Source organism: Nicotiana tomentosiformis, chromosome 1 (assembly GCF_000390325.3).
Source record: "Nicotiana tomentosiformis chromosome 1, ASM39032v3, whole genome shotgun sequence".
Lineage (NCBI taxonomy): Eukaryota > Viridiplantae > Streptophyta > Magnoliopsida > Solanales > Solanaceae > Nicotiana > Nicotiana tomentosiformis.
Genome location: NC_090812.1, coordinates 102,544,975 through 102,617,063, shown reverse-complemented (window position 1 = coordinate 102,617,063; position 72,089 = coordinate 102,544,975). Strand labels below are relative to the sequence as shown.

The 72,089-nt window shown below is 37.0% G+C and overlaps 1 protein-coding gene and 1 long non-coding RNA gene across 3 annotated transcripts; both read left to right on the top strand.

Moving 5' to 3' along the window:
* Positions 1-42,650: 42,650 nt before the first annotated feature.
* Positions 42,651-45,653, top strand: LOC104121514 (uncharacterized). Its single transcript, XR_691956.3, has 3 exons — positions 42,651-43,344; positions 43,642-43,701; positions 45,468-45,653. It is a non-coding gene; the product is annotated as an uncharacterized lncRNA (long non-coding RNA).
* Positions 45,654-55,121: 9,468 nt separating this feature from the next.
* Positions 55,122-63,665, top strand: LOC104121515 (ent-copalyl diphosphate synthase 1-like). 2 transcript variants are annotated; one of them, XM_009633528.4, is made up of 15 exons: positions 55,122-55,469; positions 55,609-55,686; positions 55,769-55,866; positions 56,379-56,682; positions 56,815-56,998; positions 58,132-58,346; positions 58,462-58,582; positions 58,676-58,788; positions 59,394-59,620; positions 60,108-60,223; positions 61,321-61,419; positions 61,761-62,021; positions 62,473-62,569; positions 62,921-63,112; positions 63,372-63,665. In XM_009633528.4, exons 1-15 carry the CDS (start codon positions 55,355-55,357, stop codon positions 63,612-63,614), a joined length of 2,463 nt encoding a protein of 820 aa, XP_009631823.1. In that variant the 5' UTR covers positions 55,122-55,354; the 3' UTR covers positions 63,615-63,665. The 2 variants fall into 2 exon arrangements, with proteins under 2 accessions (XP_009631823.1, XP_009631824.1); XM_009633529.4 differs by having other exon boundaries at positions 55,123-55,469; positions 55,627-55,686.
* Positions 63,666-72,089: the final 8,424 nt, after the last annotated feature.

The window sequence follows — 72,089 nt, the reverse complement described above, 5'->3', positions numbered from 1 at the left end:
ATGGATCTTCAGTGTATGTTAATGGAAATTAGCGGGTGCTTACAGTTGGTGGGCGAGTGTGGGCTTAGGAGGATTAAAAGATTTTGGGATGGTGGTAACTAGGGAAATGTCATTAGAAGATGTCTATGTGGAATTATATAGGTGGTGTATCTCCTGTGAGCAGGCTAGCGGTTGCGTGATTTCTGATAAAGTTTATGTGCAGAGTTCTACTTTCTATCCAATAGGGAGCATATATTACGATGCGGCATTGAATCACTTGGGAAGATGGCACGTCTGTTATGAATTTGAGTGTGCATTTGAGACTACTATGTCACGCCCGAACCTGAGCCTGGACGTAACACGACACCCGGTGCCTGACTACATGTGGCCGAGAGAACCAACTGGTTGGCTGCATCAATATATGATATCATAACATGCTAAATGCGGAAGATAAACTAACACATGCTATTATACTGTAAGTATGGATGATATAAATCAAAGTGCGGAAATACTAATACAATTGTGAAACATATTTGTAGCCAATATAACATAACATGAAAAGCCCGCGACTCTGTTTAACTGTTACTCTAGTCTATGAAGCACTGAAAACACTGACTGTCTCAAAAATACTGAAGACCGTAAGGTAATGATAATGACTCGAGATAACTGGGGCTCACCAAATAGCTGGAACGAGAATACTAGCGCTCTGAATTGTCAACCTATAAATCATTACTTGCATCGTGAGATGCAGGCCCCAGGCAAAAGGGACTGTTACAACCCAAATTTATGTACCTTATATCACACCGTAAGTTAGTCGACGTAAATCCATAAAGAGATTATCTTTGAGATGATAAGAAGTTAATCCTATTGGTCTCCAATGATACAAGGATGTATAAGAGTGGTTAACAAGTATTAGAAGTTAAACGAATCAAGGATGTTGTAACCCGTATTTTCAGATAAAACTAGAGGTGCTTAATTGTCCCAAGAGGTCATTTTTTAATGTATTTGAATCATATAATATCCGTATCATAAGTCTTGAAGTAAAGCGAGCTATGAAACAAAAGTCGACAAAAGTTGTCGCAACTTACGTTTATAATTTTACTTAAACTTTAGGTAAAATATTACTACGTTTTCCTCCCAATTTACTTTGCGTTACGAGGGCTCTAATCACAAAATTGAATATCAATGAGTCTAGTTTCCAACGCATCAAACCATTTGTCGATATCATCTCTAAATAGAGAGATATTCGCGTTTTCGCGAGACTGCGCCAAGCAGCTCTCTATGGGGCCCACATAGGCGTTTAAGACATATGTATATATATAAGATGCCTCAACCCCGTTTTAAGTCATTCGTTTTCAGTATATTCAGACCTTAGAACCCTAAAAACACTCTCTCAAGGTTCTCTCATGATCCAAGACCCAAACAAAGGGCAAACAACACAAATCAAGTGTCGGGAATCCCGTGGCGCTAGTAAGTTTCTTATTCTTCTTGTTGTTGCTGATTTTTGTGTTGTTCCAGCTCGTGTGGGAGGTTTTTTTAAGTGTTTTATGTTCTGTAAATACTCCCTCAAGTTTTTAACATCAACTCTAGGTGATTTCAAGTCTTCTAAAGTAATGCTAGTGCCAAAATATCCGAATTTATTGCTAGTTTCGCTTCCTTGTTCTTGTGGCAGAATTGGAGGGATATTTCGTGGAAAATTAAGGTCAAATTGGAGTTGTTCTTTCTCTTTAAAGGTAATGAACCTCTTACTCTACATGTATTTAAGATTATCCAAGTTGCGGCTAAGTCGTTGAAGCTAGAACTTGTGAAATATATATCGAAAGGCTTGGTAGTAATATTGTTGGTTGGTGGACTGTTTTGGGAGGCTCAATATGATTATTGTTGATGTTGTTTGGGCTGTTTGGTTATTTTCTTGACTTGTGGGAAGTCATATAAATAGGGGAGCTGCTGTCCGTTTCATCGCAAAATAGGTTGCGGTGGATACATAATAGTTACGACGCTTAAACGATAATGATAGTGTCATTTCTCTTATTGTAGACTAAGGAGTCATGAAATTTGCATAGCTTGAGGTTGGGAAGTATATACAAGGTATGAAAGTCTATCCCCTTCATTATTTTGCACGATTCCGATTGTACATAATGTAATGAACGAGCTTCCAAAGATACTTTACTCTTAGAAGCTAGTAGTACTTACATCGTTGCCCTTCTTATGGAACGACTGATGTTGATGTTACTTCTCTTATTATTTTGTTATAAATGTTGTTGGTACTTCCTGATTCTTATAAGATTCTTGATGAAAAGTTAATCCTAATAATGTCTACGGAGGATACCGACCTTACGTCACTCCGAAAGGTTCAAAACGTGATTCTAATGAGTCCAGCACGCATCATATATATGTATCTATTTTAATCTACCGAGCCATGCTATAGTTGGCCAGGTACGATACTTATTTTGCAACCACTGATCAGTTGGGTTTTACCGAGCTCCACGTTGCCGGGTATGATTCTATCGAGCCTTATGATGCCCGGGTATGTTTTACCGATCCTATTACGTCCGGGTACGATATGATGATAATGATGCCCACAGAGGCGTATGTTTTAAAATTTTATGTATATATATGTATGTATCATGCATTTCATGTCAGTAGCCCTCAGAGGTACCCAGATGTCACAGGTTGTATATTCTCTATCCCTGTTTATATTACTATTCTTACTTATGCTTTCCTGCCATACATACTCAGTACTTTATTCGTACTGACGTCCTTTTTTTATTTTTGGACACTGCATATCGTGTTGTAGGTCCTGATAGACGGCAAGACATAGCTCCCCCACCACAGTAGGCTGTCCAGTTCAATGGTTATTAGCGAGATCCCTTCTCCGGACTTGCCGTGGTCTTGGTATGCATTTTTATTATAGACATTATGGGTATATCGGGGTCCAGTTCCGGCAATGTTGCAGGACTTATGTTCCTTTTGATGCTCATAGACAGGTGTCAACTCATGTATGGTTTGGAATGCCTTGTCGGCTGATTTTTGTTGTATAGTCTTTCACGGCAGCGTGGTAGCTCGTACTTTATATATAGTTTCTTGACAGTCTTGTCGTCCCATGTTATGTATGTTCATACCATTATCTTTAATTGTTGGTTGTTCATGATCCATGTCTACCATTTATATTGATCTCGTCGGCCCTTAAAGATAATAAGGAAGGTTAGATAAAATGTACGTTGTGCTCGGTAAGTATGGCCCGGGTGCAAGTCATGACCCTCCAGTTGGGTTGTGACAAACTTGGTATCAGAGCCAGTCTGTCCTAGGGGTTGTCTATGAGCCGTGTCTAGTAGAGTCTTGGTTATGGATGTGTAACGCGCCACATTTATAATCCGGAGGCTACATGACATCTAGGGTTGTTACCTTCTTCCTGAATCTAGATCGTGCATAGAGTTGAGTCATAAGTGTTCATATCTAATATTCACCTTGTTTTCTTCCAGCGATGCCTTCGACTAGGAACAAGCGATTAGTAAATGGCTTGATACAACTGCGGGAGATGGTATCAGTCAGGTGCCTCCAGCTAGGGCAGGCCAAAGTGAGGCTCAGAGTGAGATGTCGTCTCATACCTCTCCGTCTCCTCCAGAGGATATTAGGAAGCACCCAGTACATCCAATTCCTCTGTTTGGCACTACAGACCACGATATGCGCAGTGGGGTGTAGTTGTTGACTAGCTTGGTAGCTGCTCAGGCTCAGAGGCAGAATACCGGTGCTGCTGATAAACTGGTTAGTGTGAGAGTTCGTGATTTTATTAATCTAGACCCTCTAGTGTTTACCGGATCAGACCCCAAGGAGGACCGCAAACTTTTATTGATCAGGTTCACCGTACATTGCGGGTTATGCATGCTAGTGATACGGAGGCAGTAGAGTTGGATTCTTATCGATTACGAGATTTAGCGGTTTTCTGGTTTGATAGTTGGGAGAGATCTAGGGGTCCGAAAGCTCCTCCAGCCGCATAGAAGGAATTTTCTTAGGCCTTTCTTCGTCACTACTTGCCAGTTGAGATACGGCGAGCTAGAGCTGATAAGTTCTTTAACCTTCGACAAGGTAATATGAGTGTACGAAAGTATAGTATGCAGTTTGATTCTTTAGCAAGGTATACTCCCCATATGGTGGCCGAGATGAGTGATAGGGTACACCTGTTCTTGAACGGGATGAGACCACATCTGATAAATGAGTGCACAACAGCCTCCTTGGTAGAGGTCATGGATATTTCTCGTATTCAGGCTTATGCCCAAACCCTAAAGGATCGTAAGCGCCAGCAAAGGGCATATAAGGAGAAGGATAGGGGCCAGCATAAGAGGGTGAGATTTGCAGGGTATTCTGATGACTTCAGAGGCAGTATCAAGCCCCAGTCTTCTAGGAGTTTGGTTCCACCTGTAGCTAGTGCTCCTCTACAGTTTCAGATGTCTCGGTATGATTGATTTACCTATTCTGGTTCAGGTTAGGGTTCGAGGGTATCAGGCTCACAATATCATAGGGGTACTAGTTAGGCGAGACCCCCAATACGTCGTTGTGATCAGTGCAGCAAGGACCGACAGAGTCTCCATAAGTATTTTATACTACACTTCGTTCCGTCCCCCAATAAAAAGAGTGACTCTATCGGTGCAGATTCCACTAGTCGAACTTTTCTTCTTTAAGAAGTTCTTCTTGTAGTGTCTTTTTAACTGAAGGGTTAACTGCTTCTGCAAAAATCTCTGGGACTTTCATGGCGTAGCTCTCTTTTGTCTGAACTGTAGATCTAGATGCTGATCCTTTTTCTAAAGGCTTTGGTTGGGGGTTGATAAGTTTCTCTGAGGGAACTGGAATTGGTGCTGGTAATTTCGGGTATAAAGCTAGAGCTGTATACCGGTTTTGGAAAGAAAGTTATGGCCTTTGAGGGGCTGATGTCTTGGTAGGAGTAATGGGAAGAGGGACTAATGGTCTATCCATTTGAGATTTACTGATCTCCTTTCCTCTAGAAGGAGCGTTAGGTCTGAAGGGCCTCATTTTTTCCCTGTAAAAATTCTCTTGTTATAAAATCAGGTAAAGAGTTTTCTTCTCCTTTGATAAATTCGATTTTAAAATCAAAGCTAGACAGTAGAGCTTGCCATCTTGCAAATATCTGTTTTGAAACAAGATTTTTTACATCCTTTTGAAGAATTTCTTTAGCAAACTTACAATTTACTCTGACCAAAAATTCTTTGTTAATAAGATCATCTTGGAATTTGGTGATACATAGCACTATAGACAAGACTTCTTTTTTAACAGTAGAATAATTTTTCTAAGCGAAATTCCAGATTCCTGAAGTAAAATGAACCAATTGTTCAGAAGACTTGATGGAAATCTTTTGTTTAAGGATACCTCCGTAACATATTTCTGAAGCGTCTGTATCAACTAACATAGAAGCTTCTGGGTTAGGGATTCCTAAGAAAGTTTTTTGACTTGGTTGACAGACTGTGTTTGTTCTTGATTCCAAGGGATTGGATTTTTCCTAAGTCTTTTGTAAAGAGGTTCACAGACCTGTCTAATATTGGGGATAAAATCAGCAACGTAATTGAGGCTTCCTAAGAATCTCTATAGTTGAGTTTTATCAGTAATCTCATTACGAAATTTGGACGAGAACTCTATGGCTCTGCAAATTTGCTTATAAGCTCCTTGGTGAAGGTCATGCCCTAAGAACCTAATAGAGGTTTGGAAGAGCTTAATCTTCTGGGTACTAACTACCAAACCATTTCTCTTAGCAACTTTCAGGAAGGTGCTGAGATGCTTGAAGTGAGAATCTATGTTATCAGAAAATATAAGAACATCATCTATATAAACTATAGACATATAACTGTAATTATTAAATATGGAGTTCATGATATTCTGAAACTCATATGGGGAATTCTTGAGTCCAAATGGTATTACATTCCATTCGTATTGACCGAAAGGAACATTAAATGCCGTTTTGTATCTGTCTTTCTCAGCTACTTGAATTTGCCAGAAACCATATTTCATATCGAACTTACTGTAAATATTGGCTTTGTAAGTTCTTTTCAAGAGATCCCTTTTGTTGGGGATGGGATATATGATCCATTTAAGGATAGCATTCAATGGTTTATAGTTTATAACTGATCACAGGGCACCTCTCTCTTTCTCTGCACTCTTGTTAACATAAAATGCAGAGCAACTCCAAGGAGATTTAGAGGGACGAATAGTGTTGTTTTTTAGGAGATTTGAAATCTCACTTTTGCAAATTTCCATAATTTCATGATTCATCTGAATAGGTCTTGCCTTGGTAGGGATGACCTGTTCATTGAATCCTTCAATGTAAGGAAGTTTAACTAAATACTTTTTTCTTTCCCAAAAAGTGTTAGGAAAATTAGAGTATATTTTCTTTTCAAAATTGTTTTGAAGATTAGCTATTTGAGTAACTATCTCCAGGGTTTTTAAAATCTGTTCGATTTTCTTACCTTTTATTTCATCTTTTAAAATGGTGATATGCTGAGACAGTTTATTTATACGAAAAATAGTATTCTTTCTAATTAAATTACTTTCATCTTGTGAAAGGACTTTAACAAAAGAAAAATGTAATTCCTTTCCTAATATTTAGGTAGAAATACCGTCTAAGCCAGTAATGAAAGGTTTTATCTGAGTTATGAAAGGAATTCCTAGAATGATATCTTCATTAATATCTTCAGTAATAATAAAATCATTTGTCAAGCAAATACCATTATTACAAATATGAGCTTTTGAAAGCTTATAATTAATACGAAGTTGTTCCCCTGTAGCGGAGTATAATTTGGAAGTACTTTTTTCTAAGTACTGGATTGGAACAATGCCTTTCATGATGCAGTTACGATCTGCACCGCTATCAAGTAAAGCGATTTTGTTAATAGCGAAGTGTTTGCTAATAACGATCTTGATAGGAATATGACAACTCTGAGGTTTGATACTTGTAATGACCGTAAGGCCGGGAGCTTGGGACGATGAAGTCTTATCCTTGGTAAGACGGAGATCAATAGAGTCTTCATTCTCAGAATGACACTCACTTTGATGAGGACTAGGTTCTTCTTCATTTTCTGACTTATATTCATAAGTCTTAGCTTGTTTAAGAACCTGCTCTGTTAAGATGTCAACCTCAACTTTTCCAAGTCTAGATTTAATATCTTTGATTTCATTTTTAAGTTCTGAGACTTCGTGTCTCAGATTCGAAATCGAAGGTTCAGCTGGTTTATCGAAGCGAGCCATAACTTGTTTCATGCTGAATGGTTCAATAACTATCCTAGGCTTAGGTCTGTCATTTTGATGAGTGAGAATAAGATTCTTGAGTTCAATCAAGTATTTCTTCCTAGACTCATCATCTGCGATAAGTTGGACAACATCAAACAGAACTTCTTTGGAGCTATCTGAAAGTACCTTGATAGAAGCCTAGGTTTTATCGTAGGTACAAAAGGCTCCAGAACAATGGCATTCACTACCAGATTGGCTTGAGTCAGAGTTATAGGCGATGTTGATATCATCTTCATCACTATACTCATATGAGGAATTGTCAGGAGAAGAATCTGAATTGTGTTCTTCTAAGATAGAGAAGAGTTCCTTTTTGGTATCTTCATTGATTTCTAGAAGTTTGATCTTCTTCCTTTTTCTGTCTGATTTGCATTGGTTGGCTCTGTGGCCAGTTTTACCGCAGTTCCAACAGACATCCTTGGTTTTGGAAGACTATGAACGTCTTCGAAATTTGGATTTCTTTCTAGGAGGATCATCAAAATTTCTCCTAGATTTGTGACGACGGGTCTTTTTGGAAGACCTGTAAGCTTTGTCCTTCTTAGAAGAATGAGTAAAAGGAGCGACAATGTTTGTGTAACCGAAGTCCTGACAGAAACTTCTTAATTCTCTTCTAGAGGAGTGTTGCTCTTTTTTTAGATGAGTTTTAAGCTTAATATCTGTGCAGAGTTCGAGACCTACAACGTTGATGATGCTAACAATGTCACCATAGGTCATCTGATGGTAAGGAATTTTACCTTCACAACCATCCTATATTTTGATTCAAACTTTGCTAGCGAATAAAGGAGGAAGACCGCTGATGAAGCGTTCTTTCCAGAAGTCTAGATGACAATCAGGTCTAATCATAACCTGCTGATGAATTGGTTTTTATACCAAATAAAGTCATCTAAAGATGGACAGGATAGATTATTCAGAATTTGTAAACTCCTGTCTTGGAAGAGTTTTGGCTCTCCAATAAAGTGTTTTGCTATGTAGTAGAGAAGGGTAGCACATGTGTCTTCTTTAGCTATCTGTGAGGTAGTTTCCATGGGGGTAACAGTCCCTTCTATAACCATAGCAGTGTAGGTAGTTCCTTCTGTTTTGACTACGGTTTCAATAACCGTAGCGGAATAGATAGCTTGTCTAATATCATCAGTGAAATAATTATCCCATCAATGTTTTAACATGCCCGTGAATCCAGCTACAATCATAGAGGCGACTTCTTTATCAGAAGATCCTCTTATCTTGTAAGCTGTAATACAAACTCCTATTTCATGGAGTTTATGGTATATTTGGTTCTCTGCAAGAGCATCAATGTTTCATTCAATTATGCTTCTTCCTTCGTGAGAAGTAGAGGCAAGAAAATGATTTTCCTCATATTGGATATCTGGGAATGAGGGACGCTTATGGTAATTTTTGTAATTATGAAAGCATTCATTTGTAAGTCTATGGAGGAGATCTTTCTTTTCCTGGATGGTGGATATTTTACCATCTTTGGGTATCTCCTTATAAATATTAAGATCAGCCAACTGTTTGTTGATTTTGTCAAGAACACTACCACTGACTTTAAAGGTATCTTTGAGTTTTGGATATTTGTCCTTTGAAAACTCAGCGATTTTGAAGCCTGGGTTTGATTTAATGTTCTGACTAGAATTAGGTTGTGAAAAGGTTGGCTTTCCACTAAATAAAGACTTTTCTTTGGAGTCTTCTATTTGTCTAGAAATGACATGAAGGAGTTGATTCGAGTAATTGTTTTGTTCAATAACTCGATCAAGATCTGAACAAGCAACTATATTTGTTGGTTTCTCGCTTTTGATTTTAAAAGGGGAAGCAGAGATAACAACGTTTGAAACTGGGATTTTTATTCCTTCTAGAGGAGGAGTGACAGACTCAACAACTTTGTTATTGGCTGTATACCATTTGTTAATAAGGACTTGCAAGCAGTCCTTCTGATGTTCGTATTTGCCAGATATTTCAAACCACTTAAAGAAATCGATTTCATATCTCATTCTTTTCATGTCTGATATCCAGCAATTGCTGAAGTCTTTTCTCTGTTTAAGAGAATAAGTGGCAACATACCATTTTCTTTTAGGTATATTATTAGGATGAGACCATTGTTGTTCGATCTTTTTCTGATCTAGGATATATGGATCACCAGATCTGATCATTTTGATATACTCAGGGACTTCTTCCTGAGGAGGGTACATATCGCTAGGGGTTGGACTAGCGGGATTATTTTGGTAATAAACCTTTGGGAATGTATGGGAGAAATCTACTCCCGTAACATTCCCTTTGTCGTTTCCAGTAGTTGGAACGATTGGAACAGAATTTGCGATGTTTTTAGTTACGTCTTCTTTCGAGGGTTTAGAAGAATAAGGTACGGAAGGAATAATAGTCCTTCTTCTAAAGGAAATAGTTCTGCTTGAGAGATTAGAACTTATTCCTAAGAATTTGAGATCAATTAATCCATCAAGGAATTGAATTACGTGTTCAATTTGGGATCTTTCAAGATTCGAGGTAGAAGGTTGGGTTATGGCATCAAAATACCATTCATCACTTGTGAGTATATCATTCCAACTAAGGAGTCTAGGAACAAATACCATACTATGGTCAGTATTTGCTTCCATAAGCATAGTGACTCCCTTGACACTTTCAACTCGAGCTCTGGGTGCAAGAGTAGTGTCCATGAGTCTGTAATAGACTCTGTGAATGATAGCTACTTCACGAGTATTGATTTTGCTATTCATGTTCTTGGTTTTGATGTTTAAGGTCAAAGTATCCATGATGTTAGGGTCATTGATATCTGCCGAGAAATTAGGATAGCAGTTAAAGTATACCGGGCCATTGGCTAGGTTACTATGAAGAACTCCTAAGAGAGAATCGTCAAAGCTCAGTAGACGAGCATCTCTTAGAAGGATGCAGATGGGTATGTCTAAACCTTTCCTGAAGAGAGGTTTGACAGCAATTTGAACGAGACCAATATGCAAGTAATTGAATTGATATCTATATCTGATAAGTACTTTATACTGCACTTCGTTCCGACAAACAGAAATGGATGGTCCACTCTTTTTAAAAGCAAACAGTAAAAGTTGTCTTCTTTTTAAAAGGTGAATAGTAAAAGGATGATTCCTTTGCTGATGGAGACTCTGTCGGTCCTTGCTGATGGAGACTCTGTCGGTGCAGATTCCACTAGTCGTAATTTGGGTCCATGTATGCCAAAGCAATTCCCTTTGGGTCGCACATGTCACCATTACTGCTTTCTCCTGTAGAAGCAGCATCTTCAATCAATTTAATGATTTGGTTTTCTTCGTAGTCTTCTATGTTTTGTAGAGCTTGTTTCAGCTTTTCATTGAGAGTTGCCTTAGAAGGTGAAGCTTTCGGGAAGCTTTGTTGAATATTCTTCGGGGCCTTAGTGACTTGTTTCTTAAGGGTCCATCCCTTGATCTTGATCTCTTTAGATAGATGTTTTATTCTATCAAACTCTGCCTTGGTGAAGTTTCAACTGATAATGAAGGATATACGTTTCAGGATAAAGTATTTGCACATTTTGATGTGCTATGGTAGGGTAGAAATGGCATCTTTGGTCTGAAAATCGTCAAACCTGTTGAGGAATTGTTGAGGCAGGATTTCTTTGTTTCCTCCGAATAAGTTCCACCATTCCTACCATCTGGGAATTACAGCTTTAGTAATATCTAAGCTATATCTGACAAACCAAGTATGTCCTGGTCTAAGATACATAAAATTAAACCATGCTGCCTTGTAATCGTGCCAACAATAAGTCTGGGGACGATACGTCATGGTAAGTGCAACTGGTGTGTGCAAATGATCTACAAACCACTCAAAAGGTGATAAAATTTTCTTAATTGTAAACCTAGAATAATTAATAAATCTTGGTCTATTTTGACATAAAGTATGTTCTACTTCAATAGAGTCAGTATCAATGAGGATGGCTTCATAAAATCTCCTCGTCTTGTATGGAGTTTCAGTATCCACATAATTGAAGTCCGTATAACATGGTTTGATTAGGTCTTCTATTTTGAGACCTTCATACTCGTTATCTAGAGCTAGTATAGGTAATACATGGAGGGTAATGTACTCGAACTTTTCTTCTTTGAGAAGATCTTCTTGTACTGTCTTCTTAATTGAAGGGTTAACTGCTTCTGCAAAAGTCTCTGGGACTTTCATGGCGTAGCTCTCTTTTGTTTGAACTGTAGAGCTAGATGCTGATCCTTTGTCTAAAGGCTTTGGTTGGGGTTGATAAGTTTCTCTGAGGGAACTGGAATTGGTACTGGTAATTTCGGGTATTCAGCTAGAGATGTATACCGGTTTTGGAAAGAAAGTGTTGGCCTTTGAGGGGATGATGTCTTGGTATGAGTAATGGGAATAGGGACAAATGGTCTAGCCATTTGAGGTTTACTGATCTCCTTTCCTCTGGAAGGAGCGTTAGGTCTGAAGGGCCTCATTTTTTCGGTGTAAAAATTCTCTTGTTAGAAAATCAGGTAAAGAGTTTTCTTCTCCTTTGATAAATTCGATTTTAAAATCAAAGCTAGACAGTAGAGCTTGCCATCTAGCAAATATCTATTTTGAAACAAGATTTTTGACATCCTTTTGAAGAATTTCTTTAGCAGACTTACAATCTACTCTGACCAAAAATTCTTTGTTAATAAGATCATCTTGGAATTTAGTGATACATAGCACTATAGACAAGACTTCTTTTTTAACAGTAGAATAATTTTTCTGAGCGGAATTCCAGATTCCTGAAGTAAAATGAACCAATTGTTCAGAAGACTTAATGGAAATATTTTGTTTAAGGATACCTCCGTAACCTATATCTAAAGCGTCTGTCTCAACTATCATAGAAGCTTCTGGGTTAGGGATTCCTAAGCAAGGAAGGTTTTGCACAAGTTTTTTGACTTGGATGACAGACTGTGTTTGTTCTTGATTCCAAGGGATAGGATTTTTCCTAAGTCTTTTGTAAAGAGGTTCACATACCTATCTAATGTTGGGGATAAAATCAACAACGTAATTGAGGCTTCCTAAGAATATCTATAGTTGAGTTTTATCAGTAATCTCATTAGGGAATTTGGATGAGAACTTTATGGCTCTGCAAATTGGCTTATAAGCTCCTTGGTAAGGGTCATGCCTTAAGAACCTAATAGAGGTTTGGAAGCGCTTAATCTTTTGGGCACTAACTACCAAACCATTTCTCTTAATAACTTTCAGGAACGTGTTGAGATGCTTGAAGTGAGAATCTATGTTATCAGAAAATATAAGAACATCATCTATATAAATTATAGACATATAACTATAATCATTAAATATGGAGTTCATGATATTCTGAAACTCAGATATGGTATTCTTGAGTCCAAATGGCATTACATTCCATTCGTATTGACCGAAAGGAACATTAAAAGCCATTTTGTATCTGTCTTTCTCAGCTACTTGAATTTGCCAGAAGCCAGATTTCATATCGAACTTACTGTAAATATTGGCTTTGTAAGTTCTTTTCAAGAGATCCCTTTTTGTTGGGGATGGGATATCTGATCCATTTAAGGACAACATTCAATGGTTAATAGTTTATAACTAATCGCGGGGCACCTCTCTCTTTCTCTGCACTCTTGTTAACATAAAATGTAGAGCAACTCCAAGGAGATTTAGAGGGACGAATAATGTTGTTTTTGAGGAGATTTGAAATCTCACTTTTGCAAATTTCCATAATTTCATGATTCTTCTGAATAGGTCTTGCCTTGGTAGGGATGACCTATTCATTGAATCCTTCTATGTAAGGAAGTTTAACTAAATGCTTTTTTCTTTCCAAAAAAGCGTTAGAAAAATTAGAGCATATTTTCTTTTCAAAAATTGTTTTGAAGATTAGCTATTTTAGTAAATATCTCCGGGGTTTTTTAAATCTACTCAATTTTCTTAACTTTTATTTCATCTTTTAAAATGGTGATATGCTGAGACAGTTTATTTATACGAAAAATAGTATTTTTTGCTAATTAAATTACTTTTATCTTGTGAAAGGACTTTAACAAAAGAAAAATGTAATTCCTTTCCTAATATTTAGGTAGAAATACCGTCTAAGCCAGTAATTAAAGGTTTTATCTGAGTGATGAAAGGAATTCCTAGAATGATATCTTCATTAATATCTTCAGTAATAATAAAATCATTTGTCAAGCAAATACCATTATTACAAATATGAGCTTTTGAAAGCTTATAATTAATACGAAGTTGTTCCCCTGTAGCGGAGTATAATTTGGAAGTACTTTTTTCTAAGTACTGGGTTGGAACAATGCCTTTCATGATGCAGTTACGATCTGCACCGCTATCAAGAAAAGCGATTTTGTTAATAGCGAAGTGTTTGCTAATAACGATCTTGATAGGAATATGACAACTCTGAGGTTTGATACTCGTAATGACCGTAAGGCTGGGAGCTTGGGACGATGAAGTCTTATCCTTGGTAAGACGAAGATCAATAGAGTCTTCATTCTCAGAATGACACTCACTTTGATGAGGACTAGGTTCTTCTTCATTTTCTGACTTATATTCATAAGTCTTGGCTTGTTTAAGAACCTGCTCTGTTAAGATGTCAACCTCAACTTTTCCAAGTCTAGATTTAATATCTTTGATTTTGTTTTTAAGTTCTGAGACTTCGTGTCTCAGATCTGAAATCGAAGGTTCAGCTGGTTTATCGAAGCGAGCCATAACTACCTTCATGGTGAATGGTTCAATAACTATCCTAGGCTTAGGTCTGTCATTTTGATGAGTGAGAATAAGATTCTTTAGTTCAATCAAGTATTTCTTCCTAGACTCATCATCTGCGATGTGTTGGACAACATCAAACAGAGCTTCTTTGGAGCTATCTGAAAGTACCTTGATAGAAGCCTAGGTTTTATCGTAGATACAAAAGGCTCCAGAACAATGGCATTCACTACCAGATTGTCTTGAGTCAGAGTTATAGGCGATGTTGATATCATCTTCATCACTATACTCATCTGAGGTATAGTCAGGAGAAGAATCTGAATTGGGTTCTTCTAAGATAGAGAAGAGTTCCTTTTTGGAATCTTCATTGATTTCTAGAAGATTGATCTTCTTATTTTTTCTGTCTGATTTGCATTAGTTGGCTCTGCGGCCAGTTTTACCGTAGTTCCAACAGACATCCTTGGGTTTGGAAGACTTTGAAGGTCTTCGGAATTTGGATTTCTTTCTAGGAGGATCATCAAAATTTCTCCTAGATTAGTGACGATGGGTCGTTTTGGAAGACCTGTAAGCTTTGTCCTTCTTAGAAAAATGAGTAGAAGGAGCGACAATGTTTGTGTAACCGAAGTCCTGACAGAAACTTCCTAATTCTCTTATAGAGGAGTGTTGCTCTTTTTTGAGATGATTTTTAAGCTTAATGTCTGTGCAGAGTTCGAGACCTACAACGTTGATGATGCTAACAATGTCACCATAGGTCATCTGATGGTACGGAATTTTACCTTCACAACCATCCTGTATTTTGATTTGAACTTTGCTAGCGAATAAAGAAGGAAGACCGCTGATGAAGCATTCTTTCCAGAAGTTTAAATAACAGTCAGGTCTAATCATAACCTTGCTGATGAATTGGTTTTTATACCTAATAAAGTCATCTAAAGATGGACAGGATAGATTATTCAAAATTTGTAAACTCCTGTCTTGGAAGAGTTTTGGCTCTCCAATAAAGTGTTTTGCTATGTGGTAGAGAAGGGTAGCACATGCGTCTTCTTTAGCTATCTGTGAGGTAGTTTCCATGGGGTTAACAATCCCTTCTATAACCATAGCACTGGAGGTAGTTCCTTCTGTTTTGACTACGGTTTCAATAACCGTAGCGGAATAGATAGCTTGTCTAATATCATCAGTGAAATAATTATCCCATCAATGTTTTAACATGCCCGTGAATCCAGCTACAATCATAGAGGCGGCTTCTTTATCAGAAGATCCTCTTATCTTGTAAGCTGTAATACAAACTCCTATTTCATGGAGTTTATGGTATAGTTGGTTCTCTGCAAGAGCATCAATGTTCCATTCGATTATGCTTCTTCCTTCGTGAGAAGTAGAGGCAAGAAAATGATTTTCCTCATATTGGATATCTGGGAATGAGGGACGCTTATGATAATTTTTGTAATTATGAAAGCGTTCATTTGTAAGTCTATGGAGGAGATATTCCTTTTCCTGGATGGTGGATATTTTACCATCTTTGGGTATCTCCTTAGAAATATTAAGATCAGCTAATTTTTTGTTGATTTTGTTGCTTCCTTTGTCATTTCCATTAGTTAGAACGATTGGAACAGAATTTGCGACTTTTTCAGTTACGTTTTCTTTCGGGGGTGTAGAAGAAGAAGGTATGAATGGAACAACAGTCCTTCTTCTAAAGGAACTAGTTCTGCTCAAGAGGTCGAACTGATGAGATAGAACCAGACACAAATCCAGTCGGCTGATCCATACCACCACCTCCTATGTTAGGACAATCTCGAATCATATGGCCAGGATGTCCACAAGAATAGCACGCATCAGAACCTCAATGGCACAGTCCAAAGTGGGCCTTGCTGCACTGATCACAACGATGTGTTGGGGGTCTCATCCGACTAGTATCCCTATGATATTGTGAGCATGTTACCCTCGAACTCTGACCTGAACCGGAATAGGTAAATCAACCATACCGAGACCTATGAAACTGTAGAGGAGCACTAGCTATAGGTGGCACCAAACTCCTCGAAGACTGGGGCTTGATACTGCCTCTGAAGTCATCAGAATACCCTGCAAATCTCACCCTCTTATGTTGGCCCCTATCCTGCTCCTTATATGCCCTTTGCTGGCACTTACCATCCTCTAGGGTTTGGGCATAAGCCTGAATACGTGAAATATCCATGCCCTCTACCAAGGAGGCTGTCGTGCACTCATTTATCAGATGTGGTCTCAACCCGTTCACGAACAGGTGCACCCTATCACTCATCTCTGCCACCATATGGGGAGTATACCTTGCTAAAGAATCAAACTACATACTATACTTTCGTACACTCATATTACCCTATCGAAGGTTCAAGAACTTATCAGCTCTAGCTCGTCGAATCTCAACTGGCAAGTAGTGACGAAGAAAGACCTCAGAAAATTCCTTCTACACGGCTGGAGGAGCGTTCGGACCCCTAGATCTCTCCCAACTATCATACCAAAAAACCGCTAAATCCCGTAATCAATAAGAAGCCAACTCTACTGCCTTCGTATCACTATCATGCAAAACCCGCAATGTACGGTGAACCTGATCAATAAAAGTTTGCGGTCCTCCTTGGGGTCTGATACGGTAAACACTGGAGGGTCTAGATTAATAAAATCATGAACTCTCACACTAACCAGTTTATCAGCAGCACCGGTATTCTGCCTCTGAGCCTGAGCAGCTACCAAGCTAGTCAACAACTACACCGCACTGCGCATATCGTGGTCTGTAGTGCCAGGCAGAGGAATTGGATGTACTGGGTGCCTCCTAATATCCTCTGGAGGAGATGGAGAGGTATGAGACGACATCTCACTCTGAGCCTCACTTTTGCCTGCTCTAGCTGGAGGCACCTGACTGGTACCCTCTCCCGCAGTTGTATCAAGCGGTTTACTAATCGCTTGCTTCTTAGTCGAAGGCATCTCTAGAAGAAAACAAGGTGAATATTAGATATGAACACTTACGACTCAACTCTACGCACGATCTAGATTCAGGAAGAAGGTAACAACCCTAGATGTCATGTAGCCTCCTGATTATAAATGTGGCGCGCTACACATCCATAACCAAGACTCTACTAGACATGGCTCATAAACAACCCCTAGGACAGACTCGCTCTGATACTAAGTTTGTCACAACCCAACTGGAGGGTCATGACTAGCACCCGGGCCATACTTACCGAGTGCCAACGTACATTTTATCTAACCTTCCTTATTATCTTTAAGGGCAGACGAGATTAATATAAATGGTAGACATGGATCATGAGCAGCCAACAATGAAAGATAATGGCATGAACATACATAACATGGGACGACAAGACTGTCAAGAAACTATATATAAGGTACGAGCTACCACGCTGCCGTGAAAGACTATACAATAAAAATCAGCCGACAAGGCATTCCAAACCATACATGAGTCAACACCTGTCTATGAGCCTCTAAAGGAACATGAGTCCTACAACATTGCCGCAACAGGGCCCCGACATACCCATAATATCTATAACAAAAATGCATACCAAGACCACGGCAAGTCCAGAAAAGGGATCTCACCAATAACCGCTGAGCTAGACAGCCTACTGTGGTGGGGGAGCTGCGTCTAGCCGTCTATCAAGACCTACATCACGACATGCAGCATCCACAAATAAAAAGGACGTCAGTACGAATAAAGTACAAAGTATGTAAGGCAGGAAAGCATAAGTAAGAATAGTAATATAAACTGGGATAGAGAATATACAATATGTGGCATCTGGGTACCTCTGAGGGCTACTGACATGAAATGCATGATACATACATATGGGCATCATTATCATCATATCGTACCCGGCCGTAATAAGCTCGATAAAATGTACCCGACCATCATAAGGCTCGATAGAATCGTACCCGGCTACGTGGAGCTCAGTAAAACCCAAATGATCAGTGGTTGCACAATAAGTATCGTACCTGGCCGACTATAGCATGGCTCGGTAGATTAAAATAGATACATATATATGATGCGTGCTGGACTCATTGGAATCACGTTTTGAACCTTTCAGAGTGACGTAAGGTTGGTATCCTCCGTAGACGTTATTAGGATTAACTTTTCATCAAGAATCTTATCAAAATCAGGAAGTACCAACAACATTGATAACAAAAGAATAAGAGAAGTAACATCAACATCAGTCATTCCATAATAAGGGCAACGATGTAAGTACTACTAGCTTCTAAGAGTAGAGTATCTTTCGAAGCTCGTTCATTACATTATGTACAATCGAAATCGTGTAAAAGAATGAAGGGGATAGCATCTCATACCTTGTATATACTTCCCAACCTCAAGCTATGCAAATGTCATGACTCCTTAGTCTACAATAAGAGAAATGACACTATCATTATCGTTTAAGCGTCGTAACTATTATGTATCGACCGTAACCTATTTTGCGCTGAAACGGACAGCACCTCCCCTATTTATATGACTTCCGACAAGTCAAGACAATCACCAAACAGCCCAAACAACATAAAAAATAATCATATTGAGCCTCCCAAAATAGTCCACCAACCAACAATATTACTACCAAGCCTTTCGATATATATTTCACAAGTTCTAGCTTCAACGACTTAACCGCAACTTGGATAATCTTAAATACATGTAGAGTAAGAGGTTTCTTACCTTTAAACAGAAAGAACAAATCCAATTTGACCTTAATTGTCCACGAAATATCCCTCCAATTCTTCCACAAGAACAAGGAAGCGAAACTAGCAATCAATTCGGATATTTCGGCACTAGCATTACTTTAGAAGACTTGAAATCACCTAGGGTTGATGTTAAAAGCTTGAGGGAGTATTTACAGAACATAAAACACTTAAAAAACCTCCCACACGAGCTGGAACAACACAAAAATCAGCAACAACAAGAAGAATAAGAAACTTACTAGCGCAACGGGATTCCCGACACTTGATTTGTGTTGTTTGCCCTTTGTTTGGGTCTTGGATCGTGAGAGAACCTTAAGAGAGTGTTTTTAGGGTTCTAACGTCTGAATATACTGAAAATGAATGACTTAAAACGGGGTTGAGGCATCTTATATATATATCCATATGTCTTAAACCGCCTATGTGGGCCTCATAGAGAGCTGCTTGGCGCAGTCTCGCGAAAACGCGAATATCCCTCTATTTAGAGATCATATCGATGAATGGTTTGATGCGTTGGAAACTAGACTCATAGATCTTCAATTTTGTGGTTATATCACCTCTTAATGCACAGTAAATTGGGAGAAAAACGTAGTAATATTTGACCTAAAGTTTAAGTAAAATTATAAACGTAAGTTGCGACAACTTTTGTCGACTTTTGTTTCATAGCTCGCTTGACTTCAAGACTTATGATACAGATATTATATAATTCAAATACATTAAAACATGACCTCTTGGGACAATTAAGCACCTCTAGTTTTATCTAAAAATACGGGTTACAACATCCTTGTTTCTTTTAACTTCTAATACTTGTTAACCACTCTTATACACCCTTGTATCATTGGAGACCAATAGGATTAACTTCTTATCATCTCAAAGATAATCGCTTTATGGATTTACGTCGACTAACTTACGGTGTGATCTAAGGTACGTGAATTTGTGTTGTAACAGTCCCTTTTGCCTGGGGCCTGCATCTTACGATGCAAGTAATGATTTACAGGTTGACAATTCATAGCGCTAGTATTCTCGTTCCATCTATTTGGTGAGCCCCAGTTATCTCGAGGCATTGTCATTACCTTATGGTCTTCGGTATTTTTGAGACAGTTAGTGTTTTCAGTGCTTCATAGACTAGAGTAACAGTTAAACAGAGTCGCGGGCTTTTCATGTTATGTTATATTGGCTACAAATGTGTTTCACAATTGTATTAGTATTTCCGAACTTTGATTTATATCATCCAGACTTATAGTATATTAGCATGTGTTAGTTTATCTTCCGCATTTAGCATGTTATGATATCATATGTTGATGCAGCCAACCAGTTGGTTCGCTCGGCCGCATGTAGTCAGGCACCGGGTGTCGTGTTACGTCCAGGCTCAAGTTCGGGGCGTGACATAGTAGTCTCAAATGCACACTTAAATTCATAACAGCCGTGCCATCTTCCCAAGTGATTCAACGCCGCATCGTAATATATGCTCCCTATTGGATAGAAAGTAGAACTCTGCACATAAACTTTATCAGAAATCACGCAACCCCTAGCCTGCTCACAGGAGATACACCACCTATATAAGTCCACATAGACATCTTCTAATGACATTGCCCTAATTACCACCATCCTAAAATCTTTTAATCCTCTTAAGCCCACACTCGCCCACCAACTGTAAGCACCCGCTAATTTCCATTAACATACACTGAAGATCCATCGATGCGTTCAAAACTCGAAGTCATATTATATCCCAAAATGATAATCAAACATTCACGTTCTTTTACATATCAAGAAAACTATTTCTGTTATATCCAAACTTCCTAAGCACAAAAGCCACCATCTCAAATGAAACACCAGACTTAGTTACTTGTCCACCATGATCCCAATCGCTTTAAACTTCCTCAAAGCATATGGCTATCCTACCGCAGAATCCCTACGATACGCTGTCAGTCCCACTACGGCTAAACCATCTTCCTAAGCAAACTACTCGATCTCTGTTGCCTGTATTTGACCTGCTAGTAATCCAACCATCGTGAGACATATCCTACCATGTTCTTCCTCATCCTTCGCTATTAAAATACTTCCTCAAATCATAATCCATCTCTGTAGCATCCGAAGTAATATGCCACCAACTTTAAGCCTCCTTAAGATCATCTCTATCGAACCTTCGACATAGGGAGCACCAATTCGACTCCAAAATTGTAACACACCATCATATCTACGAGCCTTACTACCTTCAAATATGGATGACGAAACCACATCACAAACAAAATCCCACCAAGTTTGAAAATACCCAATCTTGCTACTCCGTCAACCAAAGCATGAACATCCATATTTCAATTGCCTCTCCTCTACTGGGATTAAATGCCAAATCTCTAAACCATGAATCGAATAATCCTCCTCTCGAGTCATTCACTGTCACGATGCATAAATAAGAACCATACCATTTACATCATCATTGCGCTATAACAATGATCTAACATCACAATACACTTGCATGGCGTCGAATTGTAGATAACACTAACACTAGGATGAAACGACAGAACACCCTTCCACAAGGCGACAATAATAGTCCGCCCGCATAAAAAAAGAAAAACATCCCGCACCACATCTGTAGAACCACTGCAACTCATCGATGCCCAATTGATAACAAGCGCTCAACATGGTATAAGAATGAATAGGAAGTAAATAAAGACATAAGCTTCAATGAAATCAAATCGCATGACGAGGAATCAAAAAGGTAAGTTCTCCTAACAGCCCTGTAACGTCTCATAGATAAATGCAGACATCTCCGTATCAATCCGCAAGACTCTACTAGACTTGCTCATGAATCGTGAGACCTAAGTAAACCTAGTGGTCTAATACCAAACTGTCACGACCTAAAATTTACCATAAGTCGTGATAGCGCCCAATGTCACCGTTAGGCAAGCCAACGGTGAACTGTCAAAATATGTTTTCCTTTTATTACTTTTGAATTCATAAGTTTCATTAAATAAATAAATTAAAGCATTTAAAATCATGAGTTCATACAATATTAGTAAGACATTAAGTAAAATGGTGACAATATTAAGCAAAGCCATAAACAACTACTAGAATACCCCCCAAAATCCGGTGTCACAAGTGCATGAGCATTTACTAGGAAATACAATACAAATACAAAATCTATCTCGAATGTAAAATAGATAGGATAACATAAATAATAAATATGTTGGAGACTCCGTGTGTTGCGGATCATATCATGGGATGCAGCTCATTGTAAAGTCCCCTCAATAGTTTCGCCCTTGCTCCCAAATGACCATCATAAATATACTTGCACAATAAGTGTAGAAGTGTAGCATGAATACGTAAATCAACGCGTACCTAGTAAGTATCTAGCCTAACCCTAGAGAAATAGTGACGGGGATTCGACATCGACACTTACTAGGGATCCAATAAATCAATGAAATAAATTATAAACAGATATGAAAACATGACGAGCACAAAATACCACTTAAATTATGCTCGCTAGTCAAAGATAGTATAGTATAATATCGTATCCACAGGGATTGGAGCTAAACAGTATTTTCGTAGTTTCTAGCTTGATTTCTATCCAGGAGAATCAACAATTGAGGTTTATATGATTTCTAACTAAAATTAAACAAAAATCTAAAGCTATTGACTATTGACAATTGCAAAAAAGGTAAGCAAGCAAGTTATCAATCGGAGAAAATAGGGGTTGATAGGATAGGTGCAAGATAATTATTTGGGATCTAACTCTAGATATTTCACTTCTAATGTTTAAGTGAGTCTCTTGAATTCACTCAATTATTAGTTCAAACGTTTAGTAGAAACTTCTCTCTCGATTAAGTTTCAACCTCACAAGATGAACAAATTTAAGCACGTAAAGATATGCAAGAATGCGTAGTGGATTGGTCTATAGGAGAACCTCTCTCGATTATCCTCCTAACTAGGTTTAACCAACAATTCAGCTAGCCTCTTTTGATAACTAAGAAGAATTAATGAACCCAACCAACAATATAATGCAAAGATATCACAAGTTACGCCTCTCTCGATAACATGAACAAGTGAATATAGATGTAACAGTTTAATCATCCAAAATACTTCAATACATAAAACTAGAGTTATAATCCACAAACAAATATCAATATACCAAATCCATCAAACCCTAAAGAGAACTACTCCATAGATATGGAGCAATTCATCACAAATATGTTTAAAGTAAAGGAAAACATAAAACGATCCAAACTCGGGTTTTGAGTGAGGATTGAATGATGAACTCCTTGTGCTTTTGCTTCTACAACTCCTCATTATCCTCCTTAGGTCTAATATGTGTCAAAAGTCCAGAAAATAACGTTATTCCATGTATTTATATCAAGTAGGGTCGGGCCCAGATAAAATCACCTTCTCCTAGCCGGAATAGGATTTTCACTCTAAAAGATTTGCACAGGCGCGCCGCATAGGGAGACACGCCATGAGGGCATTAGTGGGTAAATACAGAGAGTTTAAATCTATTAGGTAGTAGAAAAATACACACGTGTGGTGCCCCACGCGCCGCCCCACGCAATGCGGCAATAGGGCTTTCTTAGAGTACAAAATTTTCCTTTCTTTTTGATATCCAGTTGTGGTTCTCGACCCCCGAACAAGATCCTGGCTTAATCCCCTGGGCTTTTACTCTGACTTCAAAGCTCCAAATCACTCAAATTCATTCCATAACCCCTACATAGCTCGGAATCACTCCTACAAGGCATAAAACACACAATAAGTGCAAAACATTATCAATTAAAGCTCAAAACGAATAAAGTGCAGTAAATTGGAGTGCAATAACCGACTAAAATACAAGATTATAGCCTACCATCAACACCACACACTTACACCATTGCTCGTCCTCGAGATTTCAAACTAGACTGCATATAGACACGACCTTTTTAAATAACTCTCATAACTCATCATACCAAGAATATTTAAAACAGATTAAGTACAATACCGTAACATCCTAGCCTCAAGATTTGACTCAAAAGCACCACGCATTTTTATAACCCGCTCATATACTCTAACACAGAGGTCAACGACATTACCTTTCCTTTATGAATTAAGTGCCCTCGCACAACAATACAGAGTAGTTCCACACGTAATGGAATTTAAGAACAATTAGGAACTCAAGATAAAAAGAATTCACTTCCTCTCAGAAACAATATTAATGTGCCATAAAAGATGTACCTTAAGCTTTCCCGTAGTGTACTACTCTACTAATTGAGCTCATTCAGTCAAGGATCAAGTAGGACTTCATTTGGTTGTAATGTAGGCTACGGGATGGGTAAGATATATTTAGATATAAGAGTGACTACACCTCCCTAAGTACTTTAATAAATAAAATTAACAATTCAAAACCCTACACTTATGTCAAACCGTAACTCCACCTTCACATCAATATACGTCAACTCCCAACTTCGTTAAGCACAAATACATCAAGAGTCACCACTATCAAGGAATAATTTTGTTTTCACACAATACAACATTTTTTTATTTTTCTTTTCTTATTCAATTCAGGTGGCTCTTACTCTTTCAAAACAATGTACATTTCTCCTTATTTCAATAGTTCCACTCAAAAGCCAAACCTACCACCCCACACTTCAACTTTTACAAAGTTCATAACAAATTTTAAGTACTCACGAGAGGTAAAAGGTTCAAATAGATGATCAATTCGAGCAAATGGGTAAGGCTTGTAATGTGGTTGCCAATTAAACAGGATTACAGGCTCAAAGGGGTTAACTAATATACATAACAATTAGGTGGGTAGAAGCGTATAACTTGCTCAACAAAGGAACACCTAAATCACTTCCAAGACTGAATAAAAGTACTATTTCACTTTGCAAACAGATAGGGAAAGTTCTAGACATCAAATGCAATGCAAAGAATACAAAAAACCTCGCACACCCATGGCACATAACTCGATCGGACTCATCAAGACACTCTAGTTAAAGTAGTTAAGAAAACTTAAGATCAAACAATTTAAGGTACTTATACAATAGTCAAAAATTAAGCCTAAGCATCACAACTAAAGAACTCACCATTATCAAGGTATAATAATGTCATCAGATATTGCCTTCAATTCAAATCATAGTACAAGGCTTCCTACTACTAACAAAAATAAAAACTAACTACACACGGTTGAAACTAAACCATTGGAAAAGAATCGCGGAACAAAGAAAAACCGAGGGGGAATTAATACACTACCTAACAAAAGAAAATCTTTTCGTCTTTTTCCTTTGACTTTACTCCCTAAAGAAACCCGTCGAATGATATCCATCGTCGGGAAAAATAAAAAAACATTCAATATTTTATGGTTTTTTTCAATTTTCCAACTACTACAACTAACAAAACCAACACATATATATACAACATACAACATATCCCCCACCCCACATTTTACGTTGTGGTATGTCCCTATGACACACAAATAAAAAGCATAGGGTAAAGGAAACTTCCCTAAATATCTAGTCGGGGTCTGAGTCGAAGTAGGAATCCATTCCTCGCATTCGAACAAACGCGCACATCTATGACGACAGCTTCTTCTCGGCCTTTTTGGGGTTCACCCCACACTACTCTTTCTCACTCACCGAAGCCTTCTCTTTTGAGCCCTTCACTTTCCACTCAACAATTGCAGCTGGCTTCTCTTTTTCACCCCCGTTTCTACATTCATCATCTAAAGTTATAGTCTCCTCACCCACTCTAAGCATGAGCTTTCTCTCGTGTATATCTAATATTGCTCTAACCATTTCTAAGAATGGTCTTTCTAAGATGAGGGGGACCTCCTTGTTCTCTTATATATTCACTACTATAAAATCTACAGGAAATACAAACATATCTACCCGAACTAAGACATCTTCCACTACCCCCTCGGGTATCAGAGTCGTTTGGTCTGCCAGCTGCAAAGATATTAGCACTAGCCTTATCTCTTCAATATCATTCTCCGGTTTCCTATAAATAAATAGAGGCATTAAGTTAGTTGAGGCACCAGAATGACATCAAGATTTATCAAAATTAATAGAGCCTAAAGAGCAAGGTATAGTGATACTCCCTGGATCTCCACATTTTTGTTGGAGTTTATTTTGCAATATCGCACCGCAATGCTCTGTGAGCTTGACCACTGAGGTCTCTTATATCTTCCTCTTCTTTGCCAGGTTTTCCTTCAGGAATTTGGCATAAGTTGGCATTTGGGAAAGCACTTCTGTGAATGGAAAATTTACATTAACTTGTTTCAGTATATCCAGAAATCTCTCAAATTGCTTGTCCAGCTTCTCTCTATATAGCTTTTGTGGCATGTCCTGCTCTCATTAGATTCCTACCTTCTTGAAGTTTCCTCCTCCTTCTTTTTGTTAGTACCCTTCTTTCCTTTCTTCTTCTTATCAATATCATTCTTCAGCTACTCCTCATTTTCCTTTTCAAGTACCACCTCTTTTTGGATTAGAGTGGTATCTTTCAACACTTTCCCGCTTCTCAAGGTCACAGCATTTACTGTTTCTTTGGGATTTCTCTCAGTATCAGTTGGCAGAGTATCTGGGACTCTCTCAGATAATATTGTTGCAATATATCCCACTTGTCTCTCTAAGTTTCAAAAACCACTGCCCAATTCTTTGATAGTTTCCCCGTGAGCGTCCAACATCTCATCTGTCTTGATAATGAAGGCCTTCATTAGATCCTCTAGACCAGGCTGAATAGGTTGTTGAGGTTGAAATTACTGCCTCTGCTGATTTTGGTATGCTGGAGCTCCTTGTTCCTGCGGTCTAGAGTTATTGTGCTGCCATGCATTTGTAGCACCCCCAGGTGAACTCCATGAAATTCTGGGGTGCCTCTGACCCATCGCATTATAATTTCCCACAGTATTTACTTCCTCAAATTAAGGCTTGACACTCATGAGTAGGGTGTCCTCTTCCACAAATATCACAAGCTGCTTGAGGCTCACTTTGTATTGTAGCTAAGGTCAGCTTCCATATTTCTTTAGCCATAGCATCAACATGTACCTGCACAAATGTGTTAGCATCAACCTGGTGAACACCAATTGATCTTCTTCTTTCAGCACTCACAAAGGGCCACTGATTTGCATCTTCAGATAACTCGTCAAGAATTGTGACTATCTCCTCCAGAGTCTTCTTCATCAATGAACCTCCAGCTGCATTGCTCAATGTTCTACGTTAAGCCGGTGTCAATCTATCCCAAAAGTCCTGGAGTTGCATCCAGAGTTCAATTTCGCTATGTTGACTCTTTCTAATAATCTCCTTAAACCTCTCACGTGCTTCAAACACTGTCTCAGTATCTTTCTGGCAGAAGTTATGGATTTCTCTTCTAAACTTGCCCGTCGTAGCTGATGTTTGAATCCCATGTTTGGATTTCTCTTCTAAACTGTCTCAGAAGTTATGGATTTCTCTTCTAATAATCCCATGTTTGAATCGATCCATTAGGTAATCTTCGAAGTCACTGCTTTGCATCATCATTGAGTATGAAGGGGAATGCTCTTAAGTACATTGCATCTTATGAAACACTGTTGTATTGAAAGGTGTTCATAATCTCCTCGAAGTCCATTAGATGTGTATTTAGATCTAAGTTTGGCTTGCCTCTAAAAACACAGCTGTTTTGAAGGGTTTGAAGCAACCCTTGCTTCAACTCGAAATTGTTTGTTGCAATTGGAGGTGGTATAACACTTGATAAACTTTGATTGTAGACCAGTCTAGCATAATCGCCAAGTGGTCACCCAAGCAAAGGTTGATATTGATTAATTCTGAGACCTCTCTCGCCCGTGCAGCTTGTTCTCTTCGTTGGGCTGCTTCTCTGGCAGCCAAATTTATATAACCTTCACCGTTTCCAACCATAAGTTCTTTGGTTGAGGATTGCCCAACCTTTTCTGTTGTCTCGGTGAGATTTCTTTCCTTCTTCAGTTTTCGCAGTTATTTTTCAATCTCTGGCTCATATGGTAGCACTTTCTTCGCAGAAGTTCTAGTCATACACCACTCTGAACCTGTAACCTGCACACAATCAAAGAACACCAAACGTAAAAAGGAAAAAAAAAAAATTAAAAGAAAAAATCTTGAATTAGCACTAAAAACTATTTTAAACACTATTGATTGTCAATCCCCGGCAACGACGCTAAAATTTGACGAACGCAAAATACCACTTAAATTATGCCCGCTAGTCAAAGATAGTCTAGTATAATAATGTATCCTCAGGGATTGGAGTTAAATAATATTTTCGTAATTTCTAGCTTGATTGCTATCAAGGACAATCAAAAATTGAGGTTTATATGATTTTTAACAAAAATTAACTAAAAATCTAAGCAATTAACTAATGACAATTGCAACAAAGGTAAGCAAGAAATTTATCAGTGGGAGAAAATAGGGGTTGAGAGGATAGGTGCAAGATAATTATTTGGGATCTAACTCTAGATAATTCACTTCTAATGTTTAAGTGAGTCTCTCGAATTCACTCAATTATTAGTTCAAACGTTTAGTAGAAACTCCTTTCTCGATTAAGTTTCAACCTTACAAGATGAACCAATTTAAGCACGTGAAGATAATCAAGAATGCATAGTGGATTGGTCTTTAGGAGAACCTCTCTTGATTATCCTCCTAACTAGGTTTAATCAATAATTCAACTATCCTCTTTGATTACTAAGAAGAATTAATGAACTCAACTAACAATATAATACAAAGATATCACAAGTGAATATAGATGCAACAGTTAAATCACTGAAAACGCTTCAATACTTAAAACTAGAGTTATAATCCACAAACAAATATCAATATACGAAATCCATCAAATCCTAAAGAGAACTACTCCATAGATATGGAGCAATTCATCACAAATATTTTTAATGTAAAGGAAAACATAAAACGATCCAAACTCTAGTCTTGAGTAAGGATTGATTGATGAAATCCTTGTGTTTTTGCTTCTCCAACTCCTCCTTATCCTGCTTAGGTATAATATGTATCAAAATTCTAGAAAATAATGTTATTCCATGTATTTATACCAAGTAGGGTTCGATCCAGATGAAATCACATTCTCCTAGCCGAAAAAGGAATTTTACTCTGTAAAAATTGCACTGGCGCTCCGCATGGGGCGACGCGCCATGCGGTGCATTAGTGGGGAAATCCAGAGTGTTTTAATCTATCAAGCAGCAGAAAAATACACACACGCGGCACCCCACGCGCCGCGGCAGTGGGGCTTTCTCAGAGTGCGGAATTTTCCTAGCTTTTTTGATATCAAGATGCGGTACTCGACCCCTGAACATGATCCCGGCTTAATCCCTTGGGCTTTTACTCAGACTTCAAAGCTCCAAATCACTCAAATTTATTCCATGACATCTACATAGCTCGTAATCACTCCTAAAAGGCATAAAACACACAATAAGTGCAAAACACTATCAATTAAAGCTCAAAATGAATAAAGTGTAGTAAATTGGAGTCCACTAAGCGACTAAACTACGAGATTATAGCCTGCCATCAAAACACAACAGTAATAATAAAGTAAAACTGTAACTAACATAATTCTCCAACCTGATGGCAGCATAACTTTCTCAAATCTCGTGCACTATCTCAACAAATAACGGGTAAGGAATATTAAGCGCTACCTCAAACAAATAAGGCATATCATGTAACTATCAGATCTCAATCAAAAGGGAAATCTCATAAATATTCGGATTCCTAGCAATATTACGCGCGACTTATGCCGAGGTCGTACGGCCCCATCCAGAATAACGTGTACACTGTCAAGGGTCGAGCGGCGCGAACCATATATGCATCTCAAATATACTGCCGAGGCATTCGTCCCGATCCATAGGAAGAGAAGAAATTTATTGAATTACGAGCCACGTATTTACAATACAAGAGAAGGAACATAAAGTAAGCATAACAGTTACCAACAATCAAATATCTCGCCAAACACCTCAAGGTAATGAGGTTCGTCCTAACAAGATCTCTAATCGAATTACATTTACAAGTTTTAGGTAATCAAACTAACAAGTTGAGTTCAGGTAATACAAATATCGCATGATAAAGTCCTAAGTCTACCCAGACATAAGTATGATTTTAGCTACGTACGGACTCTCGTCACCTCGTGCGCACGTGGCTCTCACAACAAGTAGCATATAACATTTTTAACACCTATTGGATAGTTTCTCCCTCACAAGATTAGACAGGAGACTTATCTCACTTCGAAATTTGATAACCGGCTCCAATGCCTCTCTAACTCCTCAACCAATTCCAAACGATCTGAAACTAGTCAAACAATGTGAAAACTGATTAAAATACATTCCAAAGACTCTTAATTAATCAATTTATAATAATTGCCAACGCCGGTCGAAAAGTCAACAAAGTCAACCTCCAAACCCATGTGCACGGATTCCGAAAATCTTCGAAGATAACTTCAGCCCATAACACCACGAACTCAAATATATAATTTATTCCCAATTCCATGTCCAATTTCGTGGTCAAAAGCCAAAAAATACAAATTCTAGGTTTTCTTCCAAAATCCCACAATTTCTACAAAATTTCATGTTTAAATCCATATATAACTCATGTATTTAGCTCACAATGTGTAGGAATTACTTACTACATGATAGATGATGAAAATTGCACTTCGAAATCTCCCCTAGCTCGTCTCCCATGGAAGAATTAAGATAAAATAAACCAAAACCTATTTTGTAAACTTATACACAGCCCAGTCGACCCTTCTTCGCGAACGTGGCATGTGCCTCGCATTCACGAAGCACCACTCATCCCTAACTCCAATTCCTTCTTTATGAACGCGAGAATAGGCCCGCAAATGCGATTTCTTACCAGGCCTAACCATCGCGAAGCGACCTGTCTTTCGCTAACACGAAGGCCATGACTCTCAGGCCCAGTTTGTCTTACGTGAATGCAACCAAGCTAACGTGAACGCGGAGCACCACTGCCCAAACCTTCGCGAGCGCGACTGTCCTATCGTGAACGTGATGAAAAAAATACCTCCATCTCAATTCCATCTTCGCGAATGCAAGCTCCCCTTCGCGTTCGCGAACAACAAAACTAGAACCAGCAAATCAGAAACAGTAAATTTTCCAAACTTGATCTGAAACTATCTCGAAACACACCCGAGGCCTCCGGAACCCCATCCAATCACACTAACAATTCCTAATACCTTATCCAAAGGCGCAAAACTCCACGAATAACATCAAAACCACGAATCATCGATCGAAATCCTTGTTTTAACTTTCAAACATTAAAACTTCGTCGAACGCATCCGAATGATACTTAAGCATTCCGAAATGATGCCAAATTTTACATACAAGTCACAAATAATAACATAAACCTATTCTAAGTCTCGAAATCCCAAACGGACATGAATAATACCAAAGTCCACTTTATATCAAACTTAGGAAATTCAAAATCTTCAAAATGGCAAATTTCCACAATAAGCGTCGAAACACTCTCGGATCATCCGATACTCAACCTGAAAATATGCCCAAGTCTAAAATCATCATACAAACCTTTGGGAACCTTCAAATGATGATGCCGAGGTTGTTTACTCAAAAGTCAAATCTTGGTCAACTCTTTCAAATTAAAGCTCTCGAATTGAGAATTTTCCTTCCAAATCTACTCTGAACTTCCCAAAATTCAAATCTAACTACACGTACAAGTCATAATACATAAAGTGAAGCTACTTAAGGCCTCCAACCATCAAATGATGTGCTAGAGCTCAAAACGATCGGTCGGATCGTTAGATCAAGCAAGTTCATGTTATGTTTTGGGGTTAGTGTGTTTGGACGAGGTCCGGGGGGGCTCGGCTGTGATTTGGATGGGATACAAACCATTCCGCCTTGTTTTTGGATTGCTGATGTCTCAAGTGTAGTTTCCTTTTTCGCGTTCGTGACATGGAGGTTGCGTTCGCGAAGGGTTACAGGGTATAGGCAATCACCCTTCTTCGCGTTCACATTGGAGCTATGTGTTTACAAAGAAGTCAGGTGCTGAGAGGAGCTTAGCCTATGCGTTTGTGAGGTCTAGGTTGCGTTCGCAAAGGCTTATACATTTGCTTCATCACGTTCGCGAGATGGAGAACGCGAAGCCCTCTTCTGAGCAGATCATTTTTTGTTCTTCGCGAACGCAATGATGGTCTCGCGTTCGCGATGCATAGTATCTGGACAGATAATATAATACTTTATTTCGAGGGTTTGGTTCATTCTAACATATTTTGAGTTGTAGAGATCGGTTTTGGGTGATTTTGGAGGATATTTTCACGATTTGGATCGAGGTAAGTATTTTAGACTCGGATTTGTTCATTATTCATTATTCATTATTTCATCTTAGTTTTTATCATTTAATTAGTGATTTGAATTGTAAAAATTGGGGAATTTTGTAAAAATATTTCTAAATTATAAACAGAGTATTTGAAGGTTAATTTGAGGTCAAAATTAGATGATTTTGGTATGGTTGGACTCGTATCGAAATGGTGTTTAGAATTTATGAGTTTGGTCGGGTTCCGAGTGCAGGCTCAGGGTTGAGGTGTTGAATTGCTTTTCGATTTTCATTCAAGATTGAAATTTTATTAATCAGAATTTCTTCATATGGCGTGTATATATGGTATTAAGTTATTTTGGCTAGATTTAAGCCATCTAGATTTGGATTTGTGCGGGAAGGGCTTATTAGTGGATTGATTTAGCTTGTTTGAGGTAAGTATCGTGTCTAACTTTGTGTGACGGAACTACCCCTTAGGATTTGAGTTGTTTGTACTACTCAAATTATGTTAAAGACGTGTACATGAGGTGACGAGTGTGTACACGAGCTTATGTGTGGCATTTGACCGGTTTAGACTCTTAGGTTACTTACAAGCACTTCATTGAAGTTATTATTATTTGTTCCATCTTTCGTTGTTAATTTTATTCTCACATGCTTTAATTGAAATTGCCATTACATGTTCTAGTTACCATCATCAAGTTACTCTTATGTGATTTACTTGTAGTAGTAGTTGTTACATGCCATTCCTTCCATTGTTGAGTTATTCTCACGTATCTAGTCTTAGTCACTATTTCATGCTATATCTTTCATTGTTAAGCTTATGTCATGTACTTGAATTGAAAGTTGTAGTTTCTTGGGAATACCTTCATTGTTGAGATATTGGAGTTGTTGTTATGAAAGTTATTAACACATTGCGGTTGAAGTTGTTAATTGTTGAGATATCTTTCCTTTTTGAGGTTTTCCTAATCCCTTTTGTTGCTATTAATATTTTATGCACATTGTGGTTGAGCCTTGGGCTATATGTTGTGGTAATATCGGTCTTGTTGATTTTGGTAATATTGTCGCATATGGGCACGTATGGTGCGAGTTGATTATTGTGTTGTGATATGATGCGCATGTGGAGGTATAAGGATAAGAGTTGATATGCATGCGACAAGATAAGGTGGGATTTATACACGTGTTTCTAGTAAGAGAATTACTTGAAGCCACACGGTGAGATAAGAGGGCTAAAATGCATGTAACTATTTCGAAAAAAAAATATTTTCAAAAATACAAATACAAGGCTCATGAGGCAATATAAAGAAGATTGTGATTGTAAATTATGAAATGTGGATATGAGGTCTAGTGCCTTGGTTATGATTCTTGTTATACATTCTATGTTAAAAAGGTTTGTTGGTTGAACGGGTTTTGTTATTTTTTCATTTGTTTTACTTGTATTTGACTGTATTTGATTATTTATTTTTATTATCATGTGCTCATCCTTGGTGTAATTTATTGCTATAATATTCGTTGTTAGCCTTACATCATTAGTATACTCATGTTACGCTTCCACATATTTTTGTGCAGATCCAGGTACTTCCGCTCGTATCGTATGCCAGTGATTGAACTAGCTATTCCGGAGACTTCAAGGTATACTTGTTTGATACCCATAGGCCTCAGAGTCACTTTCTACCACTATCTCTTCTAATGTTTATTTTCACATCGAATAGTGTTGTATTTTGAGACTTCTATTGTACTTCTTAGAGCTTATGACTCAGTTGCACCAGTTTTGGGGAAAGTTTGTGATTGTTGTTCAATATTAAACATATCAGGAGATTTATCAGTTGATTTAATATTCTTAGTCATTATGTCTGTTAAATTCTCTTGTATGTCAGGCTTATCTAGTCTTAGAGACTAGGTGCCATCGCGATATCCTATGGTGAGAATTTGGGGTCGTGACAGGTTCTGATTTGCTTACCAAGTTGACATACATCACACACATGGTTTCTAGAAAAATTGAGTTTTGGAAGAACAATTACTAAGTCATGTCTAGAAATCTTTTTGATTAGGTACATACTTATGTGGCCAAAATTCTTATTCCAAAGCCAGGAATCATCGGATATGGATGCTAGGAAGATGTAGTTGTCTATGTTTTCAATACAATCTAGGATACAAACATTGCCATACCTTTTTCCTAGAAGAATAATTTTACATGACTCATCTTCGATAGCACAACCTATTTTCTTGAATTTCACTTCATACCCAGAGTCACATATTTGGTTAATGATTAGCAGATTGTAGTTGAGCCCATCCACAAAATAAACTACTATAATATCACAACTGTTGTTGAATGGAACAGATCCAGTGCCAATGATTTTCCCTTGTGAATCATCACTAAATCTGGCATTACCTCCATTTATCTTTGTAACTTCTTTGAACAATATTTTGTCGCCCGTCATGTGACTAGAACATGCACTGTTGAGATGCTACTTTCCTTTTTGACTTTTCCTATGGTATTTCTGCAAAACAAGATTATTACTTTCTTTTAGGTACCCAAGCTTGCTTGGGCCCTTTTTAGTTAATTCTAGTAACACCAACGCTATTTTTGGGTTTCCAAATCCATCCATTGACATTAGAATGACAAAATCTCTAGGATGAATATTTATGACCAGTTCTACATCAATAATAACATAAAAGTATTGGTCTAAAATATGTAATGGATCTACGAGTGGTGCTATGACTCGTAGAATCAATGCTGGCAGGTTTCTTTCCAGTTGACTTGTAAGTCAGCTGGTTTGACGTAATAGAACCGTGACTGGTGGATTTGCGCATGCCATTGAATTGAAAATGCAATTCCTGAACTTATTTTTAGAAGTCATCTTGTTCAAGTTCACAGATTTCAAGTTTAAGCCCCCAATCTTTCTTCTCCCTATTTCGTCTCTTCAATTCATTTAGAATTTTTTGAGACTCTTTTAGGGTGAAATAAAGGATGTCTTGTAATTCATTACACCTATCAAATTCATAGGGTCTTACCTCGCTGGATTCACCGTGAGACATGAAGCAGTTGTCCATTGTTTCCTTGTTTTCATCATTTGATATGTTTATTTCGTCCAGCAGTCTGAGAACCTATTCATATCATTATCTAGTATTGTCATGAAACAGAGATTGGCAATTTCTTTATGATCGGAGCTATCTTCATCACTCCAACTTTCAAAAGATTTATTCTTGTGAAATCCTCTGGAAGCTTTATTTTGGAGATTTGGACATTCAGCTTGCTCGTGTCCATATTTTCCATATTCAAAATATTTTCTGTCATTCTTATCTTGCTTATTTTACTGTCTAGTTCTTCTAGAAGATATTCTTCTCTTTTTGGTGTTTCTATATCTTCTCATAGGTCTATTCATAGTCTTCGATACCACAGAAATTTCCTCTTCTAGAGCTTCTACTTCGTTGTCCTCATCATCTTCAGACCCTTCAATGTAAGCTTTGAATGCCACGATTCTCTTCTTTTCTTCCTGTCCTCATCTTTTGAGATGATTTTTTTTAACTCGATGAGATCTCCATGTAATTCATCATAGGATAATTTGTCTAGATCTTGAGACTCAAGTGCGACAACTTTAGTTTGCCATGCAATAGGAAAGCTTCTTAGAATTTTCCGAACATGTTCACCACTTGAATAGGTTCTTCCAAAGGCTTTCAGATCTCTAATGATTTTCCTTAATCGAGCAAACATTTCTTCAATGGATCTGCCTTCTTTTATTTGAAAGAGTTCGTAGTCATAGATCAACAAATCTATTCTTGTTTCTTTGACCTTAATGGTTCCTTCATACATGACCTCTAACTTATCCCACATTTCTTTGGCTGTATCACAGCTTAAAATCTTTTCATATTTTTTCCGCTTATAGCATTATATAGAAGATTTCTTACTTTGACATTTGCTACCATTTGATCCTCGCAGTATCATTTATATCCACGGGATCGGTAGATATATGACCATTTGTCTTTTTGTCAGACTTTTCTGCTGGAATTGGATAGTCTCCCTTTTTGATTACTCACCATACTTTGACATCATAAGATTTTACATAACTTTCCATGCGAAAGGTATTGTCCCTTGAAGCATAAAGGTCTTTCCTGAGATGTACCTTCTTGGAATAGGGCACCGACAATTACCTGATTTGACATGATCTTTTCGCACGAGCTGTTAGGCAAAATGAAAATATGAGATATGCTCTCATACCAATTGAAAGCACAAAATAAGGTGGGGGTGAATTGACTCCCACTTTTTTCTTTTTGAATGATAGTCGACCAGTTTGTCAATTAGTCAACTAAAAGTTTGAACAAAGATAAATAATAAGAACAGAATGTAAACTGCTGAAAGTGAATGTAACGACACAAAACTTAGCATGTCGTAATGATGCCTAACATGGTACTAGGCAAGCCGGCACCTCAAAACATATCAAACACTTTTAAATGAAAAATGAACTAAAATAGGTTTAAATAATTAAAGCTCTCATAAACTAGATAAAAGATCAAAACTCAATACGGAAGTTCCGAAAACCAGGGTGTCACTGAGTACATGAGCATCTATACAATACAAGTCTGAAATACGGTCTATGAAAAACTGAAATTAAATACATAAAGCTGAATGATAGGGAAGGAGTCCGAATGACTAATTTGCTCAGATAATTAGCACCCTCCGTGTTCGGAAATAGTTGGATTTACACACGAGGTGTAGGGTGTAGTGTGAGTACAACCAACTCAATAAGTATCGCGAATAAACAAGTAAAGGTAAGAGAAGCTTAAATTGTTGAGGATACTAGTTAATTCGATGTGATTATGCCCCTTTTCAACCAACATAGCATAATATTTAAGGCTAACTCATAAGGCTTCGTGAGAAGAATATCAGTGTGTGCATGTGCATTGTTTTCTCAAATTACCCCACTCAGCAATATTATAGCATGTAGAGGAAAGTTACAAGTAAATCCGATAAATGATCAAGAAAATACAAGTTCCACACACTGCATGGATAACTCGCATGTTGCACGGACAACTCACGTGCTAACCATAGAACCTGCACAGACAACTCACGTGTCAATAATATCATTATATGGATCCGCATGGACAACTCACGTACTGCAAGGACAACTCATGTGCCAATAATATCAATAGATAGATCCGCACAAACAACTCATGTGCTGCACGGACAACTCGCATGCCAATAACAGAATCTACCCGGCATAGTCACAGGTCCAGTCCAAAATATCATATAGAAGCAATAAAGTAAGTATACAGGTATAAGATGAGCGAAATAATATTTTCATGTCCCTCGACTGGTGTAAATAACATGCTAAAGTGAAGGCATGTGCAAAGTGTGCTATCTTTATCAAAACCGGCAATTTCATCAATGAAAATCATTTGTCAAGTTCGTTCACGGATTAAACCTCTAAGTAGTCTCATCATGGATTAAATAGATCACATAAACTGATATAACATGTTAGATACAAAAGCTTGAAGCTCAATAGTCATTTCTGGGCCTGTAAGAGCCCGAGCACAACTCAAATATGAATGTAATGTCACGCCCCAAAATCGAGGAGCGCGACCGGCGCTCAACCTAGTGAACCCGACCGAGCAAGCCTGTTAGATTTCCTTCTACCCAAACTCATCCACTAATGGAGATAATACATATTTTCATTAATTCGACAAAAAGGTGTTCGTGTCAACAATACCAATTCATTACCAATAGTTTTCATCATTTTTGTCCACAATACCATTATTCACAGTACCAGTACCACCGTACTCTCAGCATGGAGTCCGATCACAAGCCGATCGGCTAGGCTATCTCATTAGAGACATCAACCACAATTACTCTCAATATCAATACTACCGTCTTTAACACGGAGTCCGATCACGACCCTATCGGCTAGGCTATCCATTAGGGACATCGACCACAATCACAATTTCAATTACGATTTCCAGCACAATCACCACCATGTGTGCGGCATTGTGTCCGATCACGACCCGACCAGCTAGGATCTCTTATTCGAGACATCAACCTTTTTATATCAATCATCGCATTTCATATTACTTTCACATCTTTTTATTTCATTGGCACTAATGGCAATAATTATAAGATCATTCGTGGCATGTTGGCCATATTCAGTATTTCATGCTCACCCTTTCAATTTCAAATATCATCATCATCAACAACAACAAATACAATTCAATTCAAGGTGTGTAGTACACATGTGAGTCATTTAGAGTCTAAGGCACATGGAGATATTTCACAAAATCTGGCATAATAGCCTTCGTTTGAACTTGCCTTGAAGTCGAGACATTATTAATGCACAACCCATATTTTAACACATACTCAATTGATAATATAACATGAATAAAGCATTTGGGATACTTGTTGAACATATATCTTTCAACCCAATCTTACTCGGAATAGCCAATTTTATAATGAATCACTCGGGACTTACATATTTTACATGAATATGGTAGGATTCAATACTAAGAGAAGAGTTTATCCAACATACCTCACTTGAGCTTCCTTACACTCTAAATGTTCCGGAATTCTTAGCAACTTCAATCTATTTTAGAAATATAACAAATTGAACTAAAATTAGGAAGATGATCATGGTTCTAGCTCATTTGAGCATTTTATCAAACACTAGGTCTGTATAAGGTTTCAAGGTCCTTTTATGGAGAATTCCATCACCCCACAACCCTATCTTTACCATGCTTAGTTCAACAATCTTCCTACACCCCTTGATATCACATGCATGTGAAATAAACAACTCTCATGCCCAAAACAATTATCTTGCTAATTACCCATTTTCAGATAATTTCGAAATTAGGGGTTAGGGTGTAGAATCTTACCTCTAGGATGAATACCTAGTGAGTTTCCCTTCTTAATCTTCCAAAACTTGAGCAAGAATTGAAGAATCGATTATTGAGGAACACCTTCTCACTCTAGGTAACTCTCTTTCACTCTAAAATATCAGATTATAGCTCAAAAATGACTCAAAACCTATATTTAACGAAGTAGGGTCGGGTTTTAAAAATCAAAAATGAAGCTCCGGAACTGGTTCTGCGGTCGCATATGCGACTGTATATCGGTCGTATAAATGGTGTCCAAAATGACCAAAATCTTCCTATGTCTGCGGTCACTATGCGCTCCGCATTACTGTTCTGCGGTCGCATAGTGCACCACATAACAGTTATGCGATCGCATAGTCGACCGCATAATTGCTTCCCACTAACCCAATTAACTTCTTCACTCTGCGGCCATTATGCGGTCCACAGAGTGATTCTGCGATTGCATAATGGACCGTAGAAATGCATTTCATTGCCAAACATTTTCCTTTATTTTCCGGTGCATTGTTCAACCCAAAAAGTCCGAGCCGCGGCACGCAAGCTTGCCATGAATAATTTCGATAATCCACAAACACGTGAGCCTAGTCCGGCACCATGAAATATTATTTTTCATTGCAAATTTTACCGGGATTTACACTTAAGTACTTCGAAATTTTTCGGGGTGTTACATATACAATCTCGCTGTCCGGACATGGGATCATCCCCATGCATGTATGCACCCAAAAGCACATGGTTGTCACAACAACTCCGACAACTGGTACCTCAACCGAGTTTAAATACGATACTTACATCAAGCAAATCAAATCACTCTACTAGCAAGCCCTTGCCTCGTGAACCGGCCTCTTAATGCCTTAAATCTAGCCACAAATAATTTGATACAATCAATACGAGCTAAAGGAATCAATTCCATAAGAAAATACTAAGTTCTAAATCAAAAGTCAAAAGTCAACTCAAAAGTCGTCCCCTTGTGCCCACGTCTCGGAATCCAACAAAAGTCACAAAATCCAGAAGCCCATTCAACCACGAGTCCAACCATACCAAATTTACCAAAATCTGACACCAAATCGTCACTCAAATCCCCAATTAAACTCTTCAAATCCCTAGCCTCAACTCCCAAAATTCAACCTAAAAAACACACCAACTAGGTGGAAAATTCAATGGGGAACCATAATTATTAAATATAAATAACCACAAGTGACTAACCTCATGAATCCTTTTGAAATCCCTCTCAAAAATTGCCTAATCTCGAGCTTGAAATGTCCAAAATGATAAAAAAATCATGAAACACTCAATTTTAATATACTGCCCAGGTTTTTCGCACCTGCGACAACTTACTCGCACCTGCGGCTTTGTGGGTGCACCAAAACATCTGCTCCTATGATTGGCTTTGTGCCTGTAGACTCACATGTGCGAGCACACTACCGCTTCTGCAGAGGCAGGTCCCTTTCCCATTTCCACTTCTGCCTTCATCACTTTGCACCTCCGACCTCTCAGGTGCGGGCAAAGTCTTTGCACCTGCGAGCACTTCCCAGCTCTACTCCTGGCCGCTTCTACAATGGCTGGTGCGAACATGCGGCTTCGTACCTGCGATCAAAACCTTCGCAGGTGCGATTGCACCAGACCTGGTGCTTCATCAATCTCTCAAACTCCAAATTCGATCTGTTAACCATCTGAAACCAACCCGAGGCCACCGCGACCTCAACCAACAAGTCCTAAAACACAATATGAACTTAGTTGAGCCTTTAAATCACATCAAACAACGCTAAAACCACGTATCACGCATCGATTCAAGCCTAATGAACTTTTGAACTTCCAACTTCTACATTCTATGTTGAAACCTATCAAATCACGTCTGATTGGCCTCAATTTTGCACACATGTCACAAATGACAACACGCACCTACTCCAACTCCCGGAACCCCAATCCGTGCCCGGTAACCACAAAGTCCACTCTCGGTCAAACTTCAAAATTTTCAACTTTTGCCATTTCAAGTCTAATTCAACTACGGACCTCCAATTCAAAATCCGAACACACTCCTAAGTCCAAAATCACCCAATGGAGCTAACGAAACCATCAAAACTCCATTCCGGAGTTGTTTACATACAAGTCGACATCCGATCAACCATTTCAACTTAAACTTCCAACCTTGAGACTAAGGCCCCATTTACATTTTTAAGATTAAGACGTCTGAATCTGAATACACGTCTAAATATCAAAAATATGTATTAAGATTAAGACATCCAAATCTAAATACACATATGAATGTCAAGATGTGTATTAAGATTTGAATACTAAATGATTAAGACTGTTTAATTTTTAACATCTGAATGTATAAAATTTAAGTTTATTTGAAAATTAAAAAACATAAAATTTAAATAAAATACTAATTAATCTAATATTACATCACTAAAATATATAGCTTTTTAAAATATGATAGTTGTTGGTGGTGATGGCTAACGGTAGTGCTTGTGAATGCCGACTAAAAGCAGTGGTTGGTGGTAGTTTAGGGTAGTAGCTAATGGTGATTGGTAGTGGTAGCTATTATGTTTGAGGATGGTAGTGGTGGGTGGTGCGGGTGGTGGTGGTGGTGGTAGTTGTGATTGAGGAAGATGGTGGTGGCTGGTGGTAGTTTATAATAATGGGCAGTGCCAGCTATGGTTGTTGATAGTGATGGGGTGGTTAGTTGTGGTAGTTGAGGTGGATGAGTATTGGTTGTCATTAATGATGGTGGTAGGAGTGGTGGTGATGGTGGGTGATGGTAGTCGACAATGGTGGCGGCTATGATTGAGGATGATGGTGGTGGTGAATGGCATGGTGGTAGTTGATAATGGTAGGCAGTGGTGGTAGTTAATAATGAATATGGATGATTACATCTTAATGAAATTAAGTCTCTGTTATAGATCTTAATCATACAGACCTATTCAGACCCATTAAGTGGTTGTGAAGTAAAAAAAATAAACACACTTAACGATTAAGGTCTGAATAATTAAGATTCAGACTTTGAAAACAAACGCACTTAATGTCTGAGATCTGAATGATTAAGATTCAGACCTCGATTAAGTGCAAACAAATGAGGCCTAAGTGTCTCATCTCATTCCGAAATCTCTCCGGACCCGAACCAACTACCCCGGTAAGTCACATAACAACTAATAAGCATAAATTGAGTAGTAAATAAGAAAACATGGCTACAACTCTCAAAAATACCGGCCGCGTCATTACAATGAATGACACCGATATTTTTATACTGGTTTTAATTCAATGTGAATCCTAGTCTAGTACCCGTGGGTTGCAAGAGGGTCCTCTCTTTAAATCTCCATAAAATTCTTATTACACGTATGTTGATGAGTAGAACACACACCAGCGTCTTTCAGAGATAAAGTAAACTCTTAGTGTTTTAATACAATGCCTCACCAATAGTTTACTCTGTTTCTTCTCTCTACTAGTTACACAGTAAATCAATTACAGATTACAATGATGGTTTAGAGCAGAACAAAGAGCCAGAGGTTGGCCAGACGAAAGTATGTCCTTCTTTTACTTGGCATTCGACTATATATGTCTTGAGGGATGATCTATCATTTAAGAGTCTTGATTGGAACAGATCTTTAGAGATACTCAACCCAAATGAATTGATCCTTGGATTGAATCTTGATTGATTCCTTCCAAGAATAATGGTGGATCTTTCCGACATCTAATCCTTGAAACTCGGTATAACTAGCTAACTACTCTTAGATGGCGTGAATGATTGGTTGTGCATATCTCGTACTTGATATGATTTTCTTTGGCAGCCATGATTGATAATCAAAGGAAAATTTTCCGTTTGGATTAATTTTGCTGATTTATCCTTCCTTCTATAAATATCCTCCAGATCTCAAGTTTATTTAATCTTCCTTTCTTAACCATTTTGCTTTGCAATCTTTATTATTTAGAGACAATATTCTTCTCCTTTCTTTCCTCCTTGATTTTAGGTACCTGCAACAGGAGGAAGTTATTTTTCATCATTAAAATCGAGACTAACAAAGTCGAGATTGAACGGTTAGTCTCTGAAATGCTTGACACTTGTAAGGCTCCGTAAATTTTTGCCAATAAATTTAAGGTTTTGTGGTACCGAGGTAGGATAATGGGTTTGAAGATTGTAGAAAATGAGCCGCGATATGGACATTTTGGGTAGAAGAATGCACTAAAGTGTTGAAGGGAATTTTTAGCAGAAGAAGGCGATAATGCGGTCAATCTTGCGATCGCAGAATGGTTTCGCATACCGCATAATCATCACAAAGTGGAGCAGAGAATGGGAAAATTTTAAAAAAACAATTATGCTGGCATCTGGGGCCCACAAAATGATTATGCGGCCAGCAGAACTTTTCTGCAACGAGCAGAACCATTCTACGTGCCGCAAAAATATTTTGCTGCCCACATAATTAATTTTGCTGCCCACAAAATGATTTTACTGCCCACATAACAATTCTGCTACCACATAATTGACAAGGTAAAATCTGATTTTTTTACAGAGAGGAAAGAGCTATTTTAGAGAGAGAAGGAGAATACCTAGAATGCTAATCATCTATTTTTGCCCCAATCTTCAAGAATCGAGGAATCCAATCACAAGATCTTTATCTAACAGGTAAAGTTCTACTCCCTAGCCCTAAAATTTGGAATTAGGACTAAACATAGGTCATGAGAAGCATGATATTTAGGTGTGGGAGGTACTCTTTGTGCATGAATGTACCCATAAGGGTGGCAGGGAGATTATTTAACTAAAAGGAGTAAACTCTTGGTATTTAATTGGTTGTGGGGTGAAGGAAATCTTATAGAAGAATCTTGTAGTGTAATTTGCACACCTAGTGCTTGATTAAATACCTAAGTGAGATGAAACCATGAATCTCTCCCTAATTATGGTTCAATTTTGTTATATCTCTAGTTTATTGGAATTTCTAGAAGTGTTCGGACATTTTGGTAATTTAAGGGATGCTCAATCAAGGTATGTTGGCTAAACTTCTCTCTTAGAATTGAATCTCACGATATTCTTGTAAGTCCCGAGTTGTTAATTATAAATTGACTATTTCGAATAAACTTTGTGCCGAAAGAGATATGTTCAATATGTGTTTTGAATGCTCTTATCATGTTATGTTATCCTTCGGGAATGTGTTCAAAGTATGAGTTGCGTATTAAAATGTTATGACTTCTAGTCATGTTTCAAATTAAAGCTATTACGCTAAATTGTGTAATAAATCTAATGCTTAAGACTCTTAACTATTCATATGTGGTACATAAGTTGTGATTTCCAGAAAATTCTATATGTTGATATTTATGAGGATGATCCTTGGAAGTAAAAAAATGAGTGTGTGTAATATAAAATACGGTCATTGTTCCATGAAAGAAGAATCATATGTTTGGCCAAGAGTGACAATGAAATAACGATGTTATAAGTAGTTGAAAGTACTAATGAAGTAAGAGATGGTGTGAAAGGTTATGAGATGAACGTATTTGTACTTTTGTTCCAATGTGTTGTAAGCTCTTACTTCCTCATGAGTAGAGGCTATGGTTTCCTAAATGTTTTAAATGTTATTATGCTTAATTTTGGAAAGGAAACTCAATGCTCTTATTTTTGATAACCTATGATAAGGCTTAAACGTGAAAGAGGCAAGTATGAGATATGATAAATGTGGCCGCATTGCCAAAATGAGAATTATGAGGCATTGTATGTTCCAATGGTTTCAATCATTGTATGTATACTTCTAAAATAATAAATGAAAATGACTTCGATGTTAAGTCCCCAAGAATTATGAACTTAGCTAATGACCTCAACTTGACAAGTGAGTGAATAACGAGATGAAAGGGAGATGTCATATGCTAAATGATGATGAACCTTAAGAAAATAAATTGTTCTCATGTGCCATTGAAATCGACTTATTGATTCACCATGCATGTACTAATGTAATGATCTTTGTTTCTCCATGATGAGCATGAACATGAAGTATTCTAATGATATGGAAAATTACGACCTTAAATGTAATGTTAATCATGTCACTTTGATTTTATATATGGTTATGTGCGTAATGATGTGTTATGAACCCTATGGACGGGCTATGAAACGCATAGGTGTATTGTATATGTGACCCTATAGACGGTCTATGAAACGCATAGGTGTATTGTATATGTGATCCTATGGACGGGCTACGAAATAGGTGCATTGTATGGAATCCTATGGATGGTCTATGAAATGCATAGGTGTATTGTGTATGGAATCCTATGGACGGTCTATGAAACACATATGTGTATTGTGTATGGAATCCTATGGACGGTCTATGAAACGCATAGGTGTATTGTGTATGGAATCTTATGGACGGTCTATGAAATGCATAGGTGTATTGTGTATGAAATGTATAGGTGTAAAATAAGATAGGGATATGAACGGTCTAGTAAGACGCATTACTAACACAAACAATAGGTGCTTCTTTCATTGCCCTTGTTTGTACATGTTGTTTCAATTACATTATATTATGTATTCCACGTATAGTTCATATGTCTCAGTTGATCCTAAAAGAAGATTAGAATGATGCAAGTATAATAAGACTTGAAATGTGATTCAATGGGATGTTTTCGTAGTTTCTTGATGTACTTCATTTGCCTCTTATTTGAGTTACCATAACTTCATATGTTGTTCTGTTTGCCTTGCATGTGAGTACTATTCCACATGTACTCACGTCCCTTTTGTTGGGAGCACTGCATCTTTAATGGATGCAGGTGGTTCTACAGCAGGTGGCATTGATCAGTGATAGCAGTACACCTTCTTCCCCAACAGATAATGGTGAGCCCGCTATAGTTCCAATGGGTATTCTAGTCTTGTTTGATTTATGTACTTAGGTATCTATTGTCATAGAAGCTCCATGTACATTGTGGGTCATGTAATTAAAGATTTGAGTTTTATCATGTATTTATGTTCACAGTATTTATGAGGCTACGCACCTATCATAAAAAAGATTGTAAGCCATTGAACTAAATGTATTCAATTTAAAAGTCACAATCTAATGATGTTTTGATAAATCATGAATGAGTTATGATGAGATGTTGATGTAAAGTAGGCTTGCTCGACTGGGTTTACTCGGTTGAACGCCGGTCATGCTCCCCAAGATCGAGGCGTGACATACTTGGTATCAGAGCATGGTTTAGGAGTCCTAATATGTCATGGAGATGTATCGGTAGAGTCCCTCTTATCGGTTTGTTTCCGACCACACTTATAATATGAAGGCTACAACGACATTTAGGAAATATTTCTCTTCTTCTATCATCGATCGTGCGTTAAGGTTTCGAGTTAGTCTAGAAGTTCTTTTATCAATATCAAGGAATATTTGCACGTTGTTCTACGAAATGAGAAAGGCCTAGGGATTAATGGAATGACGCACATACTAGGCATAATGTGTGAGGTGCCCAGTTGTCCTTGTAATGGACGAAGGAAAATTCAAGGATACGACTAAGGTAAGCAATGTCATAGAGTTAGCCTCGGGAGTCATGGTTGGTGTTGTTTTCATGTATATGGTGCAATGTGGTGTTATCTATATGTTGTTAGGATTGATTTATGATATTTTCTGATAGGTAGATATGCCCAATTATAAGGGAAACTCTGTCAAAATATTTGGAATATTCAGGGAGTTAGTCAAATACGAGACTTGGGAATGTGAATAAAGAGCTATGTCATATTGGGTGTTTTGTGGCTTTCCCTAACCCTCATTCGAGGACGAATGATCCTAAGTGCGACCGGTATGCGGTCTGTAGACCACATATGCGGCCGCTCGCCCAATGAAATTCTTCATGCCAATTTTGTGACGAAAAATGCGGACCGCAAAACAACTATGGGATCGCTTAATGGACCGCAAAACGACCTTCAATATTCAACAAACTCCCTGCTCAACTCTGCGATGATTATGCGGCCCACAAAACGGTTTTGCGGTCGCGACACAGACCGCATAATTGCCTTTTTCTGCAAACAATTTTCATCAACTCCTCAGTGCATTCTTCAACCCAAAAAGTCTACAATCCTCAAACACGTAAGCCTAGCTCGTCACCACAAAACCTTAAATTCCTTTACAAAGTTTTACGGAGCCTTACATTCTCCCTACCATTGATGAGTTATTTGATGGATTTCATATGAAGACCCAAATTGTCATCTTTAAATTTAATAAGTGATTCTATGTTCTAAGACCTCGAAAAGCACCATTTATTATTCCTCGACTTGCGTGCACAGTCCGTACAATTTTTTGGAAGGTTTTTATGAGAAAAATAGATTAAAATGTGAAATAGAGCTTTAAAATACAACTGAGCAAACAGACTCCGATCAGTGTTTTGACAATTCCAGTAGGTCCGTATCTTGATTTGGGAATTGGGCGTATGCCTGGAATCAAATTCTGAGGTCCCTAGCCCGAGATATGGAAATTTGATGAAAATTTAAAATCTTGAAAGATTAATGAATTTTAAGAAATTACTAATGATGGATTTTTTGACCCCGTATCAGTATTTTGGTTCCAAAGCCCGGTATAGGTCCACTATAATATTTATGACTTGTCTGCCGAATTTGGTGAGAATTAGAGTTGATTTGACGTGATTCGGACGTCCAATTGTGAAAATATAAGTTTTGAAGTTTTTTTGAAAACTTCCTTTGATTTGATGTCCGATTCGTAGTTCTAGATGTTATTTTGGCGATTTGATCACGCGAGCAGGTTCGTATGATATTTTAGGACTTGGGTATATATTTGGTTTGGAGCCCCGAGGGCTCGGGTGAGTTTCAGATAGGCTACGAGATGATTTTGAACTTAGAAAATCTCGTTGTTTTGAGCACCAGTTGTCATCGGATTTTGCGAGTTTTTCTGGGATTTGAGACGTGGGTCCCACTATCGAATATTTTAATGAATTTCAATTTTTTATCCGGAAAATTAGTAAATTCATATGGAATTAATTCCTATGATTCGTATTCGTATTGGAATTTACAAAGCGAGGTAAGTGTCGTGGTTAACCTTGACTTAAGGTAATAGAATCCTTATACTATTTGCTATGTGAAATGCATGTGAACGACGTATAGGCGAGGTGACGAGTGTCTATACGTCGTCAAATTATTTATTTGTATAATTACTTGAAAAATTATAAATTGTTTTAAATCATGAATTATTTATTATATTAATTATTTCACTCATAATTCCTTGTCAAATATTAATTCTTGAATTCCTGTAATAATTGCTACATACTTATTTACATTATGTGCATTAATTGCTACTTGACATTTAGCATATTAAATATTAAACTGCCTATTTTCTCCTTGATTTCCATAATAAATTGTTATTTGTCATTGTTTGTTTTATAATCAAATCATAATTATTGTATGTTTGTTGTTTTATAATTTTATATTAATTATTGCATTTATTGGGAAAATATCTTCTATAAGAATTGGTAAATGGATACATTGGAGGATCGAGTAGCATGCCGCAACAGAATTGATTGAAATGGATATATTGGAGGATCGGATTTCACGCTGCAGCAGATTTATTAAAAAGTCCATATTGGAGGATCGGGTTGCACGCCGCAACAGACTTATTAAAATTCAATATTTGGAGTATCGGATTGCACGTCGCAATAGACTTATTAAAAGTCAATATTTGGGGGATGAGATTGCACGCCGCAATAGACTTATTTAAAAGTAAATATATATACTTGATTAAAAATAATTATATGAGAGGATTGAAAATGAATATATTGTGAGAGCGGGTTGCACGCCGCAACAGAATTGAATGTGAATATATTGTAAGAGCAGGTTGCACGCTGCAACAGAATTGAATGAGAATATATTGTGAGAGCGGGTTGTACGCTGCAACGGAAATTGATAGAAATGCTAATCGGTTATGACTGCTGAGTTGGCTTCAATTATTATAAATGAGTTACTTGATTTATTTCTATTATTTGTTGTTGTTACTAATATTGCGTACAGGTTAATGTAAGTTACCCGCCTTAGCCTCATCACTACTTCGTCGAGGTTAGGCTCAGCACTTACCAGTACATGGGGTCGGTTGTACTAATACTACACTCTGCACTTCATGTGCAGATTTCGGAGTTGGTCCCAGCGGCGTACCATAGACTTGCTCGGATTTCAACAACTCAGAGGAGACTTGAGGTATAACTGCACAACGTCCGGAGTTTTGAAGTCCCCGTCTATTTTACTTTAGCTGTGTGTTTGTTTCTAGACAGCTATATTTTATTCAGACCTTTATTTGTATTTATTCTAGAAGCTCATGCACTTGTGACACCAATTCTGGAATGGTATTTAGACACCATTATTTTTATGAATTATTCACTATATTTCAGAATTTACTTCCGCAATTGTTCTTTGTTATTAATAAATTTTAAAAATTATTTTAAAAATTGATAATATTATTCTAACGTTGGCTTGGCTAGCAAGTGAAATGTTAGGCGCCATCACGGTCCGAATGTGGGAATTTCGGGTAGTGACAGTTGGTATGAGAGCACTAGGTTACATAGGTCTCACGAGTCATGAGCAAGCTTTAGTAGAGCCTGAAAGATCGGTACAAAGACGTATGTACTAATCTCTCAGAGGCTATGAAGTTTAGGAACATTATCACTTCTTTCTTATTCTGTCGTGCGATTTTATTCTATCATCGATGATTGAATCATTCTACTCTTATTCTCTCGCAGATGGTGAGAATACATAATACCATTACCGATGGACAGGGACCAGAGCTTCCGGTGGCAACTATGGCCAGGGGTAGAGGTTGAGGCCAAGATCGTGCTAGAGGCCGAGGCCGAGGCAGAGGTAGAGCTCAGTCCAGAGCTCGAGCAACTGCACTTGTTATAGAACCTCAGGTGGATCTTCAGGAGGAAGTTCCGGTTCAGAATGTACCAGTTTGACCAGTTAAGGTCCCGGAAAGATTCATAGCCACTCCAGTACTTCAGGACGCTCTAGTCCGTTTGATAAGTCTTATGGAGGGCGTGGCCCAGAATGGTACATTTCCAGTGGTACATTTCCAGTGAGGCTGGGGGAGGAGCACAAACTCCCACTACTCCCGCTCCGGAGCAAATGGCTCCCCAGAATCAGGCTCCAGCAGCCCCGCCAGTTGGGGTAGTTCAGCCAGTTGTTGCGGCACAGACTGGTGATAGGCCCGCCATATCTTTTGAGGCCTTATTGAGACTAGATAAGTTTACTAAGCTCTTTCCAGTTCACTTTAGTGGTACACCTTCTGAAGACCCACACCGTTGTTTTTATAGATTATTCACTATATTTCTGAATTTACTTCCACAATTGTTCTTTGTTATTAATAAATTTTAAAAATTATTTTAAAAATTAATAATATTATTCTAACGTTGGTTTGCCTTGCAAGTGAAATCTTAGGCGTCATCACAGTCCGAAGGCGAGAATTTCGGGTCGTAACACTCCACGATGCCAATATTTTCTCCAAACTGGACTTGTTGGCACGTTATCATCACATTCACGTCCACCCCTCTGACATTGAAAAGACGAGCTTTCGAACATACGAAATACATTATGAATTCATTGTTAAGCACTTCGGGTTGTCTAATGCACCTTCGACATTCCAAGCTACCATAAATTTCCTCTTCAAGACCTTCTTTTATTGTTTTGTGTTGGTATTTTAGACGATATACTCATATATAGCAGTCCTTGGCCAGATCACATTCATCATCTCTAATTGATATTTGAGGTCCTTTGTGAGAATTCCTTGATTGTAAAATGATTAAATGCAAATCTGGTCAGTTATCGATTGATTATCTTGGGCATATCATTTCTGCCAAGAGGTTACAAGTGGATCCTTCAAAAATTCAGGTTATTGAGACATGTCCTCCTCCTTCATCTGTCAAAGAGGTTTGTAGCGTTCTCGGGCTTACGGATTATTGTCGTCAATTTTTAATAGCTATGCCCACCTAGCCTTATCTTTGACTGATATTCTCATGAAAGACAATTTTCGTTGAACAGAGCTTCTGGCTCTGTTCTGGTTCTTTGTTTACCAAACTTTAAGAAATTTTTTTCCGTGGAAACAGATGCATATGGGACTGTCATAGGTGTTGTTCTTACTCAAGATGGTCACCCTATAACTTTCTATAGCCAGAAGCTCTCCCCTCAAATGCAGTCAGCCTCAATCTACCACAGAGATTGTTTGTTATCATTCAAGTGGTAAAAAAATTGAGACAATACCTATTGGGGCATAAGTTCTTGATTATTATTGATATCAGCCTCTTAAATCACTCACGAACGATGTGATACAACTCCAGAACAATAATATTGGTTGACTAAGCTAATTGGTTATGATTTTGACATTTTATATCGTCTTGGAAAGCTTAATGTTGCAGGTGATGCCCTTTCATGTCTGCCCACTTCTCAATCTCTTTCTTTTTCTATCCTTGAATTTAATTTGATAGTTAAATTAAAGGAACCTAACAGACCCAGACTTGCTAGAGTTACAACACAATCTTGCAACTGATCCGACTACACTTCCTCATTTTTCTTTTCTTGAACGGCTTCTTTTTATAAACATCGACTAGTGGTGCCACAAGATCGTGACCTTCGTCATCTCTTGCTTCACGATTTTCGTGCTTCCAAAGTGGGTGGTCATGCCAGTGTCGCTCGTACCTTCTATTTATTAGCTTCCAATTTTTATTGGAAAGGCATACGTGCAGATGTTAAACACTTCATTCAGGAGTGTTAAACTTGTTAGTCCATGAAATATTCTTCATTCAAGCTTGTTGGTCTCCTTCAACCTATTCCATTTCCTTCGGTGATCTTTGAAAAGATTTTTATGGACTTTATTACCGATTTGCCTTATTCCAATGGTCACACTATTATTTTGGTTATTGTGTATCGCTTGTCGAAGTATGGTCATTTCATTGCGTTACCTACTTTCTTCACGAGCTAGAAAGTTGCTGAATTATTTGTTCATAAATTTATTGGTCTCTGTAGATTTCCCACAAAAATCATAACTGACCGTGATCCTATTTTTCTCTCTAAATTTTGGAAAGAGATCAATCGATTATGCCAAAATTCTCCCTACCATCCTCAGACCGATGGCCAAACTCTGGGTTTAAAACAATGCCTGGAGATTTATTTATGCTGCTTTTTTGTTGATTCCAAGCTATATGGTTTAAGTTATTACCTTGGGCAGATTTTTGGTACAATACCTCCTTTCAACATGGCTCTAAGATGACCCCCTTTGAAGTGGTTTACGGCCGAACCCCTCCTACCATCACTAGGTTCATTATCGACTCCTCACATAACCCTGTTGTGGTAGAGAGATTTAGGCAGCAAGATGAAACCTTAGCCATTCTCAAGGATCATCATAAGAAAGCTTAGGAGCGAATGAAGTCCTTGGTAGACTTTCGTAGTTGGTGACAGGGAGTATATCTGTCTTTGCCCCTACAGGAAGCTTTTCATCCGCTTCCAATGTTTTAGCAAACTCAGACGTCGATTATTTGGTCCCTTTGAGATTCTTCAACGTGTTGGTGAAGTTGCTTATAAGTTATATCTTCCTCTTCCTCCAGAATTCACGATGTCTTTCGTCTCAGGCCTTTGCAAGTGCATGGGAATCCATCTCAACAAATCACCCCAATTGATCTTCTACACCAATCCAGTCCTATGATCCTTCAACGTGAACAAGTTCTATAGCAGTGCACCATCTCTAAGGGAGGACACCAAGTAGATCAACTTTTTATCCGACGGATTGGATTGTATCCAAGGCTACCTGGAAAGACAAACATACTAATGCAACGAAGATTTCCTAATCTGAATATTAGGGTCAAGGTTCGTCTTGAAGGGATGCAATGTAACGAGCCTAATACATGAGTAGACCCAGCCCAGATGTAGCAACAGATCAACACATCCACCTAAGCATTTTGATAACTTTGTGGTTCCAAAAGAGAATATCTCTGCCAAAGTCGTTGTGGAGAAGCACCCAACTAAGCAGAAGGACAATTACACTACCATATAAACCAGACATGAGTAGCTATAGAAAAATGCATATTGAGCGATCTTTTCTTTGTTGCCTTAGCTTGTATTTAGATCTGGAACCTCCCTCCCTTCTTCTTTTTGGTTTTCTTCAGACTTAAGTTGATTTTTCTGATGTTTTTTGTTTGTAATCGAGACTGATTTTCAGTTATATTTAAGCTATTTAGTTGATTATATACTCTCATTTTTTCATACCAAATTGTCTAGACTCCACCCTAGTTTTACATTCTTTAACGGGCATAAAAACCGAGCAACCAGACTAAACCGAACTACTTCGGTTCTTTGGTTTCGGTTCGTTGGTTTTCTGTACGGTCTTCGATATTAGAATATCAGTATTTCGGTTGTATTAAAATTTTGGTATACCGAAATATCGAACTTAGCATATTAAGTAGCCTAATTTTAATTTGAGTCCAACTCATAACTCAAACTCTAAGTCTCGTATTTGTACCCAAATAAATATCTTAAGACTTATAGCCTAATTGATTTTTTATGTGCTTTGATTTAAAAACATATGAATGCTGCTTTAGCAGTGCCCAGTGACAAGGTTTAATTATTTAAGACTTATAATTGTTGCTTTGATTGCTCACCACTCACCATTATTTTGTATGTGCTTTACTGCTGAAAATGCTTTAACACTAAGTCACCACTAAAAGACTTATTATTTTTATATGCTTTGGTTTAAGTCTCTTTATATTTATTTATGGGTTAGAGTAACTGTTTTGTTTATGTTTAAAGAATATTATTGTTTAACGTAGAAGTCTTTGTTTGTTTGAGTTTGAGCCTCTGTTTTATATGTGCTTTGCCAAAGTTACGTGGGCGTTAATGTATTGCTTCAGATTGGAGTCTTAAGTGGCAGTACTTCATATAACTGAACTGTAAAAGTCACTAGGCTTGATATTTGACAATGTCACACTTTATTGTTAATATCTCATCATTTCTCTATAGAGGAAAGCAATTGAAGTGGCTGGGATTGAACAAGAAAATGGAGATTTTTTTTTTTTAGTTTATCAGAATACATTGATATTACTATATTTTAGTAAAGTACTAAAATAAAACTTGAGGAATATTTACATAAGCTAAACTACCGCTTCACCAACATCACAATCGGCCATATTGTCCATATTCTTGCATGTATAACTTCGAACCGAATAAAAAATACCGAACTGTATCGAAACCATACAGAATCGAATAAGAAATACTGAATCGTACCGAACTAACTTTGGTACAGTGTTTGGTATATACATTTGATAAACCGAATACTGAAATATTAGTTTTTACATACCGAACCGAAGTACGGAACATTCACCCCTACCACAACCTTTACCTCTTAATCACTTGTAAAACTATAGATACTACTTTCAGCAACTCTTGTCCGATGTTAAACATGCATCACGCTTCCAGATTTTCGTACAAAAATTATTGCACGGATCAAATAATTATTACACATAAAATGCTTCAAAATTTAATGTTACTTCTGCCCATGATGATCAAGTGTAGAAGTATCCTAAATGCAAAAGGCAAGAAAGGAGAAATATCCTAAGTGCCAAAGACAAGAAAGAAGGAGAAAACTTTTTGGTGGATTCAATACTGTTTCTGGTAAATTGAATTAGTCTGGAATGATGATTGATGAAAATACAGCTTGCAAATGCAATCATGGAACATTCCAATATTATAACAAAATAATTACTTATAAAGTAATGTTATTTTTTTAATACGTGCAAATAGAGAATCAATTAGTAACATGTGGGTTCACAACATAATTAAAATTAATGTAGAAAATCTACCAAATACTGTTAAATTCATAGACGTAATGAAAACCTGTTCACCCCAGTAACCACAAATCGCGTATGTACAGTTTAGTGCAATCCCAAATCGTTACGTACCAGATCTACTAATCCGCTCTTTCTTTACCTACAAACGGCCCACACAGCAACCACCACGGATCCAGTCCAATATAATCCAATCGATGTAGGCAAAAAGAGGAAAATTAAGTTGTTGACATAATCATAACATTGCCAATAAATTAGCATATTCTACTAACTTCTTCTAGGCCACAATTGGACAAAGAACTAGTTGCCTGAATCTCCCCCCCTTCAAATGACGAATGCATTCAAAGCAGCACTATTTCATTCCAAACATTAAGAAGTAGAACAAAGTGAATATAAAATGATTTCTTTTGGTAAATTAATGATAAAGATATACAATCCGAACGAGGAATAAAATTACTTTGAAGAGAATTAACATGTACCGCTACAGTACTACAACATAAGAAAAACAAAAACTCTTGAGGAAAAGGACAAGAGTGCCCTCATTTTGATGAATTTGGATGATCCCAATCAAGTACCCATTGGCAAAGAATCTCTTGGGAAGTCATTTCTGTCTGCTTCAGCTCTCCCCCTCTCCCCCTCTCATTATTTAACCACTATTTTCCCCTACTTTTCCTCTTCATTCTCATATCAATCTACAACATAGCTACCCAAAAAGAAAGCAGGAAATAGAATTATTTCTTCTTCCTCCTCCTCCTCTTCTTCTTCTTCTTCTATTTTTCTTTAGCTTTTTGCTTCATTTTCTAAAGAAGAGCGCAACCAAAAAACAAAAGTGAGAAAGATATTGAATAAACATGTCTTGTCAATATAATTTAACCACGACGACCTCTTCTCTCAGAATATTCTCCCTCAGCTCCCGCCGCTACGCATCGAATTCTTCTGCAAGTCAACCTCATAAGTTCCTTAAACGTGAGCTCTAGTTTTACTACTCTCTCCCCTTCTGCTTTTCCACTTTCTTTTAGTTATTCTTTTTTAACTGAGTAGTACTAGAAGTAATAGTGTTACAAAAAATATTGGAAGTTTAAGTACAAAACAATATTACTTATAGGCAGCGGGTGTTCTACAGAACAAGTACGTTTCAGTTCCAATCCGCAATGCGATGCGGTTTCAAGACCTTGCACACAAGGTATCAACTAGACTTTTTTTTATCCCTTTCTTTTGTCTGTATTTTTATTGACAATACCGATTTGTTACAAATTAAAATGCAGAATACAAAGAGGTGTCCAAAAATGGTTTGCCAGTTATCAAATGGGACGACAACGTGGAGGAAGCAGACAGTACAGAAGAAGAAGAAGAAACACACGAGGTGGTTTGGCCAAGAAAAGAAAATCCTCTTGCTTCTTCTTTTCCCTTAAGTTTAAATTATGACGAGCCAAAAATTTATAAACGAGATTCAAGAAGATACTAAAATATCATTGTTGGGATGCGAATCTGTGACATAAAGCAATTTTGCAATCTCATTACCGTTACACTAGTATATTCTCATATGACAAAGAGATTGAATTAAATCCCCTTCACTTCACCCAACTCCGCCCCTATATACATTGATAGTTTAGTGCAAAAGAATATTTACACTAGCTATCGTATAACCTATGAGATATTACATGTAACTATTTTTAAAAAGAGAGATAATTAGAAGTGAAAGATAAAACAAGCTACCTGGTACAACATATTGAAATATACACATGACATAAATATTCTTTACGCTTTTGGCGTCCATAAGTTAAATTACATTCTACTTTGACTACATATATTCTTGAATATTTTTTTCTTTTTGTGGTTGATTGTTCTTAATTGGAAAATTATGTTAAATAAAAGGTGTACACATCAAATAAGATAAAGGAACATATTGATGCCGTTCGGTTAATGTTGCAATCAATGGATGACGGAGAGATAAGTATATCAGCTTATGACACAGCTTGGGTTGCTCTTGTGAAAGACATTAATGGAAGTGATACTCCTCAATTCCCTTCAAGTCTTGAATGGATTGCCAACAATCAACTTGCTGATGGTTCGTGGGGTGACAAGTCCATCTTTTTGGCTCACGATCGAATCATCAACACATTGGCCTGTGTTATTGCTTTGAAATCTTGGAATTTGCACACTGACAAAAGAGAACTAGGTAATGATGTTTACCTAATCACTGCTTACTAGTTTGTGTTATCATTCATCATTATTATACTCCATTATTTAGTTAATCCATATGTTGAGGTAATCATGTAATATATTGTCTTTTCGTTTTTTTTTTTGATAGGAATATCGTTTGTCAGAGAGAATTTAAGCAAGATTGGAGATGAAAATGCTGGGCATATGCCAATAGGATTTGAAGTGGCGTTTCCTTCACTAATTGAGATTGGAAAAAAGATAGGCATTGATATTCCGGATGATTCTCCTGTCTTGAGAGAGATATATGCTAGAAGAAATCTAAAACTTACAAGGTATATATATAGTCAAGCACATCTTAAACCTACTACTCTTGAGCAGGAACAATTTATTTATGTTTGCACTAGCTAAACAAATTAATCTTAGGAGATTAATTAAAGTCACATTTCGTTCACTAAACATGAATAAGAGATATGGATACAAGTTTATAAAAATGTCATATAACTACATACAATTATAAGTAAGTTTTTCCCTGACTTATCTCTTCTTACTTTTCTCCTTTTCTTTGTCGAGAAAGAGAACAAAAGAACAAAGGATAGCTCATTAGTCGAAATTCCTGTCATTTAAATCTTATATGTTTCCTATCATGAATAAATTTAATCTATAATTACACATATATATGCTCTCTTCATCCCCTTTTATTTGACTTTCTTTTATTTATTCTCAGAAAAATCAACATATTTTCTTAAATATTTACATGCACCAGTTTCATTAGTGTATATCGATCAAAGTACTACTTTATATCAATTTGACAACTAAGTGTATCTTATAGTAATCAATACTTTAACATTCACCAACTACACTCAATTATTATATAAGAATTTTAACTTCTATATACTGGCAATGTAGAATGATTCTTTCATAATTAGATATTTTAAAAAATATATAACTATATGTAACCTAACATAAGAAGTGGTATTAGCAAGATAAAATAAGGTAGATTATATATTACAATGGGTTAAATTAAATGTTGCATTCCAATATGTTAATCTACCTTTCTTTTGTGAATTATCCCAAAATATTGTCTAGGTTCCTTGAAGAAAAGTTTTCCTTCTTTTTACATACCCTTGAAAGATCCAATGGCTCTACTTTTACACTTTTCAATAAAAGATTATATTTTATTCTGCCCTTCTACAATAAGAAAACGAAATATCTACAAGAAAACCAAATATCTCCAATAAGCTTCTCAACATGTACTAATCATTCATATTTTCAATTCTTTGCCAAATGAACAATCAAATTAGGACGGATGGGGTTATTCCTCTTTCACTTTAAACTCAATAAAAGCAGTGACATATTTTCTCCATTTTCTTTAGGCGATAAAAAGTGGAACTCTTTTTACTATTCCATGTTATATGTGTTTAATTTTCCATGGGATATGAGTAATGATTATGTGTGTGCGCAATAGGATACCAAAAGACATAATGCACAAAGTGCCCACAACGTTACTCCACAGTTTGGAAGGAATGCCAGATTTGGACTGGCAAAAACTACTTCACTTGCAGTGCGCTGATGGGTCTTTCCTCTTTTCTCCATCCTCCACTGCCTTTGCACTTATGCAGACTCATGATACTAATTGTCTCAATTATCTCGCAAACACTGTTCAGAAATTCAATGGCGGAGGTACGTACGTATTCAACGAAATTAATCACGGCAAGACCTTTTAGATCTAGACCTAATTCAACTGAAAAAAGTTTAATGAATATTTGTTTGGTTCTTTATTTCGCTAATCATTTAGTTCCGAATGTATATCCGGTGGACTTATTTGAGCACATCTGGATCGTTGATCGATTGGAAAGACTTGGAATTTCTCGGTATTTTAAGGCAGAAATTAAAGAATGTATTGATTACGTCAATAGGTACGTAAAAATTACACCTACAAATACATTTGAGCAAGTTAGGAGAAATTTAAGGACTAGTATATATGATACAGGACTACTGCTCATTTGCAGACATTGGACAAATAAAGGAATCTGCTGGGCTAGAAATTCCAGAATTCAAGACATTGATGATACGGCCATGGCTTTTAGACTTTTAAGGTTGCATGGCTACGTGGTTTCTGCTGGTTAGTAGTTCACCAAAACCTACATATGTCTCGTTCCCTTCATATAATTGAATTACCAATCCATTGTTTTATTAGCAATGAGTTTAAGTTACGTACGTGATGTTGTAAATAAATTTTACATCAGTTGCATAATTTACTCTAATTTTCGGGTTATCGGTTTGAATTTATTTTTATCATTAATTAGCTGTTATGCTAGTTCAATTTTGTTTGATTATATAAAAAGAATGTAAACTGCCAGCGGATGCGGATCCATAATGTAAGCTATGAGTTCAACAAACGTAGTATATATAGCTTTGGCCTAGACCTTGTATACGTGCCTCTTAATTCTAGAATAATTAATACAAAGAGAGAAGATGGAAAAAATAATTAATTCTCTCTTGATTTTCTAAAAGGACAAGTATTTAAGAATAATTATTTTTAGTATAACAACTAAATAGGAACGGAGGGAGTATGTGTTAAGAAATTCACCAAAATATATACAAATATTCAATTTCGAACTCAATGATTCACTTGAGGTTGTTGTGCATAACCCATTATGGATCTGTCGCTGTAATTATATGAAACTTAAACTCTTTAGTAGTGCTGAGTTTTTTTTTTCCCAACAGACGTATTCAAAAACTTTGAGAGCAGGGGTGAATTTTTTTGCTTCGTGGGACAATCGAACCAGGCAGTGACTGGAATGTATAATCTGTTTAGGGCTTCCCAATTGATGTTTCCTGGAGAGAAGATACTTGCTGATGCCAAGAACTTTTCCTCCAATTTTTTGCAAGAAAAACGAGCTCAAAATCAACTTCTAGACAAGTGGATCATCACCAAAGATCTCCCCGGAGAGGTAAAAAGTTAATTTTAAAGAAAAGACTAACAATTTCAGTAATCAAACCAATTGTTTATGAAATTTAAATTAAAAGAAATCAAAATGCAGTATTTCACAAAAAATCAACATAAGTATATATGCTCCAAAAACATTCTCCCAAAAGTTAATCCAAGTTATGACTGACTAGTGAGATTTGTTATAGCGGCTGAGTATGTTGACCAATATTTGATTATAATTAGTTGGATGTTCGAGTCACATGGAGAGTAAGTAGAAATACTATTAATCCTCCTGCATAACTTTTTAACAACATTGTTTTTCAATTTTTTCAAAACTAACTTATTAGCGATTAAGTCAAATCCAAGCGCCCCCCTTGATTAATTGGTTTCTCTTCGGTTTTCATTCGACAATTAATAATTGCTACTTTATCTAGAGAACTTCGTTTTCCTTCACACATTTTCTTCTTTTCTTTTTTTGTAATACTATAATTTTTTTGTGTGTATAACAGGTAGAATATGCATTAGACATACCGTGGTATGCCAATTTGCCTCGGATAGAAACAAGGTTCTTTCTGGAACATTATGGTGGTGAAGATGATGTGTGGATTGGTAAAACCTTGTACAGGTACTTTTTGCAATTAATGTTTCTCTAATAAAAATAAAATTACTTCCTTCTCACCTTTTTCCTTCATTTTTTCTACTTCATTAATTTAAAAAGGTCAAAATATATACCCGTGATATTCTCCACACTTTTTCCTCTTTCTTCAAATAAAATTGTCTAACTACTTGCAAAAGTTGTGTTTTGTCTGCAGTCTTCATGATTGTTTTGTTTTGTTCTACCGGGAGAACGTATTGAACTATGAATTTCTCTACTTTTCATTATCTATTTTATATGGTATTCTTTCCTTTAAACTTGCCTAAAAAAGAAGACAAATACTTATATTTGAAATTTTTTTAAATTTAAATTTTTTATTTTACCTTTAATGATATGTTTTATATGCATAAAATTATCATAAAATGCTTAAAATCATAAGTGTCAAAAATACTTTTTGTATATGCCAAGATTTAGCTTTTTAAAATTTCGATCAAACACCCTTGTATAAGAAGACGGAGGGAGCATTAAAAATAGAGCGCCTACAATAGAAAGTTGTCAGAAAACTTTTAAGTATAGTGCTGTCCACAAAGATAAGGACAATTAATAAGCTTTAGGCACTCTTCGTCTTTTTCATGGAAACTAACCTACGACCGTAATATTGTTCGGCGATGTTGAAGCAAGTTGTCAACCATGCGATAGTGATTGTTTTGTATAATAACTCAATGTTTGGCCTACGTACCAACGAACTCCTGAAATGTCCTAATCAGCAGCTTCTTTTATAACCATAACTAATCCAAATTTGTATTGCATGGTGTTCATCTAAGGAGAAAGTGCTCCATACTAGGAATTTCACTAATCCTATAATTTGAATTAGAGACATTTAGTTAAACGTGGAGGGACTCATCTGACCCCTATATCCGATCCCTTGGAGGTTTCACATTTGAGCTAGCAATTTCCTACATCTACAACAACGATAAATATAGGCCATTGTTCATAAAAAGTGAGATAACTTTATAACTGATTCAGATAGTGTAAAATAATTTACACCACAAATGTATATAAGTTCAATCCTTACAAATATATTTCTGTAAATTTTTATTGAAATTAAGTACTCCTTCACTTGTCAGGATGCCACTTGTCAATAATAACACCTATCTGGAGCTGGCAAAATTGGATTACAACAATTGCCAAGCAGTGCATCAGCTTGAGTGGAGAAGCATTCTCCAGTAAGTCTTACTTATATTGAGTGATCATGCACCTTCAATAGTTGTGATCATGCACCTTAAATAGTGAGGTTAGTAATAATAAGTTGATGCATACAATTTTATTAATGAGGACGAAATGAACTAGTCACTAGGTAGCTAGCTAGATCCTCTTGATTCTTACCATTGGAAAATCTAGGATTTAGATCAATTGGTTAAGAGTGATTATTACCTTTATATATGCATAGATTTTAGTTTTTTTGTCTTTTGCATATATCTGTATATATAATTCGAGTAGAAAGCAATGGGTTCAGCTGAACCTATCTTGATTCGCTTCTAATTCTTGGATGATTGCATGCGAGCAGGTGGTACAGAGACTGTGGATTAGGAGAGTTTGGATTGAGCGAAAGAAGACTATTGGTGATGTACCATTTGGCGACTGGTAGTGTATTTGAACCAGAAAGGTACAGAGAGCGACTGGTTTGGGCCAAAACCGCTGCTATTATGGAGACTATTAAACGCCACTTTGGCAGTTCCCAAATCTCTGGGGAACACAAGACTGCTTTTCGTCACGACTTCGCACATAGCAGCAGCAGCAGCTTACACTGCCTGAACTCTTATGCTAGGTGAAAATCCATAGCTACGATGCCTAATTCCTACTTCAAATAAAAATCTGTATATCAGTACGTTCAGGCATGCTTGCTTTAGAGATTTCGATAAAGGAATCTTCAAATAAAATTTTCATATTTGGAAACTACTAATTAGAAATTATAAGTCACAATAGTAAACAATTCAAAATATTTACAAAATATATGATAAAAATATCATCAAACGAAAAATTCTTTTGACTTTCTAAATAGTAAATGTGTGTGATTTTGTTTTTATATAGTACTATTTTTTTTTTTTTGTGTGCGAGCATGTGCTCATATGTATACATAATTCCAGCTAAAAATAAGAGATTATTGATTGTGGTCCTAAGAATTCTTACTGTTACTATTCATGCATTTACTATTAAAGAGGTGAACCCTTTCGATTATGTGAGCTACTTTTTTGTTGTTTTGAACTGGGGAATGGCAGGTATAGGACAGGACAGAGACTCGTTGGGACTCTACTCGAAACCCTAAAGCAGCTCTCACCGGATAGCAGAGACATCCATCAACACTTGCGTCATACTGTTAGTCCTGCTTGCTATATTTTCTTTAGCAGTTCAATATTGAAATATACTCATTCCGTTTCAATTTATGTGAACCTATTTCTTTTTTAGTCCGTGTCAAAAAGAATCATCACTTTCCTTATTTGGAAACAATTTACCTTTATGCAATGATTTATAGCCACACAAAATATATGTGCCTCATCTTACACCACAAGTTTAAAAGTATTCTCTCTTTTCTTAAACTCCGTGCCCAGTCAATCTGTGCCTTGTCAAATGAGTTCACATAAATTGAAAAAGATGGGAGTATATGGTAATCTTTCTTTACGACAAAGAAACCTCAGAAAATATTGTTAATGTCATGAACATGTACAGTGGGAAAAGTGGCTGGTGATATTGGAAGAGGGAGGCGAGGGAAAAGTAGATGCAGAACTCCTAATTCGTACGTTAAATCTCTGTGCCGGCATGTCAGATGAGCTATTGTTGTCGCATCCTATGTATCAAAAGCTCCTCAACATCTCCAATAATGTTTGCCACCGTCTCCATCTTTTCCAGCAGCATTCTAAGGTTAGATGATAATATGCTGCCAAACTTAGATCAGATGTTGTTTAACTTATATGACCTACAGTGTAAGAAATGTTTTGCATCACTAGGTCGTCCAAAAGATATTTACTGTATAAAATTGATTTGTTATATACACACACTATTTCTTATCGTGCATACATTCTTAACGTGTATGCATGAGCATCTCTTTAAGGAGGTCAAATGAGCGTGTTGTATTAAAATTGGACGGGTTAAAACGAGCCAATTAATATTATTGGTGCAGAATTCGGAGGATCAGAGGATTGAAAAGCAGCTGGAAATATCGGCATGCATGAAGATAGAATATGACATGCAACAACTTGCTGAGCTCGTGCTATCCCGCTCTGATTGCTCAGATGAGGATCTAGATGACAACATCAAGCAAACGTTCCTTAATGTTGCCAAGAGTTTCTATTATGCTGCTTACTGTAATCCAAGAACAATTGATTTTCACATTGACAGAGTGCTCTTCGAAAGAGTACTTTAAGTATTCTAGTGTGTATCAAGTTTATGTTGGTGCATTATTCTGATCTTGTAAGTCTTTTCTGCACAAAAGACTATCTACGTTTTGAAAGAAAAAAGAAAAGAAAAAAATATATATATATATACACACACACTTTGGTCATTTAAAAAATAACTGCAGGCTCATAAAAAGGAGAATTGGTAACTTGAAAGCTAAAATAAATTACTCGCTATAACAAGTTAAAATACACGAAATCACGAATTGTAAATTGGATCTGAATTGAAAATTTGAAGGTTAATATTACTAAAACAAGGTAAACTAATGAGCAAAAAGGAACAATATCTTTTGATCCAATATATCATTCAAAAAATAATGTTACCATACTTAAAGAGGTTTTTGATTCAACAAATTTGTGTAGTGGTGCATTTGAGAAAGAACATTTGTGTTTGGATTCTTTTGCCAAAAAAGGTCCAACTCAAGTGAGGTGGATGGTAAAAGAGCTTGTCCCTCTGAGCCCATCTCATTCAAAAATGGCAGGCAAAGTGATCAGAAGATAGCACATCAAGATCAACCTCAGAGTGAGATGAAATATATATATAGATCAAAACATTAAGATCTTGTTTCCCGTTCGGGACAAGCAAGGATCAGTTAGACAAGACATATATATAATCTTCCCCAACCACTTTTAATTTTGTATGCACCCTACTAGATACTATTATTGGTACTAGGGTATTTACCAACCTTTAAAAGTTTTTTTTTTTTCTCCAAACAACGTAACCTTTAAAATTTCAAAAAAAAAAAGAAGAACAAATCAACAATCAGATAATGGGGTATCTGCAATAAATAATTAATGAAACTCCATAGCTTTTTAAGTAAATATTGTTTGAACAACTTCAAAATTTAGATGTATATAAAGCTGAGTGTTCTCTTATTCTCAAGTTTCTGACGAATTAAAAAAAAAGGAAAGAAGAGGATAAAGAATGGGAATACGAAATGATGTTTGCCTTGAAAACGAAAAGAAGAGCCATTGGCGTGACTAGAAGGGCCACAAAAGATTTTAAAAACAGATTCCCGACGAAGCATGAGAAAGTGCAAAGCAAAAGCAAGGTGAATATTTTGTAATATATGGTACATAAAAGCAAAGTGAATGGTCATGCTTTAATCTTGCATTCAAACACTTTAATTTTGTCAATGCTCCATAGAGTCTTGATAAAAGAAGAGTATGCTTTTGTATAGAGGCCGAAAATAATAAGTTAGCGTCTCTGGCTCCATAGCAAAGTGTTACACATCATGCACAAATATAACATGAATATGTATGTGACACGTAAAATTAATAGAGGTGTCTTATTTTTCTCAAACTACTAACTCATAAATACATTTAAACTCTTTATTCCTAATTTCCCGGCATCAACTAGCAGTAGCCAACACCAAGGGCTGGCAAAATGGTAATAATTCCAAATAAAGCCTTACGAACTAAGAAGAGTTTACTGGAGAATTACGACAGTAAAATTGGTTGCCGGGCTGAACTTTCACTTGGTTCATTTAATCCCCCTCCCCCCCCCCCCCCCATGTATAATTAAAATAAAACATATAAAAAAAAAATACTAAGAAGAGTTTCCAGGAATGACGCTTCTTAGGTCACAAGCTAGCTAAGGAAACAGATAGAGCTAGGGTTTACCTGATTTCAACGGTCAAAACTTTTTCAAAATTCAATTAGCACAACACATATTGCCCAAGGGGTATTCCCAATAATATTAATATTCAGAAACCAGGAGTATTTTAAGCTCTTGTGGTGCAAAACAGAAGACATGCAAAAAAGTTTATAGAGCACTAAACAAGCAGCTGCTAGGAACAAGAACATTTGCCTAGGGATGGAAGTCCATGCACTGGCCAATACACATGAGAAGCTCCTCAAATTACAGCCAAAATGAAGGCCAAGACTTCTAGCACTTTCTTTTATGGTTAGATAAATCTACCAGTTATTCCACAACATTTAGTGATCAAAAGATCAATAGGTCAAACTGGAATGCCCCACCCTTGTGAAAAGCGCTAAAAATGAATGCTCCCATTTCAATACCCTTTAGGCTTTATAACTGATGACAAAGGAAAGACCTGGTCTCAGCGTTGCAGCACACTACTGGAAAATGGCAGAATTCCGACCGTCAAAACGGTCGAAATTCGGTCGGAAATTACGAATTTTCGATCAAAATTGATCGGTCGGAAAACAGTTTGTCGGAAAATAATTTATGACCGAATCCGTCGGTGATTTTCGACCAAAGTAGTCGGAACGATATTCAAATTTCCGACCAAAGTGGTCGGAATTTTACCGACCGAATCGGTCGTAATAATATAAATAAAAATAATTATTTATTTAAAATTAAATAATAAAAATATATAATTTCCGACCAAATCAGTCGGAAATTAATAATTAAAAAAAAATTATTTAATTTCCGACGGGATCCGTCGAAAACTGTTAAATATTTTTTTTTATTTCCGACCGATTCAGTCGGAAATCTGGGTGTTTTGGTAAAATCTAGGCAGTTGTCCGACTGTTTCCGTCGGAAATCAGTCGGAATTTTCTGTAAAACTGGGCAGAATTCTGCTCAATTTTAAGCTACACCACCTGTGAGACTATTACAATACAATAACGCCAACCACCAATCAACAAATATAACATCTAAACCAACAATACCAACCATTAGCACTATCTAAACCAACAATACCAACCATTAACACAATCTAAAGTCTAAACCAACAATACCAACCATTAACTCAATCTAAACCAACAATACCAACCATTAAACCTTACAATTTTGGGCATAGAAACTTCTAAATAGTAGCCCATATTCAAGTTTAAAAACCAAACATAAAGTTGTCTCTCACAATCAAGTTTACTAATCAACCAAAACACCACACCTAAACTACTACACATCAGATTTAGTTTGTTTATCCTCAACATCAGATAGATCATGCCCATATTTTCTCATGAATTTCTTCATCTTAACAAATGTTGCGAATTGGGAGTCCAAATGTTGCTTCAAATCACGAATTTTATTTCTCATATCTTCCATCTGTTCTTGATTTTGAGAAGAAGAAGAATTGGCTAAGAGAGGGTTTGGATGACCTGTAGGTCGACGTACTCCAAGTTCGCAGACTCTGCTTTTGTTTACTCCACTCGCTGCCTCTGTCCATAATGAAGCCATATCATTAGGTGTTGGTTGAGTTGAAGGAGGTTGAGTTTGTTATTATTCTTTCACCCTTTTATGATAATCTTCCTGAAATGAAAACATAACTATTACGTAATAATAAACCATAAATAATTATGAAGTTAGTATTTTACATATGTGTCCGACGCACGCGTCTCCACCCGGTGTTCTCTTGTACCATCCTTCTTTTTTTTCTTATGCGTCTCCTCGAAGACCTCAGCGTGACTCATATCTCTCCCTCTTTCCTTTTTCTTCATAACAAAAATTATGAGTTAGACATTACAATCGTAAAATTATATATATGTAAAACTAAGAAATATTTTTAAGTAATTACCAATCTTAGTTTATGGGCCGCAAAACTAATCGAACCTCCCGTGTACAACGAGCCACCTTTACTGGAGGCACGATTTGCCTTTGCTTGTTCACTCTTCTTTTTTCATTCTTCGGTATTCCATTTCTCAAGAAGTTTATCCCAAACATCTTCTCTTAACCACTCCGGCATTTTGCCAGCATTCGGAGCAGCGAATAGAGTATCTTTAATCCGCTTAGCAGCCTTCTTCTATTATTTATTTTATTTTGATGCTGAGGATGCCATGTACACTTTGTCTGCAATATAAAAAAGTAACATTAGATGAAGACGATAATTAATAAATAAATATAATAAATGTTTTCCCTAAATTGATTCCATATTTTCTCTCTGATGTTGTACGGTATCTATCTCCAAGAATTCCACGGCTCATGATAAAATGGCTTCATAGAACCCACAACCAAATGTGTAGACTGAAAGGATGGGAAAAAACTGCATTAAAGTTAATATATATATAATTAATAAACATCTTAAAATTTCAAAAAATTTAATTATAAATAAATATTCCTTAATATTAACATATCTAAAAGTAGACTCAAAACTTAGAAAATAGTATAAGAACCTTCTTACCCATCCTCGTAGGGGATGATTATCAATCGATTATAACTATCAAATTGTACATCCCCTCCAAGATTCTGCCTGCGTCTACTAGATGGTGCAGAAGCAGCACTAGATGTAACTGGGCGAGAGCCTCCAATATCCAACCTAGATATGTTGGGAATGGATGATGATGATGGACTGGAAGATGATGGAGCAACAAAAGACGAACAATCATGTTGACTACCATGAAAGATCGGAGATGCAACAGCTGGTGAGCCACCATGCTGACTACCATGAAAGCTCGGGGGTGCAGCAGCTGGTGAGCTAGTATGCTGACTACCATAAAATCTCGGGGGTATAGCAGCAGGTGAGCCACCATACTGACTACCACGATAGCCGGTTAAGATGATTGTATAGAAGGTGTGGGTACAAAGTTAAAAACAGTGTTACTTTGTGTCACGCCCCAAACTCGAGGAGTGCGACTGGCGCTCAACCGAGAGAATGCGGTCAAGTAATCCTGTTAGATACTTTCTACCCACATCACTTATGAATATAGAGAATACATATTTTTGTTAATTATACGATAAGGAGACCATGTATACAATACCAATTCAATACCATTAGTTACTTCATTTAAAGTCTCAAATTACACACACATTTTTCATAGTCTGAGTGGAATAATTAATTCAAACACAACATAACTCGTTTGACTTCCCCAATATCAATATACAACCCACTATGTCTACGGAGCCTCTAATAGATACAGAAGAGTACTATGATAATGCCGGCAATAAGGCACCGGTTATACCTCAAACACAATACACAAGAACAAAATATACATGACCCCGAAATGAAGTGGGGCTTACCAAGTCAGGTGGGAAGAGGATGTACGGCTATCACTGATCAATGTCTCCTGCTGTAGAACCACCTGCATCCATTGAAGATACAACGTCCCCGGCAAAAGGGACGTTAGTACATATGGAATAGTACTAGTATGAATGACAAAACACCCTCTCAATAGAATGATAAATAATACGAGTAAGATTAATCATAATTTTAGTGGAAGCCTCAAACAACATCAAACCTCAAATTAAGATCAAGACAATGTTCAAATTAATTTCCATATCTTAAGTTGGGAGATTTTTAGTTCCAATAATGCCACCTTTCACAATACCAATACCACTATACTTTTAACACGGAGTCCGATCACGACCAGATCAGCTAGGCTATCTCATTCGAGACATCAACCAAAATCATAATTTCCAGCACAATAACCACCATGTGTGCGACATGGCATCCAATCACGACCCGATCGGCTAGGTCATCTCATTCGAGACATCATCCTTTTTATACCAATCATCTCATTTCATACTTCTTTAATATCTTTTTAATTCATTGGCACTAGTGGCTACAATTATAAAATCATTCTTGGCACGTCGGCCGTATTTAATATTTTATGCTCACCTTTTTCACTTTCAAACATCATCATCATCATCCACAACAAGGCATTTCAAATCAATGGTTTTAGTACACATGTGAGTACTTAAGAGTCTTAGGCACATAGAGAGTTTTCATAAAATTTTGGCATAATAGCCTTCATTTGGACTTGACTTGAAGTCAAAACATTTTTAATGTACAACTCATACTTTGAACACATTCTCAAATGATAACATAACATGATAAAATCATTTGGTATACATATTGAACATATATCTTTCAATACTACTCATTCGAAATAGCCAACTTTTATAGTGAACCACTTGGGACTTATATAAGTTACATGAATACCGTGGGATTTAATTCTAAGAGAGGAGTTTAGCCAACATACCTCACTTGAGCTTCCTTACACTCTAAAATATTTCGGAAATCTTAGCAACTTCAATCTATTTTAGAAATGTAACAAATTGAACCAAAATTAGGAAGATGATCATGGTTCTAGCTCATTTGAGCATTTTATCAAACACTAGGTGTACATTAAGGTTCCAGGGTCCTTTTAGGGAGGATTCCATCATCCGAAACCCATTATCTACCATTTTTAGCTCAACAATCTCCGCACACCCCTTTGATAACACATGCATGCAAGATGGACAACTCTCATGCCCAAATATTATCTTACTAATTACCCATTTCTAGTTAAATTTCGAAATTGAAGAATTGGGGAAAGAAATTCTTACCTCTTTGAAGCCCTAGCAACCCTTTGATGAAATTTCAAGGTCTGATTCAAGGTAGAGTAGTGAAATCCTTAGTCCTCCCTTTTCTCTCTCTAGAATCGCTCTCCCCTATCTTTAAAACAGCAAAAAATCCCCCTAAAACGAACCCTTAGGCTAGATAAATGAAATGGGGGTCGGGTTATAATAACCCAAAATTAACACAGCCACACCGCATGGGGCACGACAGTGAAAAATGTTCCCAGAAACATTTTTTTGAAGTGTTCTGGAAATTGCCACAAGCGTGCCGCATGGGGCTGCGTGGCGTGCGGCGCGATAGTGTCATCCCAACGTGAAAAATATTTTCTTTACTTTCCAGCACACCGTTCAACCCAAAAAGTTCATACCGTGGCTCGCAAGCTCGCCGTGAAGAATCTTTACAATCATGTACACGTATGTCTACCCCGACACCACGAAGTCCCGAGTTTTAGGTAAAATTTACGGGGCCTTACACTTTGACTTCCTTTGGTAGGCATAGAATAATACTGCACTGAATTATTAGATGGAGGGGGGATAGTGAACATGGTAGATGGTAATGAAGTCAACTGAGGAGGATGAGGAAGAGGATGGCGAGGAAGAGGAGGACTCATATTTGGCATACTTGAGGTAGTTGGAACAGATTGTTTTATCTTCTTAGATTTCATCTTTTCCTTCCCTTTAGATGTCATATCTATAATATAATCATAATAAAATACAAAACAAAAAATACAACAAGTAATAGTAAATATAAAATAATTATTCTACAAAAAAAAGACTAAATAAATAAATAAACAACTTAATAAGCCATAAAAATATAAAATAATTTTACAACATAATAGATAATTAAAGGAATAACATAAAATGCTTAACATGTCATAAAAATATATACAACAATTCTTCAAATATATTAAATGATTGAAGGAAGAACAACCTAAAAAAGAATAACAAGTCAATCCTCATCGCTATCTTCATAGTAATCATCTAAGTTTTCATCATCGCCTGTTTCACTTTCATCTAGTAATTCTTCCTCATCACTTGTTTCATGTTCAATACTTCTATCTTCGTCCTCATTTGGTCCAAGGACAGAAGGATCAAATTCTATATATATCCTTTCATTATGTTTCAATTCATCATCCACTATTGATTCAACATTTGAAATGTCATTCTGGTATGCCACATCTAATGCATCTTCGACTACCACTCTACCCACGGGTTTTGTTTTCAAAACTACCCGCCATGCAGACTTATTCTTGCTTAAAGGATAAGGAACATAATACACTTGTTTCACCTTTTGTGCAATGATAAAGGGATCATAAATTCTATACCGCCCAGTGTGTTTAATTTTAACTATTTTGTATTGAGTGTGCACCTTTATACTTCTATTCGGTGTTGGATCATACCATTTACATCGAAAGAGTATCAACGTTTTCTTCGGCCAACCTACAGTATACTCCAATTCCAAAATCTCTTGAAGCACACCATAATAATCAATATCTCCATCACCTTTCACCCACACCCCACTATTGTTGGTTTTCTTTCCATTAAACCATTCTTCTGTATGAAACTTGTACCCATTGACCAAGTATTTAGACATCATTCTGACTCTAGGGTCAGGTCCCCAAGCTATATCACGTAAAAATGGGTCATTAATGCCATTAGCTGGATCATGAACCTAGATATATAATTAAATATAATTTAGATTTTTCAAAATACATATAATTAATTTACATATAATAAAAATCAGGTTAAATAATAAGTAATACTTACAAATCCTTTAAACCACTCTGAAAACTTGGGATAAACAACATCTTGCCCATATGTACCTACAAAGTAACTGCCATTATAACTTTTATTAGTTAAATCAATGGTAGATCTAATGTAAAAGTCTGTAATATATACGAATATATACTTACATATAATAAGGTTGGAACTCATGGAAATTCAACCATACATGTGTTGTAGCTGGCTTTAGCTCCATCTCAGACAACCTTCGCTTTGGACTATTCTTTGGACCTCCTTTACCTAATTGATTAAAAATGGAAAAAGGGTGGTGCCAAAGGATTGATTTCGCCTCCATCGTCATGCCGATTCGGTCTATTTCTTAAACATGGCACATCATGTTTAAAATAGTATGAATAGAAATAAGATGTTTCTTTAGCCACATATGCCTCACATATCGAGCCCTCAATTCTTGATCTAT

Coding starts and splice junctions, on each gene's coding strand:
- LOC104121515 (XM_009633528.4), top strand. CDS start 55,355: ATGTCTTGTCAATATAATTTAACCACGACGACCTCTTCTCTCAGAATA. Junction 61,420..61,760: donor GAGTGGAGAAGCATTCTCCA/GTAAGTCTTACT, acceptor GCATGCGAGCAG/GTGGTACAGAGACTGTGGAT. Junction 62,022..62,472: donor TGCCTGAACTCTTATGCTAG/GTGAAAATCCAT, acceptor GGGGAATGGCAG/GTATAGGACAGGACAGAGAC.